Source organism: Dipteris shenzhenensis, chromosome 17 (genome assembly GCF_047967505.1).
Source record: "Dipteris shenzhenensis isolate YYH24624 ecotype China chromosome 17, Dip_SZ_1.0, whole genome shotgun sequence".
NCBI classification, from domain to species: domain Eukaryota; kingdom Viridiplantae; phylum Streptophyta; class Polypodiopsida; order Gleicheniales; family Dipteridaceae; genus Dipteris; species Dipteris shenzhenensis.
The window spans coordinates 44,447,135-44,519,223 of record NC_141612.1 but is presented as its reverse complement, the minus strand read 5'-3'; the positions used below and the strand labels follow the sequence as shown (position 1 = coordinate 44,519,223).

Sequence of the window (72,089 nt, the reverse complement as noted above, 5' to 3'; positions counted from 1 at the left end):
TTGCCTTCCTCTGTGCTCCTCCATCTCCTCCTCTCCCACTCTTGAGCTTAGCCTTGCCATCCCTGGATCTCAAGGAAGCAAACATATGCTTTTGTCCCTCCAACTTAATGTCCTCTATATATTGTTGTAGTGTATAATCTTCCGGCAAATCAAGTGGCTGGGTCATTGCAAGAAGTGCACATAAATCCTCCAAAGCCATTAATGATTGGATCTCCACTTTCTCAAGGAATGTCTCCTTTGTTAACCACCTACTTGGAAACAAATCAAACTAGCACATCAAAGAAAGAAATCCAACTAAGCACATACCATCCTGGGAAAATATAGGATAGGCATGAAACACTTACCCTCTATACTCATTATCTCCTGCAGGCATAAAATACATCTCCCTCATCCTCTTGTTGGCATCGAGAAGTGATAGCAACATGAGTCTCTTCTCATTTCTCAACTCCGCATTAGCAAGATACTTTAGCTTGGATAAGGTAACAATAGAATCATGACTTTCAAAGCGCAATGAAAAAACCTTTTTCTTCCACACATTACCAAGTTTAGGATCAAGGATGTTGAGCACCTAGGATGATTCAGCATAAGCAAAAAGATAAGATACTTCACATTAAAAGCCATTAATAGCATTCAAGAAAAAGATGGTCACATACCATTCCCGTTTTATCCGAGTACTTTTTGTGAATTCTTGTATGCTCTTTGCGCTCAGCCTCTGCCCTCCTCTCTTCAGAACCTATCTTTCCCACATGTTCTATTACTTGCATAAAGTCTCCAGTGTATTCAACCTACGAAATCAAGACCCTTGAGAAATAGTGAATGAATACAATTAAAAATGCTAATCTTGCTAAATGAAAAGACTGAATACAATGAGAAATGTGAATACAATAAAAATGAGCACACCTGAAACACCAAACGTGCAAGATATCCTCTTGTCAAAGGGTACCATTGTTTTTTCCCTTTTGAATCCCTTGTCCTTGCTTTTTCAATGACTACACATTGTTCACTAGTCAAAGTACTATGAAACAAGGTGGCATCACACTCACATATATTGTTTATGTTAACAAGAGTGTCTCATACACTAGATTTAATGATAGCATGCTCATTCAATCTGCACAAATAGACAAGGTTCAAATAGCATTCTAGTTAGTAGTTTCCATATCAAATCGTGCATGGCATCAAATAAAATATTTTAATGTAGTTATGAATTCATTCTTTGCAATCCAGCAAGCAATGCAATCTCTGAAGTACGGCGAGGGTCTATCACTGTGCACATCACCCTAATGTGTCTTGCCTTAGTCTCCATGTAGGCCTCAGAAATCAATTGCATCCATGCAGTGGTATGATGATTGCCCTCCCATACATAAAACATCTTCTTACACATAAACTGCCACTGTTTTTTACTTGCAAGCTCCTTTTCAAATTCACCTTCAACTTCCCTCCACAATGGTGTCCATGTTTCTCTGACTTCATTTGTGACTTTTGTTTCCTCCCCATTTGAAGTGCAAAGAGGAACAATAAAAGCCCCTTTTTCAGGTAAGTAACCTTCATATTGAAAAGCACTTTTAAGTGTTGCCACATCAGACCTCAGACCACATACACGAGCATATGGAATCATCCTACACAATGGTATTCATGGACACTCATCAGAGCCAAGGAGTCTGCATTTGCCAATGACATCACCTCCTCTTGCCATCTCCACCTCCATTTCTGCAAGATCGACATCTATCTCTTCATCCTCTTGTGGAAGTGACCACTCAATTTCTTCATCCATACCTTGAATTGCAACACTATCCACTTCAAGAACCTCTCTTTCATTCCCTACATTGTCATGGACAGATCCCTCACTCGAGGGGCACTCTCTTTTCCTTCTTTGTGCCCTTGCAGTAGTGGCAAGAGGAGACCTTTTGTTTTCACAAAGTTTCAAAACCCTCTTCTTGACCATGATTCCAAGGCTGAAATCAACCAATAACAAAAAGCAATCCATGATGAAAAAACAATCAATCCGTTATTTTTCAAGCATTTGCTATATCAAGGCAGGCCAAAATTCACCTTTTTGCTCAAGCCCCAACAAATGGCTCCAAGAGTAAGCACGAGCACAACACCAATATGCCCTCCTAAATCTGCACGAGGAACAATCTTTTGCACAGCTTATTAATACGCTGAGCTAAGACTTGCAAATTGCCTTGTTTAATGACATCTAAAATCTTGCCTTCCTCAAGTGCAAATCTGGAATTTTCATAATGTTTAGAACCGTGCATTAATACGCTGTGTTCTAGCCAACAAATCGTTGCCTAAAACACATCATTCTTGCCAACAAATCACCTCAATGGAGAATTGATAAAAGGCAAACTATAAAATCTTTGTAGCATGAGAAAATGGTAGAACATTTGGAAAAAAGCAAGATTAAAAGGTTTTCAACCACGTATTAATACGCGTGCTCTACCAATGAAAAAAATGCATTTAGAGCTTGCCTGAAAGGCCTTCATTCCAAACTTGTTACAATGGTACTTGATTTTATCTCGACAGCTCTAGTTGAGTTAGAGATGAAGATTTGATCAAAAAGCTTTGTGATCTGTGAGGAAGTGGCAATTCAAAGAGTGATTTAATTAAAGCAGAAGCGATAATTCAAACTAAGAGGAAGTGATAATTCAAGCATAAACTACCTCCTCACATGCAAGGAATTCATTTCAGCTTGCTTTGATACGAGAGTTTGGCACCGCGTATTAATACACAGTGCTCAAGCCATGAAAAGGCAAAGATATATGTTGGTTCCATGGATAAAGAGCTTGTAGAGAAGGCACTTTGGCACTTTGGCACTTTGTAGAGAAGAGCTTATGTAATACACTTTGGCACCACATATTAATATGCGGTGCTCAAGCCATGAAAGGGAGCTACCTTCCTTCGCATCCCGGTAAAGCTTGAGGGTCTGCATGCAATCTGCAAGGCAAAGACTTGAAGAAGCTTGTCTTCTATGAGTAGAAAGAACTCCACGACCCGCTCACTAACAAAGGACAGCTCAAAGCTTGGCCATCTCCAATGAGCTATGGAAAGAGAGAGAAAGCTCGACTAGAGATAGAGCTTGAGCTCGAAAGGAGGAGTAGAGTAAAGGGCAGAGGTATTATAATAGCACAAGGAAGGAGTAGAGTGAACAAGGAGAAAGTAAGAAAGGCACAAGGAGCGCAAAACTGAAACGATGAAATAATATGAAGCTCAAAACATTATGAACACAAACATTATGAAGCTCAAAAGTCTTGAAGGTTCTGACCTTGCCAACCGGCGACACCAACAAGATGGAGAAATCCTTTACCAAATGTAAATCCTTTACAAGAAGCTCGGAGAAATCCTTTACCAAATGTAAAACCAAATGCTAGAGCAGGCACGACACAATACCAGTAGCTTCACAAAGTAGAAGCCAAGTAGGAGCCACCGAACTGAGATCAAGTGCCCAAAAAATCAAGAGAACAAACGTAGAGACGACGAACAATGAGCAAGAGAGTATAAAATGAGCAATAGAATGAAGAGCTAAACAAAAGAGTCTGAGCAAGAAGGGAAGGCCATGAGGCACTGATGATGAAGGGTCAAAGAAGATAAATTACATGATAGGAAGAGTGGCCAAGCATGTCGGTGTAATAAGCATGAGTGAGAAGCTAGCCCAAGCTTGTAAGTCGATGCAGTTGTAGATCCGGTAGTCATAAGTGCTTTTGCAGTCAAGCTGGTCGTCGACCAAACAGGAAGAGCACTTGCTTATAAAGAGCAAGCAAAGTATGGGAGAATCGCGTAAGCTTGGAGCATGAAGGAACCAACATGAAAGCGTCATGACACCCATGAGTACCCGAGCTTCTTGAAGCAACAGGAGTTGGAACTGGGTGGAGGGAAAATATGTAAGGAGTTCTGGGAAGAGTTCTGGGGAGTGTGTGCCGTGAATTGCAAGCTACAAAAATATGTGAGGAAGAGCACGACACGCTACGAAAAGCAGTGATTTGGAAGAGAGAGGACAGAAATTAGGATGAGAAATTTGCAATAGAATTTAGGATAAGAAAACAACGTGAGTTTACTAGTCACGGACTTGCACCATAGATTTAACTTCGTCGAAACTCCTTGGCTTGTTATGAGATACAATTACACAATAAGCACTTTGTGAATAGGCGGCACCATGATAAGTATCTGCAAGTATCCCCTTGGAATATAGATCCCATCGACCCCATCTTTGAAGACTTTGAAGACTTGGAATACGGATCGGCTTCTTAATCATCGCGGTTTTATTCTAGACACTCCTGTCGCTTCAAGAAACTCGAGCTGCCGATCTAGCGATGTCAACTTCTCTAGTGGATTGAAGGACGAGAGTGCAGTTGAAGCAGTTGGAGGTGGCGAAGGGCTTGGACCCTCTCGTCATCAGAAGAAGAAGAGATTGGAATCCTTTTCTTCATTATCATTTACATCGCCCAGTTCCAACTCCTGTTGTTTCTCCAAGTTTCTCTTTGCGCAGGAGGAAAAGAAGTGGGATGGCAGGAGGAAAAAGGAGGAGGGGGAAGGGGAGAAGAGTGAAGATGCTTGAGAGCAGGCTTGAAGCAAAGCTTGAGTGAAGATGGAAATGACAGTCTCATTGAACATCAATTTTCATTGAGTTAGGAGCGTCAGATTTTCATGAAAACTGACAGATGGAGCGTCAGTTTTCATGAAAACTGATAGATAGTAGCCGCTTTAGATTATCGATAGTACTCGGTTAGTTCTTTCATGAAAACTAATAGATGGCAGCCGCTTGAGATTATCGATAGCACTCGGTTAGTTCTTCGAGTTAGGCAGAACACTTGGTTAGGCATAATTATTAGCATGAAGTTAGAAGTTAGCTTGATGGAAAGCTAGATCATTATCATGATGGTTAGAAGGAGGTCAGAAGTTAGCATGAAGTTAGAAGATGATAGTTTTGTTGATGGATAGTTACAAGATCATAAAAATGAAGTTAGAAGTTGGCATGATAATAGAAGTTAACATGAAGTTAGTTGTTCACACTCTCAAGCTTCAATATCAACATCATCACTTGGTAGCTCATTGCATGAGTTGTAGGTTGCCTCCAAAGTGGCATGAAGAAAAGGAGTGGTGGGTAGAGATTCACACAATTAATACATATCTGGCAATGTGCACCATCTATTGGTCCATTTTTTTGGACTGTTCTCCTACTAATAAATATAGCACATCATGTACAAGTTCACAGAATAAATTCGTATCCACTTTTGCAATATAATAATAATATCAATTTAAAATTATAAATTCTAGATTAACACATGTATTCATCCTTGTCACCTTTCTCCACTTCTCATCACCTTCTACTAGTAGCTTTGCAATTCTCAAAGCTCTCCATTTCTTGACACCTTCTATTGGTTTTGCAATTCTCCAAGGCCTCCCCTTCTCGTCACCTTCTACTGGCTTTGCACTTATGTTCTTCTATCTAAGACAATAAGACAATAGAATGGCACCTCAAAATATTCTACTGAAATATCTACAATCTCAAACACTTGCTATTAGATATGATATTGAGTTTTGTGAGGTTGCATTAACAAACATTAAGGACCATTTTGCCATTGGAGATCAAGAGATTCAAGTACATCAATAGATTGGAATTGAAGATGTTGCTATTTGTCAACCTTTGGTGGATTTGGAAGGGGGAGAGAAAGGGTTCAGATTGGATGGCCGAACCCATCAACATTTCATGGTGGTTGTAAGAAAAATAGTGTCAAATGCATCATCAACTTCTGTTGAAGAGGTGAGTGTACTTACAATGTTGCAAAGGCTTCATTGTCTAGCTCTTTGCATGTCGGCCTTTCAAGTGTGCAATCGATGCATGTCATGCAAGAACTTCCAACAAGATATGATGGATATGTTTTGTTTAAGCTACCACCAGCACACAAGAGTTTTTTAGAGGTGTTGTAAAATTTAGCAGATGTGGAGGTTATTTGACATGTTATAATGTGGATTGTGCTTACAATGAGTGCACTAGTTTAGTAAATGAAACACAGTGGAAAGGCAAGCTAAAGAAGACACCCTCTGTAGGGCCACTCAACAAGGAGGTAGGAACATTAGTTTGCAAGCATTGTGGTGAGTCACCAGAGTGTGTAGAACCATGTGCTGCAATCATGTACTCCATTGGCTACTGCAAGGTGGTCAGATGTGAGTTACAAATCCATCACCTCCCCTCAGTGCATACCTTGCTACTTAAGGTGGTCAAGTGTGGTTCTTACATGTCAATACTTCACCTAAGTGGTTGCATGGCTACTTGCAAGTGGTCACGTTTGATTACAAGAATAAAGGTGAAAAGTCTTTTGCTTCTCAATACATGTTGTTGTTATTACTCTGCTCATGGCTTTATGATGACTCCATGTAGTTGACTTACTGGTTCTTCAATATTTAGCCTTCTTCTTTGTGTCCTAGCTTCTTGCACTTTGGTTTGTTCTTCAGTATGCAATCACTTTGATAGTGACCCATCCTTTCGCAATGTTAAAACTTCATTGATCCTTTGCTAAACAATGCTTGTTCTTCATGATTGTTGATGTGTGTTGATGTATGTGTCGATGTTGATTCCTTTAACTGTCTCTCTTTCTCAAGAAGAGATGGTACACATTCCTCAAACTTTGGATCTCAAAATTTCTTTAAGGTGGTTGTCAATGTGTTGTACTTGTTGTACTCTTAAGGCATGCTTTTAAGGAGGATTACAAGTGCATCCTTTTCCCCTACTTTTGCATATATGCCTTCTAATTGGGTCATAATGCTTTTGATCTTGTTGACAAATTGTGCCATAGATTCATGGAAGCTAATGTGCAAACCATAGAATTCAATCTTAAGATGAATTTCTTATTTCTTTGCTTTTGCACACCAAACACTGTGTTCAACTCATCCCATGCATCTTTGGCATGATCCTTAGAGTCTATATGATGAATTATGTTTGGGCAATCCAATGAGTGATAGTGTTGCTTTGTCTTCCTCTTTCCACGTTTCTTTTTGTGCAGTGGGTATGTCTTCTTTTACAGTCTTCCAAAGCTTCTGATGCATCAAGAGATACCTCATTTGTGTAGCCCAAGTGTGGAATCCTTCCCCAGTGAACTTCTCAACAATTAGGATGCATATTGGCATTGAAAAAGTCTTAGCTATTGAAGAAACTTTTCAATCTACCAATTTCTAATTACATACAACAAAACTGACTTGACAAATACGTAGAGCTGTCAAAGTTTAATGAAGAAGAGGCCTTTGATGATGTGGCACAGGGATTCATATGTAGCTTACAAGATTGTGCTTAGCAAACAAATGTACTTAGGTGGCACATGCTGACTATATGGTAGAGTTGACTAAAATCTTGCCATATGTCACCTCGAGAGCAGACGGAGTCGAAGCTCCTGTGGGTCACATTGCTTGCACCTCTCATGTGCTATGGTGTTGGAGTCACTAACCTTGGCTTGTGCTCACTAGTGGCATGACACAGATATTGTGCTACCTGTTAATAAGAATGGAGTAGTTAAAGAGCTCGTCTCTATGTTGTTAGCATTGCATGCACATCGGGGTGTCATGGTAGTCCAGCCGCCAAGGGCTACCATGAGTCGCAAGTGTGGGGAGCCTAGAGAGGCGATGAGGATGTGTCTATCACTACTGTAGTCAAACCTTGCTATGCCTCTTTCTTGCTAAATTGCTAGGCCATCGGGCTTGTTTTTCTGACATAGACGTAGGCTTTAATTGAGTTGCTCTATGCGCTTTGGGTCTGATGCTTTGCCCATCCCATTTATGTTGCCTTCATGCAATCTGGCTTTGGTTTTCCTGCTTGGACTTGCTGCTTCATTGGGCTATAGACTTCTTATAGTTGTGTCTAGGTTGCTAAAGTTTGTGGTCGGTTCTGTGTCAAGTGTTCTTTGTGTATTGCTGAGTCAATGTCGTGTTGTCATTGCTGCTTCCTTGTTTATGATGTTGTTGAACATTGTGGAGGTGTTGCTTGCATTGTGTTATAGATATTTCTTACTTTTGGTCTTGCTAGGTCACTATGAGCTTGCTATAGAGTTGATTGCTAAGTGCTAGTTGCTGTCGGTCTTGCAAGGTCACTATAAGCTTGGGCTAATTGTTGAGTAGGTAGTGTAGTGTTGTTGTTTGTTGCAAAAAGGCTCTCGTATGTTTTTGTAGATACAATATCTCTCTCTCATCCTCACTCATAGAGTATAGGCTAGTAGAATAGAGAATAGTAAGATTCTCTCCCTCTAACTCTCATGAGAAACCTCTCAATCTAGTGACGGAAATCTCACCCCAATGGATGAAAAATATTTATAAAGGAATGAGAAAATGAAAAACTCAATCTCTCTTACAAAATAAATGAATCTTAGAAGATATCTTACTCTCTCACAGATAGACAAAGTCAAAACCATGCTCTGATACCATGAGAAAATGTGGATCGTGCCTAGCCTAGTCTATTGCATGAAGAGCAAGATTATCAAGGAGGATCGAAGCACCATGAGAGAGACATAATGTAGAAAAAACTCAATCTATTCCATTGTGCTATTGCAAGAGATAGGCTTCTTATATAGAGAGATCCTTTTGAATAGTCAACCCATGTGGGATCCTCTATTCCATAAGTCCTTGCTCCACATCTTCACATCATGTAGTCCACATCCTTGGGTGCTACTTTATTTCTTTCTACACCATAGCTTAGCCTCTAATTTATGTGCACATGGCATCATATCTCAAGAGTAGGTGAGATTGATGTGTGTGAAAAGTATCGTGACCATCGAATATGTGTGCATTTGAATAACACATCCCAGAGCATGTTTTTTTATGGTTGTGTGTAAGACTTGGTGAAAAATAGGGTTTATGGCTGCCTCGACCATGCAAACAATATTTGATGGGCATGATACTTTGCATGTTCTTCCACATAGGTAATATTGACATCCATGATTATTCAAATAACACACTTAGAGTGTGACGCACGTGAAAATTCTAGTGCCCATTGAGTATGTGTGCATTTAAAGAACACATCTTAGAGCATGTCTTTTGAGGGTTGTGCATAAGAATTAATGAAAAACATGCTTGTTAATAGCAATTGGGCATGCTAATGGATCTAGCCCCCAATGGTGTAACAACCTTTGGGCATGTTAAGGGATCTAGCCCATACAAACCACACAGGTATTGAGCCACAAATGCCTCTATTTCAAAGCAATCGCTGAGATCACCCAAATTGGCAAGGATAACACAAGAGCCATTTGAATCTCATATATGATTACACAAGCCATTTGGAGACAAATGAAAGGTTGAGAGAATTAGCATATGCCTTGGTGCCATATGTGCGCAAGCTATCCCGCTGGCCAGTGCCATAGGCCCTCAACCCATCGTCTACTTAAGTTTGGTTTTCTTGATTCTCGAGCTATTCCATTCTAAGAGCAACTATCAGCAAGGTAGTGCTCCAAAGAAGACTTGGCTATAGCACCACCTTCCCCATCTAGCCGACCCAATCGAGACACTAACCACGATGTCCAACAATAGCGTGGGCCTATAACCCAACCATAGCTCATGGAGCTCATGGAACAAACAACCCCTGTCAACATCTGCACCTCCTCACGAGTTGAGTTTTTTGCCATTGTATACCTAAGCTCAACAAGGTGTCAGACCTTAGCTCAAGGCTGCGTGGAATTCACCTAACCATAGCAAGGGTGAGGATAAGGTTGGCTCTATTCCTTGCCATGTTGTAGACAGGCCTAGCCCATGGTTAGGTCAAGTTGACCTTGGGTGCAAGGAACACAATTACCTCTGACCATGGTTTAACTAACCATGGTTAGATCTCAAGTCTAGTCAACCACTCCTCTTCCACCTCACCTAACACGTGGCAGTGCCAACTCTCAATGCCACCTCATCATCTACGCTTCAGCACATACAACAATTACTACATTCATCGCCGAGATTCTTGAAAGATCCACTTCCAATCTCAAAAGATCTGCTCGTGATCAAAAGGTACCTAGGAAGTGGACCTACACAAGTAACTATGCATTCATGGCCAAAGTGATTGAATCTTATGAGCCGACCTCCTTCAAAGATGCAATGCAAGTCCCTAAGTGGCAACATGCAATGGATGAAGAGTACAATGCTCTTCTCAAGAACTAGACTTAGACCTTGATAGATCTTCCTACACAGAAGAAGCCCATAGGGTGAAAATTGGTTACAAATTCAAACTCAACTCAAACCAGTAGGTCAACTTCATGGAGTCATCATAAAGCCATGAGCAGAATGACAACAACAACATGTATAAAGAAGCAAAAGACTTTCGACCTTTATTCTTGTAATCAAATGTGACCACTTGCAAGTAGCCATGCAACCACTTAGGTGAAGTATTGACATGTAAAAACCACACTTGACCACCTTAAGTAGCAAGGTATGCACTAAGGGGAGGTGATGGATTTGTAACTCACATCTGAGCACCTTGCAGTAGCCAATGGATCATGGCACCAAGGGGAGGTGTTGAGATGTGGTGCCATGTGCACATAAATTAGAGGCTAAGGTATGGTGTAGAAAGAATTAAAGTAGCCACCCAAGGATGTGGACTACATGATGTGAAGATGTGGAGCAAGGACTACCACTAGATGATATGTGGAATAGAGGATCCCACATGGGCTGACTATTCAAAAGGCTCTCTCTATATAAGAAGACTATCTCTTGTATTACAATTACACATTGGAATAGATTGAGTATCATGACAATATTGATAATTTCTTTCTCTTTATTGATGACTTAATGCAAAAAAACATCTCAAAAAGAAATGGCCATATAAATTATAAATAGGAAAGGACAGGAAAAGAATGAAAGTAAAACTAGGTTGTCCATGAAGACTATCCCCAGGACTATCCAAAGGGTTGCAAGTATTGATTGTTGTAAAGGGCATTGTTGTCAAGCTGCTAATCGGGAAATGGTATTGAATGTCTGACAAGAATATTGGGGTCAATTCATGAGGGTTGGGAGCCATACTAATGGATTGACATTCTTCATAGGAAATATGAATATTTGTTGCAAGGCTTGGTACATGATACAAGGAATTCCAAAGACAACTTTCCACAGGTATAAGAAGCAATATGATCTTGGAGTGTGAAAAGCTATGCATGGAAACACTGATATAATACGAAATTGATTGAGGCATGTGGAGGTTGGAAAAGATGTGATTCAACAATCTGTTGAGTATAGTGCAAATAAAATGCCCCATTAAAGTTGCACAATGATGACAAGGAAACGTAAGACACAAATGGTCATCCCGTCAATGTACAAGCAAGTGGATATTTTATGAGAAGTAAACGATGGAGGGTTTAATGTACAATCCTTTTTCGAAGTCAACATTTAGCAAGTTATGGAACATAGTATTCAAACAAGTTAGTCTATAAAAAAGCAAGTACATTCTCCAAGTGTGACATTTTGCTCTACACTTAAGTTGAAGCTAGAAAGAACAAAGATAAAAAGTGAGAGGGAAAAGCTACTACTCAAGAGACGAGCACATAGTTTGCAACAAATGTGTTGCAGAAGCCTATATTATGCATGGAGGTTGTCTTTGGAGTTGGACCCAAAGCAAAATCTTTGCATCATTCATGATAAGATGGATCAAATGAAAACTTACATTCCAAGGCTACAACCTATACCAAAATCATTGAACAATATAATGCAACTTCCTATAGCCTTAACAGGGATGCTCACTCATGGACATGGGCAATTGGCATGTATGGAAACTTCTCTTTGTAGTATTGGAAGAATGACCCTAATTTCACTATTGGTTCATTGTCATTATGTTTTGAAAAACCTTGAGAGGCTATACAAGCACATGTATGGTCCACATGCGGGAATGTGGACTTTTAAAAGGAGAACAAAATAAATATGACATTGAGGCCACAACAAGTTCATGGGGAACTTCTTTGAGTAGAGAGTACAAGAAACTTCCTTGAGTATTGCTCTTACAGGTAGGTAACTATGGTCCTGAGAATAAAAATAGATACTTGTTTGCATTCTTATCGTTGCTTGTTAATTGTTTAGTAGATTCTCAGAGAAACTAAGAACCAACTATACTTTCACATTTCCTCATTTGATGTGATCCTTGAATGAATGTCAAAGCTCTTGTCCATCTCCATTTGTCATTCATTTCAAAAGATTTGTAAAGGGATACTTGTGCAAAGGAAAAGAAGAATTAGTGGGTCATTCAAAACCATTGAATTTTTTTTTCATGCGTGATGGTGATCTAGTGTTCCAGTATATGATGCATCCAAAATCAAGTAAATAGAAGCCACTAGAAGGTATTCAATTATGGAAACATGATGCAGAAGGTAGAGCAATGTTACCATCAAGAATTCCTAATGTTGTTCCTCTAAGCACATACTTGAATGATAAAGATGTCATAATTCTGGGATTTAAGAAGCATGTGGAGTATTCGAGGTCTCATCTTGGTAACAACATAGGTGGGGATTCATACTCAAGGTGGATAGCCCTTGTAATTCAATATTGGGAGACATTGATTTCTAGCATGGAGAAGCCCATTGTACAGTATGAGGAACTTAGTCCTGACTTCTGGCCAAAGAGCCAATGGAAAGATAGCTTGGATGATAATGGAGTGGGTATAGAAGATGTTGAGACTATGGGTTTACCTAGAGAACCATTACTATGGCCCTATATGTAATAAGCCAAGAGAAGAGATAGATGTGAAATAAAATGATTTCCTTTTGTTAAGGCCACGTGACGAAATATACCCAATTTGGCTAGTTGCATTGTCAGATATGGACACAGAAAAGAGATCTAGTAATTATATGAAGGTGTTTGTGTAGTATTAGAGTCCAATCGATAAAGGAAGATGTAGCGATGCAGTACAATATGAGTACGATATGCAAATTGTTGGAACAAAAAGTGGTGATATATGGGGGATGAGGACCGTTGGGAGCATGTGGATTCAATAGAATGGAGTTGGAGCACTGTAAAAGTTCCAAATAAAAGAAGTAAGGTCAGAATACCACAGAATCAATCTTGAAACCACAAGAGAATCTTCAAATGGCAAAGATCAAGAGTAGGAAGGATGGTGTGAGTATTGATGATTTCTTGGATGATTTGTGAAAGATAAAGTCTATTTGAGCAAAAGGCCAAAGACAATTTGTAATGATTGGATGATCTATACTTTCTTTAATGTTTAAATTAATTAATCCACTTTCATGAATGTTTGTTAGACTTTACCATTAAATTCTACTTTTTTGTACTTATTCATTAGAACTTGGTCTTGTTTTATGAGAGCAATTTTTATAATATTATTATATTTAACAAAAATAATTATTAATTAACTTAATTTAAAAACTTACCTTAATTAACAATAATTATTTTAATTATCTTGATTTAAAACGATAATATACAATAAACTTTCTAATCAACTATGTCAATGAAAATGCTTAGAGCAATATACACATTGCGTATGTACCACATCATGAACATGGAAACTAATCACAAGAGGTTTCAAAAAGTTAGTAGCATCGAAACCAAATCGACCTCAGGTCATTTGAATGCACATAAATGCCTTCAACCCAATTTCACTGTAAACATTCCAAAAGCATGAGAAAACATGCAAAAAGCCACTAACATAAAAGAAACATATGAGGCAATCTCCAATGAACAAAACATATTTAAAAGTACACATTTTCTTGCTCCTTAACCAATTTAGAGAGTTCCATTTTCATGATATTTTCCCACTTTTCCTAATACGGTGTTTACCCTACAATTCTTTTCTAATAAATTAAGTTTTTACCTAATAAAAAAACTCTATTAAAAAAAGAAATACCATAGTGCATTGACGAAAGTAGTTATTACCCTACAATTTTTACCTAAGAAATTGTACTAAATTGCATATCTAATGAGACACTTATTGAGATCATGTCCAACCATTCTATCATCCATGAGGCAAAATAAAATATCCTCTAGATTGGTCAATCTCGTAGGGATACCATGTGATAACCAACTCATTTTTAAATTCATGTCCTAGCAATACTGAATTCATTTCATGCATGTAAGTTATAATTTTTCATCCCATATGAGAAAACCTATCGGCCATGATAAATATCTAACCCATTCTACTTTGAAGAATAGTACAAGTGACATCACCATAGCCTCTCCATCACGATACCTTTCTTAGCAAAATATGAAGAGGGGAGAGGAGAAGAGTGGAGATGAGGAGAGAGGGCACAGCTAGAGAGCACACCACAAATGACTAACTGTATACTAGATTTAGTTGAAAATGTAGAATATATACAAACCCATTTAGGGTTAGGGTTAGGGCATCTAACCCTTTCCTTTATAGCACTCTATTAGGTTAGTGCTATGCACATATCATCACATGATGGTGCTATGCACATATGATCACATGATGTTGAGCGTGAACTCTCAACACCTTCCCTCAAGATCAACATCATGAAGTAGGCCTTTCCTCAAGATGATGATTCTGGGGAATCAAAGAAGGAGTGAACATTACATTCCATCACACCCCTTTAATGGGAATGTCCTTCCTCTGTGTCAAACCAAGAGCTAGTTAGTGTTTCTCGAAAAGCTCTTTACCAAGTGGTTTGGTAAAGATGTCTACAACATTCTCTTTGCTATCACAATGCTGCAATGTGATGTCACCAAGTAACACTCTTTCTTTGATGAAGTGCTCTCTGACATCAATGTGCTTTGTCCTGGAGTTCTTGGCCAATGCTTGAGCCGATTGGTTATCACAGTATACTGTTGTTGGCTTTGATTCATCAAAATAATCTATTTTTGACAATAGTCTTCTAAGCCATATAGCTTCACATGCACTTTAGTGAGTGCCCTATATTTTACTTCACTCGAAGACAAAGAAACAGTTGGTTTTTTTTTTGACAACCATGATATAGCACCTTGACCAAGGAAAAATGCATATCCTTGTGTGGATCTCCTGGTCTCATGATCTCCGACATAGTCACTATCATAGTATCCATGCAACCGTGGATGACTTCCTTTGTATTCTATTCCAAACTTTCTTGTACCTCTGATGTATCTCAAGACTCTTTTGGTTGCATTCCAGTGGGACTATTTTGGATTTGCCATAAATTGTGTAAGTGAACATACTGCATAACAGATATCTAGCCGTGTGATAGTCAAATATTTAAGAGATCCGATGAGCTGCTTGTAGTACCTGTCATCGACTGTAGGCTTTTTTGAATCTTTTATAAGTTTCAAACTCTGTTCCATGGGAGTGGCTGCAACCTTGCAATCTACCATATGAAACTTCTTCAGGAGACTATCAACATATTTGAAAAAACATATTAAACTTGTAAATATAGAAAATTTAGAAAACTATGAGTGAAAAATATTTTGACTTAAAATTGGGCTAGTGGCATGCATCGATCGGTTGATGTGGCGTGTGACGACTATGTGACGAGGTTATGCCACGTGGTGGTGAGTTGACGTGGGTGAATGGGGCACATGGTGTGTGTGAGTGGGTATTTTAGTGTTGGATTTTGTTTTGGTCCATTTGATTGATGTTCTTTGGACATTTAAATTGATTTGTTGTTTGTGGGTTTGTGTATTTGTGGGTTCTTGCAAGTGTGGGTTTTTCCACTATGGATGCGCTTTAGTAGAGCCCATTGAGGGATGGGTTTTGGGTGGTGTTTGGAGGGTGGGGTGCATGGCGATGTGGCGAGTGTTCTACTTTTGTGGTTTCTTTTGGTTCGGAAAATGAACATTTTGCTTCTGGTGCTGCATGCATTGTGTAGGGGTCGGAGGGTTCTAGAGGTATTCTAATGTTTGTGGGTGAGTGTGGTTAGAAAAGGAATTTAGCTAAGGATGCATGGGCTCCTTGAGATTTGATGTTTGGAGGAAGGCTAATGTTTACAATGTGAGTGTCAAGCTTGAGTGTCTGGAGGATCAGAAGCTAAACCAAGTTGCTAAGCTGGACGGAACTTTGTATCCTCTTGAGAGTATAATATGGATTTCTTAGTGTCTTGGTCAGTTGCTTTGTATAGAGCAAGATATTCGTGTCATTGCTAGGGAGAGATTGAGGCTCCTTTGGTCAATGTCTAAAATCCTATTTTAAGTCTAGTCATTGCTAATGTGGACATTGTTTAGAATCCTATTTTGAGGCTAGTCAGTGTGCTGTGGTCACTACCATAAAAAGTTACATTTAGCATGTATCTACAAAAGATAAGGAGAGGGATGTTGTTATTGGTGTTGGAGAGAAGCAAGATTCTTGATAACATTAATTTATCAATGTTTCATCCTAGGGGTGTGCAATGTCATTTTGCACACTACCATTTGTCTTGTTTTTGTACTCGTGGAGGAACGTGGTTGCACATTGTTTTGAGGAAATCATTCTTTCGTATTTGTGATGAGTTGGGAGATCGTGTTGAGTAAGTTGCTTTTTGTGATTTTTTAACTTCTTATTTTTCGATGTGTAGGTTTGTTTTGACATTTTGTTCCATGTAGGTCTAATGAAAGGCTAAAGTAAAAATTATGTGGTTAGTGTGACTTGGTATTAGAAGTCAGATTATCATGCTGGTGTTTGTGTGCATGAGATTGGTATAGTTTGTACATACGAAGTTGTTGTTGGTGTTGATGCTTCTATTGGTGCAGTTTCTATTAGCGGTGTTGTCATCGTTGGTGCTTTGGGTGTTAGTGTTGTTGTTTTTCCTCTTGTTTGCAATGTAATGCTGGTCAAAGATTATAAGGCTAATGGTTCTTAAGCTATTGTTCCCGGTATTAAGTTGGGAGATTTTGTGAAAGATGTTGGTTGTTCATCGGGTGGTGCTGGTGCTAATATGTTTGGTTCTGTTCTACTAGTGGAGATGGCATTGAAAAGGTTGTTTTGGATGTTCATTATGGTGCTTTGAATGGAGGTGATGACGACGACTCCGAGATCCTCGAGGAGTTTTGCCAGTTGCTACTTGTGCTTTGAGTTTGAAGCATCGGAGTGTTCCGGTGGTGGCTCTTCATGGTGCTGTGTTCACCAATTGTTGTGTTCAATTTCTAACAAGAATTAGTATCTGTTGATGGAGCTTTTTGAAGATTTAATATATGTTAATGGATCTTCTTTTCGGGCACTGGGAGTTTTGCTTATGGCTGATTCCACTAGTATCACACTCTCAGGCAAGTTGAACCGTTGAATCATGTTGGCACACCATTGACTTTCGTTTCTTCCCATCGGCACACTATTTGGTTGGTGACTTTCGTTCCTTCCCACTGTGGTTCCCTACCTCCATCTCCTTTCCCCCTTCATGGAACTCCCGTATCTACTTGGCACACCATCGACTTTCCCTACTCCTCTTGTATCCGTTCTCATTGTCAAGAAATTGGGGGAGCGTTTTTAGGAAAGAAATACACTCGAAATACAATGGCTTTTATGCCTTTCATAATTGAAATGGATTGTTTTTTTCCTTTAGTAATTCGATATGGCATGGTTGTGAGTGTAGCTTCTGAGCATTGTATTTTATAAAGTTTGGTTTAATTTTTGTGTAAATTTTATAAATGGATTTGTGTTTGGCGAGTTACAATTATGGAAAGTTTTAGATCGGACGGTGACGATTTGTTTTCCGCTGACCGTAGCTATTGATGGGCAATTGGCAATACTCGAGAGCCTACATGGCAAGGGGCCGATTGTCTGAGGCATAAGGGTGACCCGGTATTTTTGAAGGAGGCTACCCAATCATTTTCAAGATTGTGTGCAGGTGGAGTTTCTGGAAGGAGTATTTGCTAGTGCTATAGTAGAGGATCTATACTGTGTTGTGAATTTCCATGTGTAATTTATTAAGTTGTGGTTTCAAAGTACTCTTTATGGAGATCATCTTACAAAAATGGCCTTTTAACAGCTCAACTTTAAAAAATCGTTTGCTCTCTCTTTTGCATCAATTGGGTAGGCAAGAGGCCATCCCCATACTGGGGATAGTGATGATGTAGAGCCTCCTCGGTGGAGGTGGTTCCATCTCGCCTCCAAAATCTACGTTCATCCCCATAGAAGAGGAAAAACACGCTCAATTGCTGGTTGCCCCGTCAAATAACTTGAATGTACCAAAACCCATTGTTTGTGTTTGGCTTGACTTCTGATCGTGCCATAGATTGCACCCGTCGCATCTTGGGACGGAGGTGTGGGGGGTGCCACTCCCCACCCCGGAGATTTTCCTTGGAAGGAGGGCTGATCACTTGTTGAGGGTGCCTTGCATCATCAGGGCATGGGGACGAGCCCCACTCTGTCAGCAGCGAGGTGAGGGCGGTCTCTTGAGGGAAAGGGGGACGGCCAGGAGCATTGGTGAAGAAGGGGTTGGACGAGAAAATCAAGGTTAGGTGAGGGTGCCACGCGGCAAGATGGGAGAGTCCGAGGTGGCGTGTACTGTTCACACTGTGATGGAAACGAACTGGTTCAGCTCGTCTCTCTCATTTGAATGATTTGGCTCACAAGCACAAAAAAACTCAAGCAGGGAGAGCTATGGTGGTTTATGTGCCCTGTTGCCATTTTAGGGTTCCTTCTGCTCTTCTCCATAGCTTCTCCTTCTCCATAGCTCTCCCTTTCCATTGACTTCCCTCTTCCATATCCAAGCTGCGCAGGTTCATCTTCTTCATTTTTTCACCCTCTCGCACCATTGCTACTTTGCTCGACCACCGCATTGCTCGTTTTCTATCTTGTTTTCTGCACATTTAATCGAACCATCCATGCCCTGCAGCTTGGTTGCACAGCAATTGAAGATTATTCCGTTATGTTTTGGCTCTGCGCTATATGTTAATTCGTTTTCCTGCTCGGCTTACGGCCCTGCATGCAACCTCCAACAATGCTGTTTACCTCCTGTGACTCTTTGGGAATGCTCATTGTTGCAGGGTGGTGTCCGATTGAGAGGTCGCTTGTTTTGCTGGGAAGAATGAATGGATTGGCCGGGTTCACAGGAAGCCAGAGCTGGGGAACGATGGATCGCTTCTCATGCAGGTAGTGTCAATGGCAACTCCCCAAGGTCTACTTCAGGTCGGAACTCCCCAACAGCTGCGTTGTGGACGGGAAGCTCCGGCCAACCTTCTTTCCGCAATCCTCAATCCCCGATTTCATCGCCATCCTACAGCTTTGGGCCTGTAGCTGGATACCAAGGCTCTGTCGGGTCTAAGATGGCTAGTTTCCCTTCCTCTCCAGCTGCAGCAGGTGGAGATACGAACGCCAATCCTTCAACAATTCTCAATCTCCCTCACGCAAGCACATCTCTCCAGGGGATTCAGACGCCCGTTCCCTGGTATGCAGCCGGTCCTGCTGACTCTGATTCACCAGGTCCCAACGTTCTATCGGAAAGCATGGAACCTCCTGACGTCGCCCATCGCGATCAAAGGGACGAGCTGAATGATTTTTCCAAGGGCTCTCCAGAAAATTATTACCCGTCCTCAGGAAATGAGAAGCTTTACGAGGCGTACAACGATCTTCACAGTCTTGCTCAAGACTTCCACAAGCCTTTTGATGCGCCAGCGATACTTGTTGTTGGGCATCAAACGGATGGTAAGAGTGCGCTCGTGGAAGCGCTTATGGGTTTTCAGTTTAATCACGTCGGTGGAGGAACCAAGACACGGAGGCCTATCACTTTGCATATGAAGTACAACGCGACTTGCTTAGAGCCAGTCTGCTACCTGACGTCGGATGGCAACCCTCCCAGGGAAGAAGAAAAGAGCTTGGAAGAATTACAGGTCTGTTTGATTGGAAAGTCGTCCCTATGTGAATGTTCACTCTTCTTTCATACATTTTTAATTTGGGTCGGGGGGAACATGTTTTGATGTAGGCTTATATTGAAGCGGAAAATATGCACCTGGAGATGGAGGCCTGCCAATTTTCGGCCAAGGAAATTGTAGTAAAAATCGAATATAAGTATTGTCCTAATCTGACTATCATAGACACGCCTGGTCTTATTGCTGCCGCACCTGGTCGCAAAAATCAACAATTGCAGGTACCTGATGCATTAGATTCCAAAACATGACATCTAATGAATAGTTACATCGCTTGGACTCGTTAAATTTAACGACTGGCCCTTGCATTGTCTCATGTCATTATGCTGTGCGTTTTGAAAATCCAGTCTCATTGTTTGTTTCACCCACGTACTTCCAGTGCTAAAATTTGTGACAAACAGGCCCAAGCTAGGGCAGTGGAGGCTCTTGTACGCACGAAAATGCAGCATAAAGAATTCATTATCCTTTGCCTTGAGGATTGTAGTGACTGGAGCAATGCCACAACAAGGAGGGTTGTGATGCAGGTGAGATGAAGTCTTTAGAGTTCTCCTCTTCGTCATTTTGGCCTCACGCTCATGTTTAAATTTGCCTTCAGGCGCATATTATGAAATTACGTTTTAAATGTTGAGTGTCACGCATATATGTACACATCTCTCCTGTAAAAATAAAAATTACGCCCCTGCATGGCTGTGCTACACTCGTGCTGTGCAATCCTTTTCAAAATTGCTTTGAGCTTTCTGTGAAAGACATGCTGTGGTGGAATGAATTTGTAATTGGCTGCAATGAGGTCACCAGCAAGTCTCTCCTGATGTTGTATCCAAATTCTGGCCGTTGATCTCAGCATGTGCAATTTGTTAGGGGTGCGCTACCCAATGAGCTCCTTTTCTTAGCATTTTTGTTACCAAGCATACTGAGTGATGGCAGTTGCAATATTTATCGAGTATCTCTACAATGCCATCTTTTGTCAGAAGCCCTGGATGTGTGTGTGTGTAGAAATTTGGCATGTTACGTGCACCTACCTTTTGTGACTGGTCACTTTAGTGATGCCATGGTGTTGACTTGACCTTTACATGGAGTTTCAAACTTTGCACATATACGTCCTTTCTATGATGCAAGTTTGCCAATTTGTTTTTATATATAGCTTCATGAGACTTGCAAAAATTCTCTCTTTCTCCCTCTTGCCTTCTCTCTTTTTGCCAACTAAAAATGCTGAAGGCATGGCCTCTTTTGCTTCCATCGTTGCATCGCCATTCAAGATCTCAGGATTCTGTCAATGGGGAAAAAACAGTGTCAGATTGCAAAAGCAAAATTTTATACTTTAGCATGAAAATCTGACCCTGAGCAGTGCTCATAGAGCTGGAAACCAGAATGGCAGAAATAGAATAAGAGATGATAGAAGCAATGTACCTCTTCTTCATCCTCATAATACGTATTGCCGCAGATATACTGGCTTGCATTTGGACTGATCTCATTTTTACTATCCAGAGTCAATGAGATGCAGTGGGACCTCTGCAGCCGCTTGAGAGAGATTGATAGCATTCATGAGGGCATGGGATTGTTCCTGTTTTTGCAGGTTACTCCACTTGGGATGATGTGGCATTATAGACCACCACCCATGGTTGTTTATTCATCTTGAGAGGCCAGGGATAGAGTCCTCACCTTCCCACCTCTGGTTTAATTTGCTTTGAATGGAATAATACTGTTTAAAGGCAAATAAAATTGTGTAGACAGCATATCGACATCAGTTCTATAGTTTTTGGGAACTTTTAAGAAAATCCTGGAAATTGCATTAGGCTACAAGTTTTCTGTTAGGTTTTCTTTTTGTCTCTTGCTCCTGTAGAGTGCCTGTGACATAAAATATCTTTCTCTTTTCTTTCTTGGTCCGTTCTCTGTCTCTCCCATTCTGTGTGAAAGGGGACAAAATGGAGTCTTATGAACGTGTATGGTGATGGATGCTGTGCTTTAGATGTAAAGTTTTTTTGTGTGGTTGCTGCTGATGTAACTTCTTTGTTCAATACGTTCTTGTGTTTGCCAGGTGGATCCTGAGCTTTCAAGAACAGTTATTGTATCCACAAAACTGGATACAAGAATTCCACAATTTGCCAGACCAGCTGATGTTGAATTGTATCTCAGACCGCCTTCTCGATTATTGGATGGGAATATTCTGGGGGACATTCCTTTCTTCACCTCTGTACCTTCTGGAAGAGTTGGCACTAGCCGGGATTCTGTATATAGGTCTAATGATCAGTTCAGAGAGGTGAGTCCAAGAGACACCTGAAACTTCTCTTTTATGAACGCTCTTCCCTGTCCTTCTGAGTTTTTACACCACACTTTGTTTCTCAAATCCCCTTTTCCTTGTGTAAAACAGAGCTTGAGGAATAAGAAACTTTGAGACGAGCTCATATGCTCGTTTTTAGTGAAGTCTTATGATTGTTATGTCGACAATAGTATACACGTTCTCGGTATGTGCATGTGAGATTCTGTCAAGGGATGCTTTTGTAAGCTTCACCGCCCCGTTGGCCACCTCCCTGCTAGCCTCTTGCCACTCCCCTTTCCGTCCCTATTCCTCACCCACTACCCTTCCTTCCTGTTCCCTCCTGCTGTTCTTCAACTCATCTGGGGCTCTTTTGCAGCCCGATCTGGGGCTTGTGGCCACCTGCTTTTGGGCCGCTGCCAGCCGTTTTGGGACTGGATCACATCTACGCAGTACCCTTTCTGCTAGATGCTGGCACACTGAGCATGATTTTGTATCAGGTTGTGCCCATCTTTGGATGTAAATGTTTTGCTGCGCTACTGTAATGTGTACTGTTCAAGATCTTTGTCTGGGTCTATCTCCATCTACATCTGTGAGCACAATGGAAAGGAGCGAGATTTGATTTTAGCATTGTGTAATTCCTAGGCTACGTTTCTTTACATTCATCTGCTGCAGGAGTGTAGGCTGATACAGCAAACATACTCTCTGTTTTCTAACATAAAATCCTCTTTGCTGTCAATGTAAGGCAAAGCTATTACCAATTCAAAAATGATCCTTGCATCCTTTGTTTGCATCAGGCAAGACTGTTAGTAGATTTTGCTGGGTTTCCAACTTGTTTTTAGGATGCATAGAAAGCTTGATGGTGTTTGCAATGCAGGCTGTTGCCCTGAGGGAAGCAAAAGATTTATTAGAACTGGAGGAGAAACTTGATCGTCATTTGTCCCCGGATGAGCATGCTCATGTGGGAATTAGCAGCCTGAGGTGGTTTCTTGAGCAACTGTTGCAGCACCGGTGAGCTCAAGTTTTCTATTGTGTTCTGTACTTTTTGCTCTGTAACTTCCAGCAATTTGATTCTATAATATGGGTTTGGAAACATTTTCAGGTACATGGAGAGTGTGCCGTTAATTGTACCACTTCTTGATAGGGAGTACCGTAATGCAACAAGAAAGTTACGTCAGACTAACCAAGAACTGGGGTAAGCTTTGCAAACCCTTTAGTGATTGTGATATGGGAAACGAAAGGGAAAGAAAAAGTTCCTAGGCTATAGTTCCCAGGATTGACATGACTTCTGGCATGTGCTGAGCTTCCTGCACACATTCGATATAACAAAGTATTGGTTCAAGTTCCAATTTGTTTTAATAATAATGTTCTCTTCGATATTGCTGTCAGAGATGAGGGTCGACTTCCCCAAATGAGGAGGACAAGGTAGAGTGGACCTGCAATAGGGAAGGGCTAGAGCTGCAAAGTATTTGCCTTGATAGGACTGCCACCCATGCCATGTGGGCAGATCACCATAGAATCTGACTGCCCCATGAGCAGCAACATAGGCGCAGCCATGTGGCCTGGCGTGCCCAGCAAAGTGTCTTAAGTGCCAGGCATTAGGACCTTATGTAGGGCCTCCAAGGACCAGGATGAGATCTGAGCAGGAGCAGCCATATGCTGCCTGAAGAGGTTGGGAGTCCTGGACTCACCAGGTCGCACAGATAACGGTTTGGGTAGGTGACCAGACCTGCAGAGGTCTGGCCCATAGCTTGTCTCCCTAGCCCCTATCACTATAAATAGCTCCTCATGGGCGGCAGCTCTGGAGAGGTCTGGCCCATAGCTTGTCCCCGTAGCCCCTATCACTATAAATAGCTCCTCATGGGCGGCAGCTCTGGAGAGGTCTGGCCCATAGCTTGTACCCCTAGCCCCTATCCACAGGCCCCATACAGCCAAGCCATTGAAGCCTAGAGCAGGCACAGGGAGGGAGGCTTCAGCAGATATAGGAGCATCTGCCCCCCATTTTGGTATCGAGTCTTGAGCAGCCCCTGGCCAAAGGTGTGGGGTGATGTAATGGGACATGGTTGTACTTGATTCAGTTCACAATTGGGGAGATTTATATACGCATCAGTTTGCTGCCTACATTGTTTTGTGTTTTTCCAGATTTGTGTGTGCATCTATGGTTCTATGCACAAATTCGTGGGTGTTATCTTGAGTGATAGAGCAATTTGTATGATGGGGATGATGGTTTGGAACCTTGTGGGAGATCATCATACAAGATGGGTATGAGATGGTTATATATATGTACCTACATATGCATGTGTTGATACATCCATTCCAAACTTACCTGTATGCATGTGTCAATCCATCCATCCATACTAACTATGTATCACATATGTACATATGCCTATAGGTCCATGAGCTTGCACAAACCAAATGTACTAAAAAACTGTAGTTTTTAGGTTACTATATGGCCAAAAATGCTCCGGGCCCATAATGTATGAGTTTATTATGCTCATCAAGGATCAACAATGTCTAGACAAGCTTGTGGGTTAAATTCACAAATGGATTACAGATTGAAAGTCTAATCCTAAAATAACAATCAATGGTGTATAAATGCCAAAGCACCGATGTGCTGCTGCTCCTGCGAGCCCTTCTCCCCTCGCCATAGCCTCTACCTCCCTACCTTCCTATCCGCCTCGCCTCGCCCCTCGCCTGTCGCATCGCCTCGCCACCGCCTTCGCCTCCGCCTAGCCTCGCCGTCGCCTTGCCCTTCGCCTCGCCACGCCCTCGCCATCGCCTCCGCCCTATACCCGTCGCCTCGCCTCGCCATCGCCTCGCCTCGCCTCGCCTCCTCTTCCGTCTCACCTCGCCTTGCCACAGCCTTGCCACAGCCCGCCTCCCCTCCTCCGCCCCGCCTCGCCTCACCTCCTCCTCCGCCCCGCCTCGCCTCGCCACTACCCCCGCAGCCTCGCCTCGCCACCGCTTCGCCGTCGCCTCGCCTCGCCGTTTCCTCATCCATACCCAGGCTCCATCCCTCGTCTAGCCCCCCCCCTTTTTGGTGGCAGCCTCTTCCTCATTGGAGTTCTCGCAGTCTGTCTTGGCGGTATGGCGGCTCCCTGCCCGGAACCGGAGGCCTAGCCGGACCCCCCTCTCCAGAAGCCTACCGCGTGATCTTGACAGTGCAACAGTCGTCCCTGGTACAACAGGTTGCCAATGACTTTGCCCACACTTCAGTCTATGGCAGAGTCATTGGACACTCTCCCTCCAGGCCAGCCATCAGGGATTGGCTTCAATCCACTCTTATGCTAGAGGATAGCCACATCGAGGAGGTGGCCCTTATGGGAAGGGGCATCTTCTGGCTTAAACTCTCCACTGCGAAAGCTGCGAGCAACCTGATTGCTGGTTCCCCCACATCTGTGGATGGAAAGATCATCATGATAGTCCCTTGGTACCGAGGATTCACCGCAGCGGACTTTGATGCTCGTTTTCGCATACCTCGCCACCCAGTGACGCTAGTATTTCCAGGCCTTGCTGCTGAGTTGCGGCCGATAATCAGGGACTTGGGTTCTCACTTTGGGTGGGTGATGCATGACACTTTTGTCGACGCGGTTGCTTGAAGCTCATCTTGAGACAGGAACTTCAACCAGCAGTGATTGGTCGCTTGGATATGCTCCTGCTCCAGGAGCATAAGCTTTCAGTGGCTCATGCCCGAAGCTGTGGGAAGATCCTCCCTGGACGCTCTCACACTTATTGGGAGCCCTCGATCGGTGCACAGGGGAGGAGTGGCGGTGTCTGCACTTCCGTTTGCGAGTCGATTGCCCAGGGAGTTTGTGGCCATGGTAAGTTGATCCCAGGCCGTGCACTTTGGGTTGGCCTAGAGTTGGAGGGCTCCAAAATAGGAATCCTCAACATCTATGCACCCACGGACCTCCGACGCAGAGCCACCTTCTGGAGGACACTCACAGAGATTCTCCCTTACATGGATTCGTGGATTGTTGGAGGAGACTTCAACAATCTAGAGACTTTGGAGGACCAGCAGGGCAGAGGACCAGAGTTTATAGGTATAGCTCAGGCAGAGCAGTCCGCTTGGGACTCCTTTCTCTTCGCGACAGGAGGTAGGGACAGCTGGAGAGACCCGTCCTTTCGCCGATGGCACGGGAGCTTGGACTTCTCGTGGGGTTTCCGCAGGGAAGGGGGCAGACTCCTGTTATGTCAGTGATTGGGCCATTAGCAGAGGTGGTCAGGTGGGTGTAGTGCCAGGGACGACGCTCTCCGACCACGCGCCAGTGCTCTTGTCACTAGACTCGGCAGCTCAGTCCCTTCCTCCCCGTTCGTGCAGGATTCCTGACTCCATCTTCTCTAGGGAGGAGGTGCGCAGTAGTATCGGTAGCCTTTGGGATAGAGATTGGGGCGAGTGCGTGGATCTGGTAGAGTCGGTGGCGCAGGCTCTGCAGGAGTCCAGCCAGATTTGCCAGCTCGCAGCCCTTCAGGTTCGCCAGGGGTGGTGGGGCAGAGAGAGAGCTCTTCGTAGGGACCTCGCCTCCATTTAGCGGCTCCAGCAGGCAGCTCCGGGTTCGGAGGAGCTTCGGATCCAGGCCCTTCGAGCCAGAGCCCTTCTTGAGGAGACTCTCCAGCGTCGCTCAGAGTTTTCTTATCACGCCTCCCTCTCCTGCTGGGCTCGGAAGGGCGACTGGATGAGCAAAGAATTCTTCAGGACGCATGGCCAGAGGGCAGCAAGTTACCAGCTCCGGAGTCTTAGGACAGCGGAGGGTCACATCATTACCGACCAGGAGGAGGTCATGGGGTTGGCTACCGACTTCTACAGGACTCTTTTCCAGCAGGAGCAGCTTGCCCCCTGCACTAGACGTTCCCGCGAGGAGGTGTGGAGGCACATCCCGGCCCTTGTTCAGCCCAGCATGCAGACGACGCTGATGGCACCGTTCACCACCGTCGAGATGCAGGAGGCCTTGATGGCCATCGATGGGCAGAAATGCCCTGGTGAGGATGGGCTTTCTAGAGCTTTCTTCACCTCATTCTCGGATCAAATCCATCAGCCCCTCCTAGCAGCCCTCCAGAGGATTTTCAGGAGCGGACATATGCCAGAGAGCCTCTCTTCGGGATTGATCTGCCTCATCCCGAAGGGGGGAGATCGGCAGGAGATTCGTCAGTGGCGCCCGATCACTCTCCTCACCACTGCCTATAAAATCCTTGCCAAGATGATCAGCGCCAGAGTTCGGCCACTACTTCCTGACCTCATTCATGACACTCAGACAGGCTTTGTCCAGGATCGTAGTATCCTGTTGGAGATAAGTGCACACTAAGTGTACTATTTCCTAGTCTAAGTCTAAGTCTAGTCTTTATGTCTTGAGTGTGTGCCATGTGGCACTTCTACAATTATCCCATAAACACTCTTGCATTATGTCTTGTACTTTGGCCCATATATTCAATGGGTCACATCATTCTAATCCATCAGTCTAGCTTGTGTCTTGTCTACACTTTTCTCAAGGTATTTCTTGTCTTCTAGTCTTGTCATTTCATTTCCATTTCCAGTTTCTAGTTCTAGTTCTTTTTCCATATTCCAACATGGTATCAGAGCTAGATTGATCCCTCTTCTCCCCCCTCAGTCTGCTGTAGCCATAGCTGCCTCTTCTCAGATTTCTCCCCCGCTTAGCTGGTCGCCATCTTCCTCTTCTGCCCGTCTTCTCCACGCTGCTGCCGTCCCTGCTGCCGCTGTAAATCTGCCCGCCATCTCTCTTCCAGATCTGCGCGCCAGATCTGCACGCCATTGCGCTGCCAGATCTGTTGCGCAGTTCCATTCTCTACCAGATCTGCACGTCAGATCTGCGCAGATCTGGCGCTGCTGTAGCTTCCGCTCCTGCTGTCGCTCAGCCAGATCTGAGCGCCAGATCTGCTGCCACCGACAAATCTGCGCAGCATCCATCTCTGCTCTCCGTACGACCCCGCCGCTGTACGCCGCCGTACTTCGTTCGTCCTCGTCCGTACTCCGTCGTCAGTACTCTGCACCATCGTCCGTACATCCGTACAGTCCGTACGACTGTACGGAATCCGTACCTGTACAGGCTGAAGACTTCTTCGACTTCATCTGCCTCTTTCAGTTTGCTGAACAGTCTCCTTTTTTGCTGGTTCCTCCTACTTCGATGGGCTGTCATATGCTATGGCCCTGACAAAGTGGTGAGAGAACCGGCTTCTGGGATCTCTTCCTCTCATTTATTTTCTGCAATATTGTAAGGGAATAGACACTGCCCTTGCATCCTAGCAAGAGGTAAGACCTTCCCACATGGCATCTTCCTCTTATTCTCTCATATCTATCGACAAATTCAATGGGTCCAACTTTCATACTTGGCAGATCAAAATCAAGTGCCATCTTATGAAAGAAGGCCTTTGGGACATTGTTCACCGTGATGCTCCCGAAGGTCCATCTGAGCAAGTTGTTGCTGCCAAGAACGACAAAGCCTATGCTATCATATTGCTCGGCCTTGGAGATGATTACATTCATCACATCTCCGACATACAGTCTGCTCCTCAAGCATGGATCACTTTGGACACTCTTTTTGGAGCCCGATCTAAAAACTCTAAGATTGCACTTATGATCTCATTTTTTGATCTACATATGCAGGAAGGAGCTACTATAGCCTCTCATGTCAATTATCTCCGCAGTCTTATGGTTCAGCTTGCGTCAGTCAAGTCTCCCATCTCCGAAGATATTGCTATTGCTGTGCTTCTCAAAAGCTTACCTGACTCCTATGCTACTCTTGTCACTACCTTCAAGTATCATAATAATCCTTCTCTTGAGGGAATCATCAATGCTCTCCAAGAGGAAGAAAGAACTCAACAACGCAAGGTAACTGACACTGCATTTTTAGCAAAGAAAGGCAGTTCTAAGGTAAGAAAGCCTTGCACCCATTGTGGCAAGACTAATCATGTGGAGAAGGACTGTTTCAAGGCTCATCCATGCACCATTTGTGGCCGTGATAATCACCGGGAGAGGGACTGCTACTCCAAAACCTCTACATCAGCTCCTGCATCTACCTCAGCCCATGTTGCTGCAACATCTCCATCAGCTGATCCTGCTGTTCCTTCCTTACATGATGAAAAGTGGGCTTTCTGATTACTTCTATGTTTTGTCTACCACCTTGACCACCGATGATGTAGGTCAAGGGGTTCTAGTGTCTTGGTCTTTCTATCTACAGTTAGTCTTCTGTCTATCTAGTCTTGTCTGTCTGTCTATCTGTCTATCAATCTGACTGTGTCTTGTTTTAGATCCATCTTGTCCCTACCCTTGTGGACCCATATGAGGATATCACTTGAGGAGGGGTGTCTCAGGATCTTTTGTCTGTCATGTCTTCTATCTTGTCTCTCAGTCTATCAGTCTTTATGTCTGTCCTCTAGTCTTGTCTTTCTGTCTTACTCCTAGTGTCCACTTAAGGAGGGTGTTGGAGATAAGTGCACACTAAGTGTACTATTTCCTAGTCTAAGTCTAAGTCTAGTCTTTATGTCTTGAGTGTGTGCCATGTGGCACTTCTACAATTATCCCATAAACACTCTTGCATTATGTCTTGTACTTTGGCCCATATATTCAATGGGTCACATCATTCTAATCCATCAGTCTAGCTTGTGTCTTGTCTACACTTTTCTCAAGGTATTTCTTGTCTTCTAGTCTTGTCATTTCATTTCCATTTCCAGTTTCTAGTTCTAGTTCTTTTTCCATATTCCAACATATCCTGGATAATGTCTTCACCTTCTCAGAGGCGACGGAGTGGGCTCAGCACAGCGGGTCTCACTTAGCCATCCTACTTCTCGACTTTGAGAAGGCCTACGATCGAGTGGACTGGTCCTTCCTGGAGGGTACTTTGGAGAGACTTGGATTCCCAGTGGGATGGATTCAGGGTATCTGAGCGTTATACATGACAGCTTCCAGCAGGGTCATCATCGGCGGCAGGATGGGAGAGCGATTTCAATTGGAGAGATCTGTTTCTCTTCTTCGCCGAGGTGATGACACACTATCTTCGTGCGAGATCGACAGGGATCCGGGGTGTTCGCCTTCCCATCAGGGAGGACACGGAGCTCCTGGACTCGGAGTATGTAGATGACACAATGCTGTATGTTCAGGATGATGAGATGATGCTGGAGAGGGTGAGGTTGGCCTTAGAGGTCTTCTGTTCGGCAGCCGGTGCGAAAATCAACTGGAACAAATCAGTTGGTTTTCTCACAGACCCTGGGGCATGCTCACAGTGGGGGAGGTTTTTGGGTTTCAGATGGATCCCGCGGGGGCAGACTACTAGATATCTCGGCTTTCAGGTCGGCCTGGACATCACGCCAGCTCAGCAGTTTCTCTCGGTGCTAGATTCCATACGACGGAAGCTGGCTTTTTGGAGCATTGCTAAGCTCTCTCTTGCTCTCGTAGTCAATCAGGTTCTCCTGGCCACGGCCTGGTATGTGGCCTCTTGTTGGTGCTTCTCGAGATCCTGCGTGGCACAGCTTAGGAGGATGGTCCGGAATTTCCTGTGGTCTTGGGGGGATGGTCTCAAAGATACCAAAGCCAGGGTAGCCTGGCAGACAGTCATTCTTCCGCAGGCTGAGGGTGGCTTGGGGGTCATTGATCTTGAGCTTCAGAGTCAGGCCCTGCTGGGCAAGTTAGTTATCTGCGGTTTGACCCTGGGGGGGCAAACGTGGAAGATGTTACTTCAGCAGGGGATCAGTTCTTGCACCCCGCGCCGAGGAGGAGAGTGGCTACCGTCCCTCAGGTGGATCTTCACCTTTGCACCGCTTACTCGCCCCCGCTCCCCGCTCATTCGTAGCCTGCTCACGGTTTGGAGGCGACTCCGTCTGAGTCTCCTCCAGTCGCCTCCTAGCAGTCAGGAGGAGATCGACCGCCAGCCGCTCATCTGGAACGATCAGGTCAGAGATGCCTCGGGCCTTCAGCTGGGGAAGAGGTCGCATATCTCGTGGGATGGCTGGATGCGGGGGCCTGCCCGGTCCCTTCGAGTTTGGAGGGACACTTACAGACACTTGGAGATCGTTGTTCTAGCAGCCGCAGCCGGAGGTGTCCGTGGAGCTCAGGCGAGGCGCACAGAGATAGATGGAGCGATTCCTGCCGGTTGGTTGGTTCCACCAGAGATTTAGATCCTCATGCCTGGTGATGCCTGTTGGCTTGGACAGTTCACCCCTCGTGGCATCACACTGGTTGTTGTAGGCCGGCTGGACGACACCTCTGTCTCCTTCGCCGTTTTGGGGGACGGTCGACTCAGGAGAGAGGGTGCGCTCATCGACCCCCTTCTCTCGTGGCAGAGGGTTCGTGTCGTAGGCCTCGTGGGAAAGGTTTGGCGGATCGATCCTAGTGTAGAGCAGGATCAGCTGCAATTATGGCGCCTCTGGCTTTGGGAGGGGCGGGCCTTGTCAGAGCTTTTGACTGGGACCCAGGAGAGTGGAGATGGCCAGAGGTTGTGGTAGACCAGGGGCCGATCCCTTTCTTCGCTTACAGCACGAAACTGGGCAGGAGCGTTCTTGGGAAGATGCAGAGCAGACCGCCCACCCAGCGGCCCAGTTGGTATTCTCAGGGTATTTCCAGGCTATTTTTGCAGGCCTTCTGGAAGGCCTTGTGGGAGAGCTGGCGGCCGCGGAAGATTTTCTACTTCCTTTGGCTACTCGCCCACAAGGGACTTCCAGTGGGGAGCTGGTTGCGGCAGATTGGTCAGGAAGGACTCTGTCAGATTTGTCATGAGGACGAGGAGTCACCAAAGCACTGCCTATGGAGCTGCACTCGCGCCGCGCCCAGGACGTGTGGAGGTGGGCCTTCGGGATCCTTACTCGCGCAGCACCGGAGTTAGGTTTGATCACTTGGGGCGCGTTCTGCTGGTGCAGCACCACACCTGGCTATCACCAGTTGTTCGAGGCAGGGCCGCAGGACCTTATATTCCTTATCACACAGGGGACTTGGGGGCCGCTTGAGGGCATCCCGAAGCACTTGGCAGAGGTGGACACAGGATCTCAGGTCAGGCAGCCAGTCTGGGAGATTATTAGCAGCATCGTCGGATGGCACATTTGGACCTCGTGCTGCGCGCAGATCCTCGGAGGTACCTCTCTTTCGACTGCCCAGGTCATGGCCGACATCTGGAGCGAGATTATCCACACGCTCAGAGGCCAGTGGGACCAGATTCAGGGGGATTCCCGGGCTGGCCGGGAGAAGCGGAGACGTTTCCTCCGAGATTGGGATACGCAGGGCCTCTTCTTCGAGCATACTTCTCAGGGCCTTCAGTGGTGCTACTCACCGCCTCTTTGGCTGTTTATTCACACCCGCCTGATCCCTCCGTGAGAGAGAGCTTTTTGTTTTCTCTTAGGGCTGCGTCCGATTTGTGAACGCAGCCCCGTCAGCTGCAAAACTGACCCCATGTATCTTGTTTTTTCGAAGTAATATAATCAGCACTGTTTTTTCGGAAAAAAAATAAATGCCAAAGCACCTTCAATATCCCACGTACTTTTAGATCCCCATTATGATGGGTAGTTTTAGGACCAGGAAGAGACCGGGTAAAGGGAAGCTCTATACTTGTGGAGTTAATTAGTCATCTCAAATAAAGGATATTTTTTATCACAAAAGACACTACACATACCTTGGTTGACATGTCAACTCAACTTTAAACATAAGAAAAACCTGGATGTATAAAGTTTAGAATTATAGAAAAGTCGACCCACAACCAATAGGAGCAACTAATCGATAAACGTATGATACTGGAGAGGGAGAGTATAATACTTGACTATGCTAGGATTTGTTAGTTAATCGAGACATGCCCACTGCAGCTAATTTGTTTTTGTTGACTAAGCTGGCTAATTAAGGCTTGCCCAATGTTTGGCATGGTGAAGTTGGTTATGGGTCTTGTTGGCCTAAGGGCGCTCGGTTAGCTATTGGAAATGAGGACCATGTTTGCACATATAAGGTAGACCAAGATGGCGTCATTCCACATCTCAAGTAAGGACTTTAAAGGTTAATCCAATGCCTCCTTCAATTGGTTCTTCTTTTCCTTCCCACAACCTGCCCCTCCTCCTAATGTAGTTGTTAGAAAGTGAGGTTATGCCTCCTTTGTAGTTTCGAGAATAGGTGCGGTTTTAGTCCACTTAGGGCATGGATCAATCATATATATAGAGTGCGTGCATCCAAACTTTTAGATGCTGATGGCATGGTGGATTTGCCTATGATTATACAACAACGAGGTGTCAATCAAGCCAAGGAATGTTGTACTAGTTGGTTCTTGCTATGCATGATGGGCATGATGGGCGTGAACTTGTGAGAGGCCATCTTACATGATGAGTTTGCGATGTATATACATATATGTGTGTACATTACATACAAGCATGCTTGCATATGTCGATCTATTTGTACATGTATACATAGCTATCTATTACGTATGTATATACCAAGGCATGTACTTTATATCCATCGGAAAATGTTGATGTACAAAAATAGTCAGCCCATATTGTCCAATGCACATTGTCCTTTGCCTCTTCGAATGTGGCAGGCTCCTCTCATCAAGGAGAGTACCTGCATATGCTGATTCCACTGAATTAGCACCTTCCATGTGCCTTGCTGCACTGCGAGTCCTGCCAGATAACGGAGCATCAATTTTACTCTCCCTGAGAGTCTGTAACAGCCAGTTTGGGACTGTTTTTGCTGCATGTATGTCCGCAATTTCTTGCTGCACCACCTGTTCCACTGCGTGTGGAAGGGGCAAGACATCTTGTGGCGGAACTGAAGCATCTGGAGGTTGCTGTAAATTCTGATTTGCATCAGAAAAATCAGCAGGGGAACCCAAGGCAATGGGTAGCAACCCCTCAAAGACATCCTCTGAAGACGAAGGCATTTGAAATTCAGCCTGAGTGTGAGCTGAATTTTCAGAAAATATCACATCTCTACTTACTATGATCTTGTGTGTAGCAGGATTGTAGAGACGGTACCCCTTGCTTTCTGCACTGTATCCAACAAATATGCATTTGATGGCTTTATCTGACAACTTGTGCCTAAATTCAACTGGCACATGCGCATAAGCAAGGCATCCAAAGACTTGGAAGTGATCCATTGAAGGCTTCCTGTCATTCCAGACCTCATAAGGTGTTTTTGTTTTTAAAGCCTTAGTGGGAGCCCGATTCAAAATGTAATTGGCACACATCAAACCCTCTAGCCAGAATTTGTGAGGCATGTGTTTGCTTTTCAGCATACATCTGTCCATCTCCATGAGGGTTCTATTTTTCCTCTCAGCTTTGCCATTTTGCTGAGGGGTCAGCTTGACTGTGAGCTGATGCACAATACCCTTGCCTTTGAGAAAAGCATCAAATCCTGTAGACAAGTATTCCCCACCTCTATCTGTGCGCAATGTCTGTATCTTGAGTCCGGTTTCATTTTCAACCATGGCTGAAAAGTGTTTAAACACCGTGAACACTTCAGATTTCTGTTTCAGCCCATAAACCCAAGTAAAATTGGAGTAATCATCAATAAATGTAACGAAGTAGAGATGACCACCCAACGATGGAGTCCTCATGGGACCACAGACATCACTGTGTATAAGCTGTAATTTGCGGACAGCTTTAACTGAACCATCCTTCTTGAAGGGGAATCTATGCATCTTGCCTAAAATGCACCCTTCACAGGTATGTGGAGGAGGTATCTCAAGAGGTGGCAATGCATCAACCATGGAATACTTCTGAAGTGTCATCAAGCTGTTGTAATGCATGTGGCCATATCTGTCTGGCATGCCATAATTCTGCATTCTGCATGGCAGCTGTAGGGGTAGAAATTGCAAGAGCATGGGCTGCTCTTTTCTCAAAAATATCAAGCTGAAAAAGCCCACGCAGCAGAGTACCAGATAACCTTAAGGCATAGTCATCTTCCCTGTCTCGGACAACACATTTGTCATCCTCAAAGATGACCTGAAATCCACCTCTGTTAAGAGTGGACACTGAAAGGAGATTTTTGGTTATGCCAGGCACATATAAGACATTTGAAAGTCTGAAAATCGAGCCATCAATGGCAGTGAGCTCAACATCTCCTGTGCCACGTACTGAATATGATGAGTTGTTGGCACAAGTGACTTTCTTACCAACGGGAGGTGGATGCAAGGAAGTAAAAAGACACTTCCTAGAAGTGATGTGCTTGGATGCACCGCTGTCAAAATACCAAGTGTTCAGTGTTTCATTGACACTGAAAGCAGATGCATCTGTAGAAGAGTCATAACTGCAAGTCAAAAATGCATATGTATCATCATTGCAAGTGGCTGTACTATCCCGAGCATGTGGAACAGCCAACCTAGAATCTGAAATGCAAGATAAAAAGGCATAATCCTATCCAACAAAGTTGGCTGCAGCATCCCCACTGTCAGATGCATGAGGAGCTGAATCTGAAACAGCCATATCTGAGCTGTTTTTCTTTTCTTTTGCAAGCCTTTTCCTGCATTCTGCTATGTGATGACCTGGCTTTTTGCAGTATTGACAAAAACCCTTCTTCTTGGGCTTACTTGCATCATTTTTAGCCTTTTGTGAAGGCTCTCCTGACCCACTGGAAGGCTGATTTACTGATGTCTTTGCCTGTCCCTTTGTTTTTGATTTAAATTTTGAGAGCATGGCTTGTTCACCTGCATGTGAAGCCAAATTTTTCCTGGTCTGCTCTTCCTAAAGCAGAAGTCCTATCAACTCATGAAAAATGAGAGGATTTGCACCCCCCCTCAATGATAAGTTCAGCGAGGTATGAAAGCTGAGATAAGACTCAGGAAGAGAATTCAGAGTGGTTGTAATCATCTCTGAATCAGGAATAATTTCATCTATGTTTAACAATTGCTCTCTGAGATCTTGTAGCTTTGTGAGGTGGACTGACATGGAGTCACCCTCTTCCATATGTGTATTACTCAACTCTCTTTTCAAGAAAGATACCCTTGCATCATTCCGAGCTGCATACATGCTTTCCAAAATATCCCACGCGACCCTGGAGGTCTTACACGACCGGATATGCGGAATGATAAATCTTTTCACTGAAAGAGAGATGCATGACAAAGCTAAGGCATCCCGTGAATCCCATCTCTTCTGCTCTGGAGTAGTGACAGTAGCTGCACCAACAACTTGTCCTGCAGCTGCACCCTGTGCATGACCTCTTCCACCTCCTTGCTGGGGAGGGGTAGCAGGTGCAATATCTGCTGGTCGGATCTCATCCCCATTGACATAATCCCATAAATTGCGAGAAATCAGAATATTGCGTACCATGAAACTTCAGAGGGAGTAGTTGGTACCATCCAACTTGTCTTCCTGTGAAAGACCACCGAACTGGAAGTCATTCTGATTTTGATGGGCCATATGTGAGAAAGAGATTGAAGCAGATACAAAGCTGAATTCCCTTACTGGGAATGAAATGCACAACTCCCAAAAAACACAGCTAAGCACGAGCTGTAAATGCAACTTAGATTTCTGTACTTGCACTGTCAGAAATCTGTCCAAGCATCAAAAACTTTCCAGAATCTGCCAAAAGTGGTGCAAAACACTCCAAGAAAGGCAGTATGAACTGAAAACTCTAGAAATTGCTCTCCCAACACAAAAGCCCCAATTTGTGGCTTGAAATTGCAACCAGAAAGGGGCTGATTTACTAAAAGCCCCAAATCTGCAATTTCTGAACAAAAGCCCCAAAATTCAGACTAGATCTGTAGATCTGTCTGCAAAAGCCCCAAATCTGTAACGTGTCTATCAAAGCTCCAAATGTATTTCCAAAAATACAGCCAAACAATGGCTATCTGCAAATAAAGCCTACCCAAAAAACTAACTGCTCGAGTACCTGCAGAAGTAAAACTTTGCACAGAATGCCTGCAGCAGAAGTGTACGGACAGTGAGCTGACAGTACGGAACTGTCAGGTACGGAATTCGTACGTTGTACGGATGACCGTATGAATGTACGGAGTACGAAACGACGGCGCTGTACGGAGTACGGACGGCGAGGTACGACGCAGATCTATACGGGGTACGGACGGCGAGGTACGGGGTAGATCTGTACGACGCGCAAGTACAGTACGGTGCTGATTGGCGAGCAGATCTGTATGGAGTACGGAGGCGATGTACGGCGAGCATATCTGGTACACGGTGCACGGACGAGCAGGCACGGTACGGCAGATAGGTACGACAGGTACGGTCTGTTGGTACGGCAGGATTCCGTACAGTCGTACGGACTGTACGGACGAATTGTAGCAGCGAAGGTGAGTTGCAGCTGGAGCTCAACGGGGAGGTTGGAGCTGGAGGCGAGAAGCAGAGAGCAGGGTCAACCCGCTCTGATATCAAATGTGAGAGAAGGGTGAGTGAGAGAGAGCAAGAGAGAGTGAGAGCTGGAAGCTTGGAAGCTGAAAGCTGAGTTGCAATAGTAGAGTGTGAAGAGTACAACTCAATGAGAGAGAGAGAAGGTTTTGTCCTAGTGACAAAACCTTAGTAGTCACTAACCATAGTTAGTGAACTAACTGCGGTTAGGGGGAAAAACCTCTTAAAGAGGGAAAAGTGCCCCTAACTAGCTTATTATATTACATTGGTCACTGCTGAATTATATCTATAATTCTAACACATCGTGCAAGAACAGCCTCATCTTTTGGTAGGTTGATGGGCAGCATTTGCTGCTTGGGACCCTCCTTGGGTCGTTCGGATTGTTAGAAAATGGAAATCCCACCAGAGGGTATCCCGTAGAGTGGAAGGCTGATAGATGAGCCCAGGAGTTACACGCGGAAGCGTTTCAGTTTGGAATCAAACTTCTTAACTTGTGTGTGCTTCACAACCATAGATGTGTGTGCAAGCCAGTAAATATGCGGAGTCCCACCAAATTGCGGTCCTCCGACCTTACCAAAAGTCCTCCTACTATCTGCTTGGTACCTCTAGATCTCTGAGCCCGTGTGCTCCTCTGAGCTTATGCAGACTCTCTATCCAGTGATCCTTCCACCTTGCTGCCTGGGTAATCAGCCTAGGTGGGCAGCACCTTCTGAGCTAAGCTGCAGCTTCTTTGTGCCTCCTTCACCTCCTAGATGTAGGCCCAAGGAAAGCCCTGCTTGCTGCTCCTTTTTGCTTTTGGACTGCTGCTCCAAGTGATGCTGATGGAGGCCCCTAGGACCCCCTTTTATAGGGGTGAAACCCCCTTCAAAAGCTGACTGGTGGGGGGCAAATTGGCCGACACCCCCTATCCGACTTCTGCTGCTGCCTATAAGATCATGTTGTGGGGCACATTCCCAGAGTTTGGCTAGCCCTGCCTGGCTACGTGGCAGGATGCCACTGGCCCAGGCAGGCCTGCCCTTATTCTAGGCTTTTCTCCAGCCCCATAGGCTTCCAAACAGCTGCCATATGCTGTGCATCATCTTCCTGTTGGTTCTGCCATAGATCTGGCCTTGTACCCTCTGTCCTGCTCCCGTACAGCCGCTTGTACCAGTCTGTACACTTGCGCACCAAGCTTCCGTACTGCTGATGTGGCCATCCGATCTGTTGCTTGTTGATGTATGGAGTTCATATACATGTGTGGACATAGAGGGGTGTAGGAAAGATGACATGGCTTGTTTATAGTAGATGTGAAAATGGACTTTAGTGAGCTTCTTGAATAGTGTGTTCTACTAGGAGTTCTAGTAGTAGTCTTATGTGTGAGTGCCATGTGTCATATTGGGAGATATCCCATATACACTTTGGTATTCTAGTGTGTCTATCTATATATGAATGTACTTGTGTGTCACATCAACACACATCAAGGAGTCTACATTAAGCTTATCAATGCGAGTCTTTCCATTTCGGTCTATTCCTCATTTCCATTTCCTTTCACTTTCATTATGTTTCCATTTGAGTATTATCTTCTCTCTCCCTAGCCTACCCTCTCTCTATCCCTCTCCCTCTCCCCACCATGTTCCTTCATATGGTATTAGAGCCACCCTTCCTTCTCCCTTTCTTTCTTTCTTCATCCTTCCTTCTCCTAGTCCTTTCCCTCTTGCTCCTTGGTCTTCCAAGGGATTGAGGTGAGGGAAGCCAAGAAAGAAGAGCTACTCTCCCTCTTTCCTCTTGGAAGGAAGCCCTTCTTCCTTAACCGTTAGCCTCTTCATGAGCTGCTGTTTTTGCTGGACTTTGGACCTGATTCGTGGAAGTTGGAGCTGCTGATTTGCTGCGCCATCAGCTCACGTTTTGCTACGGATTTTTGCCTCGGGATTGCCGCCATCATTCGGGACTGCATGCAGCTTGCTGCTGTTGCTAGTTACGCCACCATCTGCCCCTACATCAATATGGGTTGCTGCCTACGCTGTTCTAGTTGGTACGATGCCTTCTCTTGGCCGTTTTTTGCCCCGACTACAAGCTGAGCTGCTACTATAGTCCATACTACTCTAGTCTTTGCTCTGAGCTCTCTCCTCAGCTCGTATTGCTGCAACATTTGGAGCAGACATGGAGTATTCCAAAGCGAGAATTGTCATTGAAAAGCTTTCTAGTAAGAACTTTCCAACTTGGCACACCAAGCTGAGGCTTCTGCTTATGAAGGAAGGTGTGTAGAAGGTGATTAGTGGCAAAGACAAGAAACCTGAATCTGATGAAAAGAAAATTCTAGCGTGGGAAACTCTCAATGACAAACGTCTTTCTATCATTGGTTTGGGTTTGTCTAATGACATTATTCATCATTTGGATTTTGATGACACTACACATGAATTGTGGGATAACTAGAGCGCTTATTTGGCAACAAAATTATCAATTCCAAGGTGTTTCTTAGACATGAATTCTTTAAGCTCCATATGAAGCATGAAGATTCTCTTAATGCTCATTTGAATCATATGGAATCCCTCATCACCCGACTTGCTGCTTTGAAGGTCCCTGTTGGGGAAGATGATTAGGTGGCTGTCCTCCTTTCTAGCATTGAGGATATCCCTTAGTATTGTGATATCATACTAGCGCTTCGTGTAGCATGGGATATGTCCTTTGATGAAATGGTTGCAATGCTTCTCGATCATGAACGAAGGCACAGATGTCCATGAGGAGCATGCATTATATTCCAAGGGTAAGAAGCCATTTAAACCTTTAAGTGTACGTATTGTAAGAAGCTTGGCAATACAGAGGACCCTTGTTTGCATAAGCTTGCCAAACAACAATCCAAGGAGCATGCTAACTTGGCTGCAGTTGCCACGAGTGAAGCAGAAGAAGAAGACACTCCGACACCAACCTTTGCTCTCACTGCTCATCTCCGAAATCTATCTTTCCCTCGGGAGGTAGATGAGGATGATGAATATGTCTTCTAATAGATATCCATGAGCTTGATGTATTTGGGTACTCTGTCCTGGGTAGTCCCCCAAAAATTGAATGTAATAATCTTTTTGAGTCCATTAAGGTTCTCAGCCTTAGGCAGTCCTTCTAAAATGATGTTTAACTATCTATGATGTGTGGCTCCATGTCACCTTGTTTTGGAGTGAGGAGGGGGATGCATTGTGGGAACCATGTATTGGCTTTGATAGGTTTTTTTGATTAGGCTTGACCGAGTTCCAGGATGTTGGTGTATTCCTAAAGGTTCTCAGCCTTAGGCAGTCCTAAAATGATGTTTTACTATCTATGATGTGTGGCTCCATGTCACCTTGTTTTGGAGTCAGGAGGGGGATGCATTGTGGGAACCATGTATTGGCTTTGATAAGTTTTTTTGATTAGGCTTGACTGAGTTCCAGGATGTTGGTGTATTCCTAGACCTATGAGCTGGCCATGTAGCCATGCTGAGACATGAGCCTCTGAGTCATGTTGAGTCTCAAGCCATAAGAGTGCTTGGATCAACCTCTGAACATGCTCAGACTTGAGCCTCTGAGTTACATGGGGTGCACAGATTAATAGTCCGTCATTGTCATGTTTTGTTCTTGGTTCCATTCGAGTAGTCGCTCACCTTTCCTTCATGGGGGGGTGTTAGAACATGAAGTCAAGTTGACTGTGTTTTAGTGTGTTCTACTAGGAGTTCTAGTAGAGTCTTATGTGTGAGTGCCACCTGTCATATTGAGAGATATCCCGTAAGGAGTCTACATCAAGCTTATCAATGTGAGTCTTTCCATTTTGGTCTATTGCTCATTTCCGTTACCTTTCACTTTTATTATGTTTCCGTTTGAGTATTATCTTCTCTCTCCCTAGCCTAGTCTCTCTCTCTCTCATTTGACGGGCCCTCAATGATTGGCCTCTGACGATCACCACAGGCATATATATATATTTGTATCTCCCCCCTTCTGCTCCATTTTTTTGTGCCATTTTTTGTATCATCTGGAGATAGATACACATTTTTTGCACCAGGACTAGACACACCGTCCTTCATAACTTTTTTGAAGAAATGGTTGGCCGGACCGTTTTGAGACCGCCACCGTTATGCTCATTGTACTAGTTATCTTTAGTCTCATAGACCTTCACGGTCTCCCGAAGACTTTAATAAAATTTATTTTTTCTTTCTCCCTCTCCCTCTCCCTCTCCACCATGTTCCTTCACATATGATCACGACCGGCAATGGCTTTGGATTTAGTGATAAGTGTCACTGTTGGGGTACGAAATCAATAATAGGATGTTGCTGGCACTTAGCTTGATCAATTTATCAAGGCCCTTCTCTCCTTGTCTGTAGTCTTTGGGAAACGTTTTGTCGTTTGACAAGCACTACTACCACTCCAATGGTCTGTCTTCCATAGTCAAATAGTAAAGAGGAGATGCATGTGGTCCTCATGTGAGAGTCAGCTTGAGGCCGAGTTTGTTGTGTTGTGCTCTTTGGGTCTCGATTGCGTTGTGTCCCCTATTGCCTGTGGCTTGAGTCATCATAGAAAACATTTGTGATCGTCCTGTGGATGGACTCAGACATGCTCTGTTGGTCTCTCCTCTGCACTTCTAGGAGTCAATCTCTATTTTACTGGGCCTCGAGGAGAAAAGATGCCACACATCACTGATTAGGTACATAGAGAATTTGAATGCAAATTGCTCCTCTATCTCAACCTCCTACATGTGCATAAAGTGCATATTCGCCTTTGGCATGGGATGCCCTTTGCTCGTTTTGTCTTAATGCATAGTTGTTGAGACAATACTCGGGATTGCTCAATGGAGATTCTCAATGCATATGGGAGATGGATGCGAGTATAGCTAGGAGGATCAATAAATCCCTCCTCCAAGATTTGCCAAGTAGTGATCTCTATAGAAGCTGAATTTTACCCAAAGCTCATGGGATGCTAGCCAAGTCCTGTACATGTGGAGTTGGAAGAGGTCCTCTCTGATGGCATGGTTCACCTCATGATAGGTTGGGTGGAGTGGATGGGGCCTCAAGGCTATATTGAAACGGTGTTAGTCTGTCCAGACTCCATATGAAGTCCTAGGCTTGCAAACCATATGTGTGTTCGAGCGTTACCAAGTCCTCAGTTTCCCTTTGCCTCTAGTACCATATATGAGGTCGAGATAGCCACGGTAGCCTACGTTGTTTGGATGACGTGGTACTGAAGTCATTGACTCTATGAAGGTGTGCGACTACTTGTAAGTATGCTGCAAAGTGTAGAGGAGTAGCCCCAAACTCTACTAACATAATTTGATATGGGATAGATGTCTTGCTATGGATCATCCGATCAAGAAGTAGAACCTGTATGTCTCAACATGGGACTAGTCTGTCTCATATAGATCTGCCCCCCAAAAGTGACTGCCATACATCCCAATTGGACGAACAAGAGGGTTGAAAAGGAGAAACTTGGTCTTGGGGTGTTGAAAGTGGGCTGATAGCACGGATGCTTGAATGTGGCAAGTGTGGCATATTGTCTACTCAACCGGGCCTGCATAGCTCGTCTCATCGTTAAGATTAGGGCTGAAAAGAGGACTCCCAAGTACCTATAAGATGCAACAATCTCAGCTGCTGTCCTGCCAAAGGAAAATAAGTAGGTATGATCCGCTCTAGATGGTGGCCATGGAATGTAAAAATCTATGACGTGAGAAGCAAAGATAGGAGATCCCATGAGGTAGTTAACTACACTAGAATCTCCTCCGTGCAAAAAGCAATTGCGCTTGTTAGAAGAAGGCCATCTCTCCAAACTAGTGCAGATAATCTGATCATGCATCTTGCCCATGTCTCTGGAAGCATGCCCATATGAGGTGAGTAGGGCTTGTTGGTTTGTGAAAACTTTGGAAATACATCCTCATCTAGATCAATGTTTGGCAATGTGATCAAGTCATGCTGAAAATCAACGATTAATACCCGGCGATTTGCAGTCCTAGCATTGAAGTCTTGGATTCCCTGCGGCTCGAGAAATGCATGATGTTTGAGTATAACGTATTATATGGGCCTCCTCTCAAACTCCGAGGTCCCTAACAAAGTGTGAGGTATCAGTGGAAAAGTAGCAAACTGCAATGAAGGTGTTTGGCAAAGATCTGCTCTTGATCTAAATCCATAGGAATTTGGTGTGTAGGTCACGCTCTGACCAAAAGGTTCCATGAATTCTAAACAATGCATGTCAATGTCTTGATCCCCTTTGAGTCTCATAGACCCCACCTCCCTAGCGGATACATCAACAGGCCCCCGTCTAAAAGTAGTCAAGAGTCATCCCTCTTGTACCATTGCCTATTTCGCCTCCTGATAGGCAACATCTTGTTGTCATAAGACAATGGGTCTCTCGCCTTCTTGTAAGGGAGTAAGATCCTCATCCATATGGACTTGTGGGTGATTTTGAAGAGTTGTGCACTTGCGTAGTGTTGCTAGCTGATATGTGGGAGACCAAACACAATTTATGGGACCCAAGGCATTCTTACAAAATTTCTACAAGAGGTCTCCTGACCGATAGATCTTCCCATAGGTAGATGCCCGTCTAGGAGATAAGTCGTTGCCTCTAGTACACCTCAACAAGGAGGTAATCCCCGTGATGATCAACATCGGGCATAGGTGAGGCTAGTTGCACCTGTTGCCCGACACATGATCAGAGGAGATGGGTGCCAGAGATGCCTAGGCTTTGTCACTCATTGCCTTGTCTATTAAGGGGTTCATCATACCTCATATCCACGTCTCTAGGACTTCCAAGCAAACTTCAGATACCATGGAGAATACGTATTAGCCAAGGAATGAGGCCAGACTCTCTTTCTTGAAAAGACAGCTTGATTTGAAGGGTGACTCAGTGTGAGATCATTTGACTAAGATTTAGGATCTTAGAGGACAACTGCTGAACATTGTTGAAGTTATATGGGTAGTCAGCTAATAGCTACAACTCTAAATTCTTTTCCAGTGATTTATTGATCGTCTTAAATCCATAAGGGGTAGTACAGTTCCACTTACTTTTTAGAAACTTGTGGGGCTGTCGTCGTAGAAAGAACAGACAAAAAAAAATCTATGTGTTGATGCGCATGATGGTGATCAAGCCTTGTTGCTAAAGGCAGAAATAAGTGTCATTTTGGTGGCTCTCAGTTCTGGGCTGATTTAACTCAGCCATCAAATCCAAAAAATGTAGGGTGGCCCATGAAAAAGGGCAAATGCCATTATTGCAAGAAGCCTGGACACAACATCAATGAATGCAAGAAAGGGTTGAAGAAAGAAAGGAGTAAGAAGGAACCTGGAATGACAGTTTTAGATTCCAATGCATCAGATGCAAACAAGGGTAGTGCTTCCACAAACCTTCTTATAGAAGATTTTTATTTTTTGGTTTGTAGTTATGATGCTAGGTGTGATGCCAACCATGAGGTTGCCTCACGCAGTGTGAGTTATGCCTCAGATGCAGTTTGGTACTTTGTGCTTCCAAGCACATGACTTCCAAAAATTATTTATTTGCAGATTTGCAGCCTGCTCCTGCTGGCAAAACAATGTCTTGTGCCTACAATTCTTCTTATCCTGTGAGAGGAGTTGCGAGGATTTTACTGTCATCAATTGATAGCACGGATTTATGCGTTCAAGATGTCCTGTATGTGCCAGGGATAAAGATGAATTTACTTTTTGTGTCCTTTTGTGGGAAAAGGGGATCTGCTGACATTTTTGAAGGTGATAAGTGCACTGTCAGGGATCGAGAAAAGGCCTATCAAATAGCACTACAGGCACTTTGAATCAGGGTTTGTACCACTTGGACAGGCATGACAGTAGTATGTCTAATGCATGTGTGGCAACAATGATTGTAGAAATCATTGTTTTTGGGAAAAGGGGTTTGCTTACATTTTTGAAGGTGATAAGTGCACTGTCAGGGATCGAGAAAAGGCCTATCAAATAGTCACTACAGGCACTTTGAATCAGGGTTTGTACTACTTGGACAGGCATGGCAGTAGTATGTCTAATGCGTGTGTGGCGACAATGATTGTAGAAATAAAAAATGCAGAATTATGGCATGCAAGATTCGGCCATGTGAATTAAGGCAGTTTGCAGTTTTCCCAAAGACATGGGATGATGCCTTCTTTGCGCTACACGTCTGTGAAAGGGTGCATATTGGGAAAAATGCACGGGGATGCCTTTCCTTAGAGATTGATCTTCTAGAGTTGAGAGGAATTTGCAGCTTATACACAGTGATGTGTGTGGTCCTATGACGACACCATCTTTGGGACAGCATCTAACAACATCTGTATATTGTTAATTCATAGATGATTTTCCAAGATTTGCATGGGTATATCCCTTGAAAGAAAATCTGTGTCTTTTAGTGCTTCAAGCATATTGTAGCTCTGGCTGAGAATGAGCCTAGATGCAGGACAGTAGACTTTCAGCCTCTCTCTCCAGCAGGACAAGGGCTAGCTCAAAAGGGACCGGTGGAACAAACATTGTTGATTCAGCTTGGATAACTTCACTGTATGATATAGAAGTACCAAGTGACGCTCAAGACAATGAGCATTGGATGAAGGCCATGCAGTTAGAATTGGATTCTATCATGAAGAACAATATATGTAAACTGGTGGATTTGCCCATAGGAAGAAAGCTATTGGGACAAAGTGGGTGTACAAGATCGAAAGAAGATTCGATGGTACCATTGCCAGGTACAAGGCAAGGTTGGTTGCCAAGGGATGTTCTCGGAAGAAGGGGATAAATTATGATGAAACCATTGCCTCCACTTCTAGGATGACCACCATCAGGTGCATTGTTTCATTGGCTGCTCGGAAAGTACATCAATTGGATATAAGATTAGCTTTTCTCAATGGGGACTTGTAGGTTGAAGTGTATATGAGTCAGCCTGTTGGTTTTCAGATGCCTGATCAAGAACATAAAGTATGCAGACTCCATACGGCACTTTATGGGCTGAAACAAGTCCCACGGCATTGGTACGAGAAAATTCACACATTTTTAACCAATTAGGGTGTATAGTATAGTCATACTGAGAGTATCCTATGTCAAGAAGGACAAAAAGGATTTGTTGATTGTCATCCTGTATGTGGATGATATGCTGCTCATAGGTACTTCTGGAGAGAAAATTGCAGAATTTAAGAATGACCTTAAGCTTCATTTGAGATGTTTGATCGGGGACTTTACACTATTATTTGGGCATTCAATTTATGCAAATAGATGAAGGCATTGTGCTCAAACAGTAAAAATACATGCTGGGAGTAGTACAAAGGGTCAATTTTCAGGACTGCAAGCTTATTTCAACTCCCATGGAACCAAGGTTGAGGTGCATGATGCAGGTGAACCTTTCCTCGTAAAACTTTCTTTCCTAGGCTGTAGCAAGGAGATACAATCTCCTGAGGTGATTACAAAATCATTGCGTACTAAGCCGGAGAGAGAAGGAGATCTTTCTTTCCCCAACTATTAGCAAGGAGATACAAGATCCAGAGAGAATCTGGGTGACGAGAAAAACTGTACAGCTTCCATGTTTCTCCCCATCATATAATCGTGGTACTTGTACATTTTGTCATTTTCTAAGCCTGAGCTTTGGACACAAGGCTTTTCTGAAGCTTCTGTGCTTTGCTTTCTGTGGGTTGAGGGCCCATGTAAGATTTGCAAAAGCAAATTCAAGTACATGTTGTCTAAGATACCATGTGTTCACATATTGTGCTATAAAAATGAAGCAGAAACTAGATTTGATGTTCGGTGCCTTCACTTAGCTGGCACTGTCATACTGTATCCTTCTTTGGAAATGCTACTAAATGTTCACTCGGGTTCTCTGCAGTGATCTTGATGAGGTAAAACTGAAGGAGAGAGGCCGGCTTTTTAGAGATTCTTTCTTAGCAAAGGTTTGGTCTTCTGGCAAAAAACAAATTATTGGTATTGCATTTTTAAGGTGCTTTGTTATATCATCCATATCAATTATCTACAAATGGTGTCTAAGATGGAGTGGTTGCTTTTTACACTATTGAGGTGTTTCAGGTGTATTTTGCAGCTATCTTTACTGCTGAAAGGAACAGTTGCTGCTCCACCTGAGAAGTTTGGTAAGAACTGGAGCACTTTCAAAAATTGTATTTCCTCGTATCATACTTCCAATTTCTGTTCCCTTTGTAAGTTAAGGTTCTTGCTTCACTCATGTGAGTCATTCAAATGATAGTTTATGCTTGCAGGAGAAACATTGCAGGATGAACGCACAAATGGTGGTGCTTTTGTGGGGACTGATGGTCTTCAGCTTCCATTCAAATACATGCCAGTAAGCGCTCCTTTTGCCTGCAATAATTAAACAAGTGGAGTAAATAGAAATTTGGTCATCAAACTAAAGAATGGCATAGAGAGTGAAAATGTGCAAGGGTACATTCTCTGCTATAACATCATATTGCCATGATGCATTCTCTTGTTTATTTTGAGAATGAGTTTTCTTAGGGTGCATGATATGTTTCCAGGAAAGACATATGATGTGATATGTTTTCAGGAAAGACAATGCCAATCTGTACAAATTGTGTTTTCAAAAAATTAGCACTAATGTACATATTTTCATGAATGAATGCAACACAGATGAACATTCTTGCTTTTTGCTTTTGTTTCTGAAGCATGTATGGAAGGCTGTGATTAAGGGTTTGTGGATGTTAGAATGCAGGAATGCATCTCTATGGCGGTGCTCAGTACCATAGAGCTATGGCAGAGTTCCGTTTCGTTGCAGGAGGTACAAAATGTCCTTCAATAAGCAGAGAAGAGATAGTAAATGCCTGTGGAGTTGAGGATATCCACGATGGGACAAACTATTTCAGGTATTGCTATGCAAACTTCAAATGTCTTTTATTTATGGAATTTAGAGTGATGCAGGGCAGTTATCTTGGACTATTGAGATTATGTACATCATGTGCTTTGAAACCACGCAACTAATAATTCCCCGCGGTGGTTGCCCCCCGCACCCCCCTCCCCCCCCCTTCCCTCCTCCTTTCTTCCGGCGCTGGCCAACCCTCCTTCCTAGAACAAAAGGAGATTTAGGCTAATACTAACTATTTCGATTGGGTGCATGTCTTTACAGGACCGCTTGTGTTACAGCTGTCACAAAGGCACGGGATGTTTTTGAGCCTTTTCTTCATCATGTATGGAATATGACCCCATATGCTGTCCAGGTTTTTGTATGTTGTTTAAAATCGTTGTTTAAAATCTAATAGCAGACATTCACGATGCTTATCCTTTGTTTGAATTTTGGCTATTATGGCATTAATGATTTAAAGGTGATTATAAAAACCTTCCATTAAGTGAAATCTTAAATGATGCTTTTGTACTCTATGCTTGTAGACAGTAGTTTTTGACCCGTCCTTGGTTATTCTTCAATCAGCTAGGTTTCCGACTTTCCCATATTTTGAGGAGGCTTCTACCTATCGCTCTTTATTTATTGCAGGTCAGTTTGGCATTTTACCCACTTGTGAAATCAGTTTTCACTGTGTAAAAGAAAATATGCTTTGCTTTTTCTTTCTAATCTATCGTTTTATTGTTCTGTACTGCAGAAGGATGGTGAATATTTAAGTGGTCATAATATGTTTATGAAGCGTGTTGCGGATGCTTTCCACACATTTGTTGAGTCAACTGAACGTGCCTGCAAAGAGAAGTAATTGCTCTTATCTTGCAAAGTTTCTGTTATGTGTAAGTTAACTCAAACATGTGACGTAACATCCAAAGCCATGCTTTCTCAACAAGTGGAGGACATCTGCTTTCGAGAAGGCGGTTATTGCAGAGATGTGAATTTTTTCAGAACCAAGTCCTAGAATGTAGTGGGCCTGGAGTAAGCTCAAAGCGACATGTTGGCCATTGATTATTATATGCTTAGAGGAGTTGTCATCCAGTTGCACATATGCATACATAATTACACAGATTATATACATATATAGATTCATACATGCGTGTATGCATGTGGCGCCCCACGGCACGCATGCCATTTTGGCTCATAAAGGGAAAATGATGCTTGAATTTATGCAAGGTGATCAGACCTGGGCTGTCATGATGCATCACTTTGCTTTCGCACTTGACCACTTATGCCTTTGGCCATAGGCGGCCTTGTCTGCGTGCTCGTCATCAAGATTATCCTGCATACGTGTCATACAATTCTATCTTTTGACGTTGTAGTTGCATGTTCCCTATCTGGACGACTTCTTGTAATATAGATACCAATAGACTTCACTAAAATAAAAGTGTGTGCATGCGCCCTTGTTCGTGTGTACATATATCTTTTCATATATAACCAAACATATGTGTGCATATGGAAAAGGAACAATACAAATTGTGGGATATTTTTGCTAACTATGCTATTGGATCTATTTGGCCTTGCTTGGGTTATAGCTTTAATGCATTGTCATCTAAAAAATTTATTACGACTTTGAGCAATTGATCAATGCCTACTAATCTCCATTAATTGATAATAGTTAGCATGCAAAGTTGTGTTTTCCAATTCAATCTTTTTATGTTTGTTATTGTGCTTATAAAATTTAAGTGGGATTATCAAGCTCTTGGGTTTTTTAGTATTTTCTAAAGTGAAAAAACTTATAAGGTTAAATCAGCATGCGGAGGAGTTATGAGAGCTTAGTTGATCACTTATGTCGTGATTTGCCTACTCAAGGGACTACAACCTGCATGTGACCTGGGGACAGCAAGAAGTGCTTCGTTAAAGGAATCTAGAGCATTCCATTCACTACAGATTCAGGTGAAGAAAAGGTACCCGCTTATATTCTTTACGTTCCGAATCTACGAAAGGATCTTTTATCTTCAGCCAGATAACAAAGAACAAGCTGAAGGCTGAGTTTGATGATGGAAGAGTTCTAATCCATTCAAAGAAAACGGGAAAAGTGCTTGCAAAAGGTCACAGGAGCATGATCTGTATATGGCTCAAGCGGATATAGGTAATTTGAAGTTCTGGCATGAAAGTTTTGGGCATGTGAGCCATGGAACTCTTTCAGAGATGAAATGAGTAGGACTTCTAGATGGACTTCCACATATTGCAGACAGTGCTGTACGCAGCAATCCAAAGTTCCACTTGAGTTGGTACACTCAGACATATGTGGAAAGGTGTTCAGGATATCTCTCTCAGGAGCTGGGTACTACCTTAACTTTGTTGATGATTTCAACAGAATGACGTGGGTTTATTGTATTGCTTCATGTCGTCCCTTCTCCCAAGACCCCGTCTCCCTGCTCTCTTCCTGCTCTCTCCCTGCGCTACCCCCTCCGCTACCCCTACTACCCCCCCGCTACCTCTGCTAACCTGCTCTCTCCCTGCTCTCTCCCTGCGCTACCCCCTGCTCTCTCCCTGCGCTACCCCCTGCGCTACCCCCTCCGTACCCCCTCGCTACCTCTGCTACCCCCCGCTACCTCTGCTAACCCCCCCCCCGCTATCCCCTCCGCTACCCCTACTACCCCCCGGCTACCCCCTCTGCTACCCCCCGCTATCCACCTACCCCCCCGCTACCCCCTCCGCTAACCCCCACGCTACCTCGCCACCCCCTGCTACCCTTCTCGCTACTCCCCCTCCTCTACCTCTAGCCCCCCCGCTACCTCGCTACCCCCCCACTACCTCGCTTTTACCCCCCCCCCCCCCTCGCTACCCCCTCGGCTACCCCTCTCTACCCCTCGCTACTCCCTCCGCTAACCCCCCCGCTACCCCTCTCTACCCCCTGCTACCCCCTCCGCTAACCCCTCACTACCCCCCCTTCTTCCCCCCCTCCCCCCCCCCCTCGAAAAGAAGAAGAAGAAGAAGAAGGGGGGGGGGGGGGGGAAGCAGCTTCGATCTCCTGCAGTCCCTTCTTTGCCCCCATAAGGAAAGGAACAAGGGGATGAGGACAAGAGACTAGGCGGGAGACCCCTCGATCCAAATTTGCATACACGTGGAGATGGGGAAGGGGAACGGTGACAAGGCGAAAACACAAAAGCAATTCAATCTGGAGGACTTCAACAAACGCAGCAACCGGAGCAGTTTGACAGTGGACAGCACCGTGGCCCAGAAGAAAGGGCCCACCCAAAGCCCATGCCGCTCACCACATCCTCGACCTCTATGGTTACCACCACTATTTCACCACCATCATCCGCCTCATCATCTACGCCACCTCTCTCCTCCCCCTCTCTTGCATCATCATCACAGGTCTCCTCTCCAGTAGCCTCACCACTGGCCCCATCAGCCACGACTCCACAGTACTTTCCCTTAGTATCACCTCTACCTCTCAGTCAGCCATCCTTCATCACCTCGTCCGACCTCGCTACTCCTACATATCACTCCCCCGCCCAGATCATATTGTCCCCACCTGCAGTATAACCTCAGCAGCCCACCTTCATTCCAACCCCTCTCGAGATCCAGTTCCCACCTGGACCAGGACATCTTAGGCCCCCGCCAGATGCTTGGAACTCCCTATTGGCTGAGATACACAGCATCCGGGCCCGTCAGGCAGAGCTGACACATTACATCTAAGAGCAGGCCCGATACACCCAGGAGCAGGCCCGCATTATACACGAGCAAGGCACCCTTATCCAAGGACTCAGACACGACATCACATAGCTTTGAGAGGAGCTCGGGACCCTCAGAGCAGTGCCTGGAGGGACCTCAGGCACAGAGATGGAGGCACAGATAGCCACGATACAGTCGGCTATAGCAGAGACGACTAGATGGATGGACGTGGCAAAACGGGAGCCCGCAAAGGCAACCGTTTCAGTCGCCATACATGAACAGCAGCAGAGGGCTTCGAAGGCCCTCAACATCCGGATACGAGGGATCATGCGAGACAGCACCAGCACCACTACGACGCCCATGGAGGAGGCGATTACCTTTGTGACCACCACCATGGGGGTCCCCGACCATGGCATAGAGGGAGCATGGCGTGTTGGGAGAGATCCCAACCGAGAGCAGCCCTAGTCATTCGCTTCAGAGATTCACATGCTCGTCTAGCGACACTCCGACGCCGAGCCTCTCTACGAGAGCATCCCACCCTGTCCATGGACGAGGACTTGACACCACTACAAATTGAGGAGCGATGAGTTCTTCTGCAGTAGCAGGATGTTGCCCGCAAGGAGGAGAAATGGGCCGTGGTCCGAGATGGTAGGTTGTTGACCGGCACCCATCGGGCTCCCACCCGTATCCCCTAGGGGGACGGGGCCTATGAGACTCAGGTTTTCAAGACCCTAGACTGCACCATTTGGAACTGTAATGGCACCTTATGGTCAAACCCAGGAAACTTCTCGGAGTCTTATACAGGACGAGACATAGTCTTTTACATGGAGACACACTAGAGCCCAGAGCGTCCACTACTGATAGTCAGTGGCTACACATGGGAGTCAGCCTTTAGGGATGAGACGAGGGATACAGGAGGAGTCCGAGGATCAGGCGGGGTCGCAATATTGTACAGGTCTTCCCTCGCTGGAGCCATCTCCATTGAGAGGAAGGACGCACACTCCCGATTCATGTGGATCCGGATTCGACGCATAGACACCCGTGACCTTTTCATAGCAATATGCTACTTCCTGCCAGACACATCCCACTTCGCCAGAGTGGCACGAGAAGAGGGTGAGACATCTCCATATGCACCCTTACATCAGGATATCCTAGACCTTTCAGCCCGCGGGGAAGTTCTCCTTGTTGGGGACTTCAACGCCAGGACGAGTACGCGACAGGCACCACTCTTGGACTTCCGAGACGACTCTATCATGCTTCCAGACATGGACCTAGACGGAGCAGGTATGACTAGGACCTCATCGGACCGACACGGGCCTGTTACACCATATGGACACGCGCTCCTTGATTTGGGCAGGATGCATGATCTCATCATCTACAACGGGCTCGACCTATGGCCCTCCTCAGGTGGTTTTACTTGCTTTCCACACGGGGGGAGGCACTAGTGTAGTAGATTACATCATGGGATTCCCTACCTTCACTTCATGTATCACCGACTTCACCGTAGCACCACTCCCTCCAGGAGCTGATCACACATACCTATTCTTCACTATCGCCACCCCATGCTTAGCCACACCACACACACCACATAGGAAGCACGACACCTACCACGACATACACTTTGATCATAGCCTCTCACCGGCCTACTCTAGACGCCTAAACAGACTCCTAACCTACATCGATCACATACCACTCATAGAGGACCGTGCTGCCTTGATTAGTCGCACACTCCACGAGCAAGGCTTATCGCCGACAGCTCCGACTTGAAACCAGATGTCACCTCCCGAACACACCAGACACAGTACGCAAGTACCAACATCTCGTACGTTGAAAGAAGCAGGCTTTTCTTCGTCAAAATGAGGAGCTACTGCTGCATATCTTGTACAACAACAACTCTAAGGATTTTTGGCGGAGATTCCTTGAGCGTAGGTCCCCATCACCCCTCATCGACACGAGAGTCTGGCACACGTATGCACACCATCTATATGATGTCCCACACCAGCCCACTCCAGACCTCATACACACACCTCGTCCCACCACTTGCACGTTGTTCACCAGAGGGGGAGTCAAGGATGCGACATTGAAACTGCACACTGGCCAAGCTAAGGATCACGAGGGGCTATGCACTGAGTTTATCGCATATGGGATCGACATGTTAGCCCCGATCCTAGCAAAGCTATTTAATGACGTTGTTTGCCTTGGCTTCCCCCGCACTTATACACTCAACACTATCACCCCCATCCACAAGGTAGGGGATCCCATGGATCCGAGTAACTACAGGACTATCATGATTGGACATGTGATGTCCAAGATCTATGCAGCTGTATTCGATGCATCGGTCAGCCTGTTTGCAGAGATGAGAGGGCTCAGAGCAGAGGGTCAGGCCGATTCCAGGCGAGACCATGGGACTATGGATCACATACTCACACTCAGGAGTGTCATTGAGGAGGCTAGATCACGGAAGGAGAGGGTATACTGTTGCTTTGTGGATTTCCGCAAAGCCTTTGACACAGTACCTCGAGCTCGTCTTATCACACGCCTACAGGCACTGGGATTTGATCAGGAGATCATCTGGGCAGTCATGGCACTGTATGAGAGAGTCTCAGGCCGAGTTCGTACAGGCACAGGTTGGACAGATGAGATCCTGAGTACCATAGGGGTCAAACAGGGTTGTCCCTTATCACCGACCCTGTTTGGCCTCAACATCGATGAGCTTGAGACTTTCATGGGGACGTTCGGAGGGACCAGTTGCTCACTTGCCGGGATCATCATCAGGATTCTTCTTTATGCAGATGACGTGGTACTCTTGTCGTCCACACCCGAGGGGCTCCAGCGACACTTGGATGCACTGCAGGCTTTTTGTTTATCCCATGATTTGGAGGTCAACCTTGGCAAGACCAAAGTCATGATCTTTAACACCTCTCGAGCAAACATGCAACGGAAACAGCTTACTTTTACTTTGGGTGGGTCACTTGTTGAGATCGTATCCTCATACACTTACTTGGGGGTCATCTTCTCCGGCCCAATCTTCACGATGAGACCAGCGATGTAGGCCAGACTGAGCAGGGGATACGCCTCACTGGCTCGGCTAGAGAGACAGTGCTTTCACGCCCACTTCCAGGACCCTCGGACCAAGGCTCTTCTCTTCGACTCCTGGGTCTGACCAGCCGGTATGTATGGCAGGCTGCAGCCCTTGTTGGGGGCCTGACATGTCAGAGATAGAGTGGACACAGGTGGAGCGCTTGCAGATCCTCATGCTCTCACGGATGATTCGGGGGAAACCGTCTGTACCACATTACATCATTTAGGCCGAGTTTGGTGCTTCTCCACTTCAGCTCGATGCAGCCTTTTAGACCATCACATATCTACACCGGGTTAGATCATTTGGGGACTGCACATCAGGGAGACAGAGGTTGCCATGGTTGGCTCTTGATTCCTCCATGAGGTTGGCAGCAGAGGGAGACGAGCGATGCTGGTATGCACGGACTCACAGATGGTTTGTGAGACTAGGGTTCCACATCGATAGGATACCTCCTTTTTAGTACAGTTTAGATGCCCCTCCGGTACTCCCACCCACCATCCTGATTGGGCCACATACCAACCCGGTCATTCGAGAGGATCTCTTGCAGCTACACTCCTTTAGGACCTGGTTGGAGCTGAGGGAGCTTCCAATGAAGTTGAGTTTCTACAGAGATTATTGTCTTCGCATTTTGGAGGAGGGATTCATCACACCACCGGGGTACACTGAGCTTCATATGCCTCACTCACTACGGATCTCCATCGGACAGTTTTGAGTATCATCACACCGCCTCCGCATAGAGAGCGGCAGAGCAGAGGGGATTCCTAGGGAGCATCGCTTATGCATACTGTGCGACTGTCAGGAGGTTGAGTCGGAGGAGCATTTTATTTTCAGGTGCCCAGTGTACTACGAGATTCGAGGTCTCTACCACTGCCTCTTCAGAGACGGCTCTGAGCTCCTTTCGAGATTCCTCGCCTACCTAGATTAGAGATGCCTCACGGCCTTCATTCACAAGGGAATCCGACATAGAGAGTACTTACTCAGGCGACGTGGCTTGGTCACATCATCAGACACCTCTCAGAGCAGGATCATGGAGTTCTTCCCATTGAGTGACATTGATCGTCCAGTCTCTAGCCGTCGACGTGACAGAGACCCCGACCCGACGATCGCAGCATGACACACGAGACATTGAGGGGACACAGATCACTCTGGGGGACCTCCCGTCATTGTTTAGACCTGGGATACGTCCCACGGGAGTCACAGTGGCTCTGGTCTTGCGTCGTCCAGGAGACCGAGACGCACGGCACCCCTTGATGGGCACCAGCGTCTCATCACCAGCTATGCACCAGCCAAGGGGACATGACATACGGGGATTCCGCTCCGCTCTAGTCCTTTTCTTGTTACATCCAGATGTATTTGATTATGGATGATCAGACTTAGGATTGAGCACGGGTGATGATGCTCGTTTCAGTAGCTCCACCCTTACTGTGATTTGTATCAGGTTTTATTTCAGTCTCATAGACCCATCGGTCTTCCGAAGACTCTAATAAAATTTCTTTCTTTCTTTCTTTCTCAAGGCTTAACCAAGTTCCAAGAGTGGAAGCCCCGGGCAAAGAAAGAGTTGGGGAAGAAGATCAAGACCTTCAGAACCGAGTAAGGGAGAGGTTTAACTCAGAGGCTTTTGACACCTATTGTAGGAAGCAAGGGATTAAAAGACAATTGAGTACGGCACACACATCCCAACAGAACGGGGTGGCTGAAAGGAAGAACGTGACAATCACCGAATGGGCTTATGTATGCTAAGAGGGATGAAGCTTCCCATATCTTTTAGAGGTGAGGGAGTTCACACGGTTGTCCACATCCTGAATGGAACAAAGACCAAAGCGGTGGAAGGGAAGACTCCATACAAAGCTTATTATGGTAAGAAGCCTAAGAATTTTTGGTTTTGATGCATATGTGCATGCAAACAAAGTAGATATGACTAAATTGGATCCCAAGAGCAACAGGTGTATCTTCATTGGGTACAATGAAGAATCAAAGGCATATCAATTGTATGACCCTGAAACCAAGAAGCTGGTGGAGAGCATGGATGTGGTGTTCCAGGATTCAGAGCTACACGCAACTACACCAGAAGCTTTGTTGGACTTGCTATCATGCAAGAAAAGGAGACAAAGGATCTAGATGCTGAAGAATGAAAAGATGGAGTCCGAGGCACCCATGCCAACTAGACCAACCCTGGTGAAGGAAAGAACGTTACCAAAGTGATACTTGAAGACCTTGAAGGATTCATGCGTTCAGAATCACACTTGGGACCTTATCAACAAGACCCTGAAAGAGGAAGATTGGCGGAACCAAGTGGGTTTACTGCGCTAAGTACAAGTAAGACTTGTGGCCAAAGGCTATGTATAGACAGAAGGAACTATTGAGAAACATTAGCTCCTACAGCCAGAATGACTACTATCCACATGGTCATATCTTTGGCAGTCCACCATCAATGGCCTACTTTTTAGATGGGCGTGAAGTCAGCCTTCTTAAATGGTGAGCTTCAAGAAGAAGTGTATGTTGAGGAACCGGAAGGGTTTTGACATCCAGGTGATGGGAAGAAGGTGTGCAGACTTTGCAAGGCATTGTATGGGCTGAAATAGACCTCGAGCATGGTACCAGAGGATAGATGACTACTTCCATGAGATTGGATTATCTCGTAGTCCACCTGACCCTAACCTCTATCTCTTCACAGAAGGAGGTAAGCCCATGATCAGAATCCTTTGTGTAGATAATTTAATTATCACAGTTGATCAGAAGAGGAAGATCCAAGAAGTCAAAGGACTCTTGATACAAGAGTTCGAAATGATAGATTTGAGACTTCTCCATTATTTCCTTGGGATAAAATTTTGGCAGAAGAATGACAACATTTTCATTTGTCAAGAGAGGTACTGTCAGGATGTGTTGAGAAGATTTCAAAAGCAGGATTGCAAAGAGACACCAACTCCTATGCAGGTTGGGACCAAGCTGAGCAATGAGAACACGTCTCAGTTGGTAGATGCAGTGATATACCGGAGAATGGTTTGTAGTTCGCTGTATTTAACTAATACCAGGCCTGACATAGCTTTGCAGTTGGACTACTTTGTCACTTTTCAACCGAACCCAAGGGAGGATCACATGAAGGCTGGATTCATGGTTCTAAGGTACCTCAAAGGCACAACTAGCTATGGAATCACGTATCGCTCTCGTAGCAAGCTTGGCGGATTCTATTATTCGGATTGGGATGACACCATCCTCACATTCAAGTTAGTGCTTCATGCTTGTGGAGGATGCCATTTCATGGATAAGGAAGAAGCAATGTAGAGTTGCCCTATCTTCTACGAAGGCAGAATAGAGGGCAGCTTGTTTGGCAACTCGTGAGTCTGTTTGGCTCAGATGGATACTAGAGGACGTGGGAGTTCTTCAGGAGGAGGTGACAGTAATCCTATGTGACAACATGAGTTGCATAGCAATTTCAAAGGGCCCGGCATTCCATGCTCAAACGAAGCATACTGAGGTTTAGTATCACTTCATTCGAGAGCTAATCCAGGACGAGGTCCTGGAGTTGCTTTATTGCCCAAAGAGGACAACATCCTCATATATTTACCAAGGCTCTTCCTAGAGAGCAGCTGGAGCATCTCATCAGATGCATGGGCATTGGCCCACAGTTGAGTCATTGAGAGGGTGTGTTGGAGTGTCACTTACCCACCTGTGAGCCCCCTTATGAGGAGGACAAGGGGTCAGGGCAATATAGGTGGGGAGCGTACTTGGACAGATAGATTGCACATGGTCTGCAGCAAGTTTGGAGGACTCGCAGTACCTGGAATAGGATCTAGAACAACTGCAATGACATGTGGACTGTCTGCAGGAAATACAGCAGGTATGGGGCACTTGCCAGGGCCCATCTACAGCTCGGGCAGTAGGTACCTGCAACAGGAAGAAAATCCAGCAAAATAGTTTGGGTTTTGCAGCAGACAAAGTCGGGCCCAATTTATAGACTTGGTCGGTTTTCCAGACTGAACCAATTGGCTATTTTTGGCAAACTCCAAGCTCCCACATCTCCCATAAATAGGTGGCCATTTTGGGTCACCTCTACTCAGCAATTCAAGTTTCTAAAGGCCCTGTGGATTGTGTAGAGTGTGACATATACTTTCTTCTGTAAATCTCAGTAGGAGCAGGCATCCTTGACTGCGATCTTACCAAGCACTTCTGGATGGATGTTTCTGAGCAGTTTTTCCCACGTTTTGTACATGAATATACTGCTCTACATGTTGTAATATCTTCGCCAGTTCAGTGAGCGTTGCTGTGTCTGAGGGAGAACACTGAATATTTCATGCTTATTCTGCTGTGCTAGGTTGCTGTCCAAACAGTCCCTAATCGTAACAGCAGGTATCCCTTTGGAAAAGCTGAAGATGGGAGACAACATAGACAATCAGATGGATGAGAGCGTTTTTGGGCCACAGGTGTCATGTTGTTGCGGGTTATAGGTCTCTTATGGGATAGAGGTGGGGACACCATGGTCTTTTCGGTGCAGTCCAAGGCCCTTGCAGTTAAGGCTGCTATCATTCACAACAAAAGAAGACGATCCCAAATAAAGGAAACCATGCCCCATATCAAAAGCCCTCACCCCAAGACTAGAAAGGGGAAGAGCAAAAATGGTAAGTACACCCATTTCCTTCCTCACACTTAATGTGTGTGGTTTGACAGACCCTTCAAGAGGGTTGGAATTTCTCACTGGTTAAGATCAAACTCCTTGTTACCAACATCTCTAGCACTCCAGGAATTGAAGGTCACTGGCCCAAAACTAGAAAAGAGACTCACTTCTATTGATAGAAGAAGGACCTGGTTCGACACAAAACATGAAGAGGCTAGTGGAGGGACTGCTGTAGGGGTCCTCTCTCATTACCAACGGTGAATATTCAGAGATTTCACTCATGACCAAGCAAGATGGGTTGCTCTTAGATGCAACTTAAAGGGAGTTTTATTAATGTAGCTTCAGTGTATGCTCGCACCAGAGGTCAGGGTAGAACTCAAACTTGGGACTCCCTCTCAACTTTGAGACGAGGAGACTTGAACATGGTTGAAAATTCAAGGACAGGTGGATGGGAAAAGGATCTATGATCAGAGGCTCTAAAACTATCGTAGACTTCACTTGGTGCAACAGACAGATGGGAGACAATGAGAGGGAGGCTAGGTTGGACAGATGTTATGAGTCCTAGGATATAATGGACCAAACAATCAGTATCTGACAACAAACCCTTCCTTTTGTTTGTGATTTTGGCAAAGGCAAAAGGACCTCTTCCTGGTTCAATGCCGACCCAAAGTTTTTTGAGCTTAAGTCAGTTCAAGCTCAAATTGAAATAAAGAGCATCTGGAAGCACTCTTTCTCCATCACTAGATCGATTGCTGATTCTTGGTTGGATGCAGTAAATAAGACCCAAGACACTCTCAAGCTGGTAAGAAAGAATGGAGCAGCAGTCAAAATTCAAAGAATGGATAGAATTAAGCAAGAATGGATAGAACTAAGCAAATAATTGAGAATATTGAGACAAAGGCAAGGCAGGGGGACCAAGATGCTCAGAAGGAATTGTTACAGGCAAAGAAAGAACTTAGAATGCAATCCCTAAGGTATATCCAGAGGCATCAACATGGACATGAAAAATGACATCCCATTGAGGTTGTCTCAAAACGGATGTAGCTGCAGCTCAGCTTTTTAAGTTATGAAATACCTGAGACAACTCAGAATCTGGTTCTAATGTGGGGTAAGATTTATTGCCCACCCAACTAGATTCTTCTCGTAGAAGAGTTGGTAATCTCCTTTCCAAGCAATCTCTCTAGACCATATAGCACTAGGTTATGGATTATAATTGTTCTGTCTCTAATGGATGGTTTAAACTCCCTTCTTATCTCTGGCCATGTTTTCATGTTACTGGCTGGTAGATTGGCCCCCATCTCGAGGCCTTTCCCCTACATATTTGAGGCTTTGGCTTAATAGGGGTGTACCCATAGAATATCTTCAATGGGACCGAGGTGAATGGGAGTGGATTGTTGCAGACAATTCACTCCAAGAGCCTTCCTTCTTTGACTTTATGGTTAGTAATGCCAGGAAATTTCAGACTAGCGACACATTGGAAATATTGTTGAGCTCCTCATTGCTTCTTCTACATTGATGGTAAGGTGCTCGAATTGCATGATGATGGAAAATAATGATTCGGTAGAAGGAGGCCACTCTCGCGTAGATTGATTGATATAGACAATGAGTTTGGGGGGAAAGGGTGTCGTGCTTCACGAGATGAGTCCTAAATACAATTTCAGCGAATCACGAATACTGGGAGCAGAGGCACAGCTGTGAATCCTCAGATATCGGTGATAGGTCAAAAAATGTAGTTAGTTCTTGTGCACTGTACATAATAAGGGGTAGGCACATAGGTACACTTAGCTAGCAGATGATGGGGCTTTTTTGTTCCAAGGACATTTCTCCAAAAAAAAAAAAAGATGTGATGTAAATATTTTTTTAAAGTTGAATAAAACTCTGCAAGGGCCCCAATGGGAGATGATGAATCTCCAAGTGGTACACCAATCACATCAAAGCAAGGGTATCCAAGGGTCATGTGTTGGGGCTCACATGTCCAAAATTATGTGTAATTGTGGGGTTTTTCCCGGGTCACTGTGTTCATGATGGGATGGGATTTCGGGGTTTATTTGTTGCCAGATCAAGGGGCTTTTAGCTGGTTCATGTGGGTTTGCATACAGGGCAAAATTGCATGTGAAAAGTGTGTGTAGAAAGTGTGCCTAGGGGGCCAAATGTGCAATTAAATTTGCCATGGGGTGATTCAATGTAAGCAAAGGAGAGTGGTAAAAAACCTTTGGAGAAAAATGAGGAATGTATGCCAAGGTTACTCCAGGCAAGGAAGAAATCGAAAATGATACGTGGGTAAAAGAATTCCGGAAACCTGTGCGATGTGGAGAAGGATGATCGACGTGCTGATTTCATTGCTGGATCGACATCTCTTACCGAAGGAGGCGGCTTTTTTTCTTCATTCTCTGGACACCAGCAAGAAAGTGAAGCCATCGCTCATCATTTCGTTCCCGAAGGCATTCATCTCTTGATATGTACGTGGGTTTTTTGACGAATGAAGTAGCTTGCTGGTCTGCATCAATTTGCTGCTGCAAAGAGGGCGTGAAGAGTTCGTCAGGAAAGAAGGAACAAGAATCTAAAGGAGCTGATTCCCATTTCTTTCTGTTCATCGAGCAAGTTGTACGAGAGTCAGTTGTGATTGATAGGCTGATCGCTTCTAGTTGATGTTGCATTGAAAAAGACGTTTGGGCCTTGGAATTGTGCATCTACTTGTTGCTGTTCCGTGACTCCTGGCAGTCAGGAGAAAGATCATTTGTTGGTGTGAAGCTGGTGAGTTTCCAGAATCGAATAGTTTGATTCAGCCTATCTTTGGCTGGAGTTCTCATTTGGTGTTGACAGGCTGGAGTACCTTCAAATCTGCAAAGAATTCACTGTTTTTTTCTGAAGTGACGTCTTGGGAATTTTGATTGTAGGAGTGGGATTCATTGGTGGATTGAGTGCTCTCTACTCTGGGGATTGTTTTCCTGAATTAACAGCAAGATCTGTGTTGTCTTGTGATTATTTGTTGTGAGGGAGTCTTGTGATAGCGGTGCCCGGACACCTTGCTTTGAAGTGGTGTAAGCGCTCTAGTCTTGAGAGCCTCACTTGGTGTTCTGATTTACTTGGTTCCCGGCCTCAGTTCATTCATTCCAAGGTGTATGATTGGACTTATTCTAGTCTTACAAAGGTATATATATATATATATATATATATGTACTTTGGAAGTGATGTGATATATTTATTCCTTGAGTTACGTCCTAAAGTACATGAAGTGTTCTTTGGAGTGTTTCAATCTTGTAATGAAGAGAACCTCTCTTGAATAAATCAAGTGTCTTTTATCTAGAAACCTGTCACATTTTTTCCCGTTAAATGATTCACTCTTGGATAAAATATCTAAAGTCTTGTTAGTGAAAGAGCATTTCCTTTGGTTTGGGAGAAGTGGGTAAGGTCATTGAGCTATTCTAGATTGCTTAGGGGCTGTCCGGTTTTCCCCCTGTTCTTTTATCATTGGTGGATACATGAATCAATTGCTTACCAAACCCACAATCAATTAACAACAGATATGAGAGGAAGGGAAAATCCCCAATTATTCGATGCATTATCATAAAATTTACAATGGGAGCATGTGTGCATTGAGTCCCACTTCAAGAGCTTCTGACTTACGGAATTCCTTTTGGAGAGAGGCTTTGGAAATCCTTCAAGAATAGAAAAGGCACTCTTTTCTTTTGGCTTTTCATTCATGGAGGGATTGTAGTAAATTAGTGGAGGAACACTTTTGGAGCTGATTCCTCTTACCCTTGTGCTTCAGTGTCAATGACAATATTCAGCATTGCCTTTGTGACTGCAAACAGGCCTGGGATTGCAGACCTATGGGGAGATCAGTTTCGTCCACGTTGTTCATCACTTGGGGCTCTGTGGCCTGGATTTCTTTGACTCGGCCGCAGATCTTTTATGATAGTCAGGTCTCTTCTTGTTCATTTAGGTTCACCATCATTTGGTAGAGGTTGTTCGACTTGTGGCCGTTCTTGCTTCTCAGTACAGACCTTCCCGTGTTAGAAAAGATCACTAACCTATTTGTGAGCCCCCATATGAAGAAGACAAGGGTGTAATAGACCAGGGTAGGATAGAGGCTTACCTGGAACAACTGCCTGCTATGTGGCCTGATTGATGGCATGCAGTACAGGCTGTACAGCCTCAGGATCCGTGCTCTGGTCTCTAGAGCACAGCAGCAGGGCAGGGGCCTTTTTTTAGCCCTGGCAGCTGGTGGGGGGTTAGACTACAGACCAGTCTGGTTTGATCTGGTTGGCATATTGCTCGTTGGCTCAGTTTGATTCGGCCCTGTTTGGAGGGGGTTCTAGTTCTTTGTTGTTTAGTTTGGAAGTGGCTTGGAAGCGTTTAAGGAAGTTTAAGACGATGCATATTTGTTTGATGCGATGCCATACCATCCATCAAAGAAATGGTGGATTTTTCTCACATTCATTGTGGATACCGCTTCAAGCTGCTTTAGAACAGTCTCTTCTACATTTGGGAAACATCAACCTTGATACTGCTGCATTCGCTGAAGCATGGCATGTGATAAGCCCTTGCTAGATTGGTATATAAGAAAGGGAACTGCTTTCATCTATTGACAATGGTTTAAAGACTTGGATTTTGAGGAGAACTCTTAAGGAGGTATTTCTTGTATCAGATGGCAATGGTGTATTTGATCAGCTGTCTGCTAGTGGGAAAGACATCCCTTTTAGTCACACTTGGACACAATGTGTCTCAGTTTTGAAATGAATATAGATTTCAACAATGCCAGGGAGGATTTTACAAAATAAGATAATGTGTTGCTGGGTCCTGTTTAATTTAAGGAAAGACCTGCTGGCCCTGAGTTGCATCTTGAAAGATTTAGTCCATGGAAAATTTGTCTTAAAACTTGATCTTTGAATCCACAATATCTGTTGGAGGAGATGTAAAGTATTTTGCTTTTTGTAACGAGTTCTTTAAATGGTCTTCTGTAGATGCATGGAGGACCTTATGAGTACCACTCGCTATGTAACTTGGTCATTGCATAATAAGGTACATTGTTTGAACCAACCTAGTTTCACACTAGAGAACTATAATTGGTTTGGTACTGTGCTGATAAATGAAGTCTTGATTGAATTGAATGTAAGGTACTGTATGATTTCTAAAACAATGCGATACTGTTTTTACAACCTTGCCAGTTTCTATTGCAGAATCGATCTGGGTTACGTCCATTTCTGGACACATTTTCTACAAGTGAGTCGTCTACTTTAAGTGGAGCTGTTACAAATACCCTTGCTCCTGATGCTTTAATCACGACAACGGGAAGTGGTAACAAGCAGGATAAATTATCACGTCAAGAATATAAAGGAAATCCATCTGCCCCAAACTCAGAATCAAATACTAACCAGACAACTCAAGCTAGATTGGTGGACCTGTTGGAGAGTACACTTTGGAACCGCAGACTAGTCCCTTCTTCTGAAGAGATTGTTAATGCTTTGGTTGCTCAGATTTTTGAAGGCATACGTGATCACTTTGTAACTGCTGTTGAATTGAAGGTATGCTCTCACATCTTGAAGTTCAAAGTCATTTCCCGAGTTGAAAAGCTTCACTTCCTGTGGGATAAGAAGTGAATAAAGTAGGCTGAGGACATGTTGAATGCTACCAGCTTGCAAGATGAGCCATAATTTTAAATGATATCCAAAAAAGGTAATGGGTGGAGTATAACGCTGTCTTATTGAAGGAAAATGGAGTGGAGAGAATACACAGCTGAAGAGCATGGCTAAAATGATTCGAACAAGCTTGAAAGTCCTTAAAACTTTTATTGATCCATAACTAGAGCATGGCTGCAATGATTCGAACACACTCGAAAGTCCTTAAAAGTTTTATTGATCCATAAGCTAAAGGACTTTGGACACCACAGCTTTATTGACATGAAATTATATATTAAAGACCTTGATGTAGAGGTATGAGGATGTGAGCATTGAATGCTGCTTACACAAGTCTGAGTAATAGCCAAGTGTTTGACACATAATAATAGCGAAAGGATTGCAACCAAGAAGATTCTTAACATTCCCTTCATATTGCTAATTGTCCTAGAGGTGTTATATGCATCAACCATCCCTCAGAAAAATTAGGTCGTCATGGAGACCAAGGAGATGCTTGCATAGAAAGGGTTGACTTGGTAAAGTCGGCCATTGAATTGCCCTCCCCCATCGACTTTCTATTGTATGGCCTTGGAATGTGCCATGTATTGGCTGACACAATTGACAGCATAGAAATGCACAGCCTAGTGGTCATCTAGTAAATCAACCTGCCCATAGGCCTCTTGTAAATACTAAGGAATGACTTCTGTATCTGGCTGATCTGAATTAACATCCAATTTCAGCCTTTCTCCAGATAAATAAACTATTGAGGTGTGTACTTTTACTTTGCCCACAAAGATGACACCTTTCAGCGGCCATGATTCTCTGCAGAAGAAATAGTGCGATGTTCATAAATCTGGAAGTACTTGCGCAAAGTGCAAGATTTAGCTGCTTAATGCGAATACTATCATATTTTTTAACGATAAGATCATTCATGTACATAATTGACGATGATGTTATCATTTTTCTGCAATACATAAAGATCGTCTCTAACGTGGCCTTTTTCATGTTAAATGAGATGAAGAAGGCACCAATCGTTGTAAACCATGACATGGGCGCTTGCTTGACCATAGAGCGACTTTCAAAGTTTGTGTACTATGACCTCTTGCTCCCTGTGCACAAACTGAGGTGGGTGCTCTATATATATCCTCATCCAAGTCTATTAAAAATGCAGACTTGATACCCATTTGCCATGAGAAGTGTGAACCCATAGAAGATATGCCGTGATAGTTTTCAGTCTCAGTAAGATTCACCTCCTCTTCCTGGGAGTATGCTTTGGCTACCAATCTTCTTTCGATTAATGCATTTGCTTTAAGTTTCTTTTTGCAAATTCACTTGCATTAGACCATATTCTTCCTAGGTGGAAGACCAGCTAGATCTCAAGTGCGGTTTTCCCATGCATAGTGTGACCTTGTGTGAACCATTGAGGGTTTTCTTCATCTAGAACATGCAATAGAAGGGCTGCAGTTGCACTTTCTTTTGCTGTTTCTGATTGCTTCTAGTAGTGCTCTAAGGCAGTTGTTTTTTTGCATTGTGCATGGTTTTCAATACCATTTTAGAAATTTTTTAAAAAGGCTCTTTATACTGATGCAAACTTTGCTGTTGCTGTTTTTGCTGAGCTGACTTTTTGGTCGATCAGCATAACATTCAAACACTCTAGATGCAACACTGTAGGCTTCTTGCCTATCCATGCCTCTTGGGATGTGATGTGCCCCAATGGCTCTAATGGGACGCATCGTGACATAGGCAGCTGTAAATACTACCTCATTCCAAACACACTACGTGTACATATATCCTTCACAACATACACCTAGCTGCCCTTATAGGATGCATGTTCTCTTTTTTGGAACCCCATTCTATTATAGAGTTCAGGCTATAAGGTGTTGTTTGATGCTTATTTTGCTGTAAAGCATGGTGAACTCTTGGCATGGGTGACTACATGAGATGAACGTACCACCATACTGATGCATGTTACAACGCAAAGGATTTTGATATTGATATTGTACACGTGAATTTTATTTACTTTTAGATCTCCAGATTCAGGCACAGGTGACAGAAGGAAGAGAGCGACTGAGATTCAACTCCATTATTCCCAAAAATTGTATAAAACAGCCTCCTGTCCAAATTGTTCTACCTTGCATCAATACTAGCTTGTAAAGTGTATCATCTCTCACAACATGTGCAAGAATCCCATACTAATTGAACATTATGCATTTCTTGTTTTCAAGACAACCTTGATCTTTTGATCAATGATTCATGACATGGATAAAACTTTTGGCGAATGTCTGCCACTGTCAATACATGCAACACTTGGGCAATGTCTCTTTCTCATCCATCAATCGTCAAATTCATTGTGGTATTACTGCCTTCAATAGGTAATTTGTTCTCATAACCAAAATGGATTGATTGATTTGAACCAACCTTTTTCTTTATTAAATATTGCAACAAACATGATAAATATCTAAATCATGGCTTGCCATTTGATTTGATATAATTTCTCTTCACGTCCACTGCTTTTGTAACCCATAACTTCACATTCTCATATTCATAATCTGATGGCCAAACTGTAATGAAACAATTGACTTTTATATCCTACTTCTGGCATGAACTCTCTCTTTTCTCTAGATGGTCCATAAGATGGATGTGGAAGTAGTGATCCAAATTTATTTCCAAAGTCTAGAGTTGGATTCAAGCCCTTACGAGCATCTGGCCAAAACAATGTGCATTCTTTTTTTGGATGCATTTCATTGCTTGAAATCAAAGTTAAGAAACTGTAAGGATCTTCAGGTTCCCATTTTTGCATTGTGTTCTAGGTACTCCTCATGTTGATGATGGCCTCCTAGATGAGGTATTGGATGGCTTTACCTTGTTTTTTTTTTTTTTTCCCCAAAGAACTTTACCTGTTGTTTAGCAAGCAAAGTTGCAATGGACGAAAATATGTTGAAAATTTCATATTGCTCAAGAGAATAGAGTTTCGTCATCAATGTTTTTTAAAAGGAGAATGTTAGAAAATTAGGCGCTCATTTGGGTTTGGAGTAAAAATCTTGGCGACCATGGCATTCAATTTTTTGGTGAAAAATTTACGTTGATCACTAAAAACTGCCAAAGTTTGACAACCAATATCTTTTGATTGCAAATCCAAATGGGGTCATCTAGAGGTGACCAAACAACAGGAGCAGAATGCAACTGCTCGGATAACACCGATGGGAATTACAAAAGAAGTGCAGCAGCTCAAGTAACAAAAGCACGGAGCAGCAACAAAGGCAAGAACTGAATAGTACGTTTATTGCAGCAAGTACTGCAATTGTACAAGTCAAGTGTAAGTACAAGCCTATGAAGGCTGCCCTAAACCCTAGACTGATCAACTCATGTTATAAGAGTTGACTTAGTTAAGATGAACAAGGACTAGAATTAAAGAGTACTAGCCTACAAGGCCATACCAGGGGCTAGACCTAACATTGCAACGCCCCCCTGCCCTGTCCCGTGGCCGATCTCCATTTTATTGTGGGAAGCAGTTTAGGGAAATGATACCATTGACAGAGATGGGTTTTTGTATTAGGTGTTTTTTCCCTTTCCATCCTATCCATAAAGTCATTATATATTGCATCTCTGTTCAAGGTCAAATCTAAGTTCTGAAATTGTACCCAGTTTTTGGATAGCTGAGTACATGGACTTTGAACTGGGTAATCTAAAGTTTCTTCTGTTGGAAGTTGAGATGGGATGTCACAAATCTCATGCCAAGGGATGTCACTCAGGTGAGAAGACACTTTTGCAGCTGCGAGAATGCTATGGGATACTCATTCAAAAGCTGGCTGACAGTAAAAAGGCAGTTATTGACCTTAAGAGAGGTGCGAACTTGTCCTCAGATCTTGGAGAAACAGGAGAGTGGAAGATAATTGGGACTCGGGGTTACCTCCCTTGTCTGACATAGTAATAAATCAGCAACAAATCATCCTCCTCTAAGGAATCTTCAAGGATCAGCCAGTGTGAATCAGGAAGTATTGGGATAGAGTTGGGACATTGTAGGGCAATACGCAATGACTTGGCAACAGCTGTGCCTTTTTCAAGTCTCAAATGAACATAACTGCTGAAGGCTTTGCAAATAACTTATTCAGCATGTTAATTTATTTTGCAATGACAATGTCAAGTGCCGTAAAGCTTTCAGTGGAGCTTTGTGAGAGACATGTTGCCTGATGATTTTGGTGATTCCTTGATGTGTGTGGAGAGCTAGTACATGTAGCCATTGCTTTGCTTAGTTGTTTTCTTATGTTCGCCTTCCTCCTTGAGAGCGCGTGTGTGCGCACACGCACACGTGCTTGTCTTATTGTTTTGGATTATGTAAAACTTAGTACACATGATTTCTGGGATGCTTTTGCTTCTTGCAAATATTTGGTGCTCATCACTCAGGGTAGTTTTAATGGAACAAAATTGCAAATTTGGTCCATTTCATCAGTCGTTTGCCATAGTTTTTCTTTGTCAGGCTGAGGTATCAGAACATTGAACTTGTGTTAAACATGCTGGAGGGGTTCGGTCTTTTTGTAGTTTGTAGCCCTATCGAGGGTCTTTGGCGTGCAGTGAGTAGAGCAAGCTATGTTTGCTTGTTTACTCATATTCTTGTGCAATTCACGGAATGTCAGTGTGTCTTCGATTTGATTGTGCCCATGTGCCTTTATATCATGCAACTGCTGCAGTTGATTGGCCTTGCTTAGATTGTCTCCATTTGCTTAGATTGTCTCCATTTAATGCTTTAGTGTATGCAGTGCAGGATTGGTTTCCATAAAATGAAGAAAAATTTGTTGATCTATGCTGGTTGTGGTTGGCAGTTCAATTGCTTTTTCCTCATGCCCGTTGTGGACAAGTTTCCTGCACTTCTGCGAGAAGATCTGGAGATTGCGTTTGAGGAAGACGTGGATAATGTGTTTGATGTAGCGCAGGCACGTCGTGCACTGGAACAACAAAAAGCTGACCTTGAATTTGAATTGAAAAGAGTAGGTGTTCTGAAAGAACTGTGGTTTTGTCTTTCTTTGTCTACAACCATGAACTCCATCTTTGTGAAGGTTTAAGGGTCACTTAACTGATGATTTCTTAATGATTTGTGTCATTGCAGCTCGAAAGACTTCAAGAGAAATTCACAATCATCCATGAAAGCATTACCAGCAATAACAAAAGTCCTTTGCCCCGAAGAGATCTTTCTGAGCAGATGACATTGCTGAGGATCAGTGAAAGGCGGTAGATAGCCCCAGTTCAATGGCACAATCAATGTTATCTGTTTGATGACATGGAGATTGTTGACATGCTAGGCTAGTTTGGAGACAGGATGATGTGATCTGCAACTTCCATATCAAGGAAATATAGCTAAATTGTGGTGCTTTTGTGAGTCATTGTGTCTATTTTTTGCAAATAGAGAAATTATGTTTCTCCACAGGGATGCCTATTCTTGCCTGTTAAATTCTGAAAAGGAACTGACCTAGCAAGATGCTCTAAACACAAACCTTTTCCAACCTACATTTGCACAAGTTGACGGTATTTCCATATTGGAGCTAGCCTTACACACAAATTGAGTGCACAGGTCGGTGGAATGCTTTAAGGTGCACATGCTATTAAGAAAGAACGAGTCATTTGGTGATAGAAGTGGATGTATTTGATGACCATATTAATAGCGGATAAAATATTATGTTCAATGCATAGTTTTGATGATGGCTTGTTTAGATGTAGTTTGTGCTTTGAATCTTCAAGTTTCTTATAGGGTTTTGAATGATTTGTATCTATAGAAAAGTAGAACAGCTTCGTTATCCCTAGAAACAACATGCATTCATTTGTGGAGATTTTAATAATGCTCCTTAACCAGGTGACAATACCTCAGGTCATACTCATAGGAGGCTAGCATTTGAGCTTCGGTATTGGTCTACTTTATTGACTCAGCTCTCTCTTATTGATTTGTGGAAAGAATCACAGTCTATGCTGCTTGGTTGCACTTTTCAATACAATGCTCAGTCTGCTTATCGGGCTCGATTGGATAGATGGTATAGAGTCGATCCTCAGCATTATGATTTTCTCACTGTCAATTTATGGGGTCTATTGCACATTCACACATTTTGATCATGGCCCTTTGTGGTTGAGGATTGCTCTCCATGAGATACTTGATGACATGCTTATTCATAGAAGATTGCTCATTGTCAACAACAGCTATTTGCAACACGAAGCATACAAGACTATGGTTAAAGATGCAGTTCAGACACTATCTCGACAAGTTGACATTGGCATTGATTTTGCTTGAGAAGCCTTTGTTACATGGATGCAAGCTGTCATTCGTAGTTATGGGAAAAGCTACATGAAGACCTTGAGGGATAGTATTGCTTGGGAAAATTCTCAGTGTTAGTCTTTGACAGAGTTGAGTTACCTCAGAAGTCTTTTTTATCAGGAAAATCAAATTTTATGTCAGGCAAAATATTATCTGCAATGTAATGACAATAGGAAAATAGCCCAATGGGAGACACGTGCACGACATAGAGCCTTTTTGGATAAAGGCTACTCCTCCAAAGCCTTCTTTAAAGGGCTACATTACAGAAGGTCTTCTCAAAATATTTGCAGGGCTTTGTTATCAGATGGTGTTTGGACTTCTTCTAGGGCACAGCTTGCTGCAGCTTGTGTTTGACATTTTTCTTCTTTGTTTGGGAAAGCAGATTTACCTTCGCAAGAGGTTATTACAACCAGGAGAAAATTATTACAGCATGTCATTCCAATTGTCTCTCCGACACAGTCCTTGCACTTGGAAGCTCCTTTTACTGAACGAGAGCTAAGTGATGTTGTTAAATCATATGGTAGATGGAAATCTCTTGGCTAGGATGGTCTCACGGGGGATTTTTTCTTGGCTTTTTGGGATCTGCTGAAAATGCCTTTGCTGCAAATTATCAATGCTGCTTGGCAAAATCAATGTATGTCGGATTCTTGGAAGAAAGGGTTGGTCAAACTTCTTCCCAAGAAGCCCATTTGTGAATCATTAGTTGATTGGAGGCCCATTACTTTGATGCCGGTGATATACAAGATTACCACCAAAATGGTGGTTGATTGGATAAAGGAATATTTACATGATGGCATG

At 44.0% G+C, this 72,089-nt stretch overlaps 1 protein-coding gene across 2 annotated transcripts; it reads left to right on the top strand.

Annotated features, from left to right (window-relative positions):
* The first annotated feature begins 18,445 nt into the window (after positions 1-18,445).
* Positions 18,446-70,647, top strand: ARC5 (P-loop containing nucleoside triphosphate hydrolases superfamily protein). Of its 2 annotated transcripts, none has more exons than XM_087388283.1 (18): positions 18,446-18,573; positions 18,841-19,683; positions 19,776-19,940; positions 20,121-20,243; positions 21,755-21,976; positions 22,851-22,984; positions 23,076-23,168; positions 47,032-47,095; positions 47,242-47,290; positions 47,417-47,499; positions 47,877-48,034; positions 48,295-48,355; positions 48,595-48,657; positions 48,764-48,864; positions 64,343-64,400; positions 64,559-64,903; positions 69,814-69,978; positions 70,098-70,647. In XM_087388283.1, exons 2-18 carry the CDS (start codon positions 18,886-18,888, stop codon positions 70,221-70,223), a joined length of 2,808 nt encoding a protein of 935 aa, XP_087244409.1. In that variant the 5' UTR covers positions 18,446-18,573; positions 18,841-18,885; the 3' UTR covers positions 70,224-70,647. The 2 variants fall into 2 exon arrangements, with proteins under 2 accessions (XP_087244409.1, XP_087244408.1); XM_087388282.1 differs by having other exon boundaries at positions 64,547-64,903.
* The last annotated feature ends 1,442 nt before the right edge of the window (positions 70,648-72,089 follow it).

What these genes read in the sequence shown, in the direction of transcription:
- ARC5 (XM_087388282.1), top strand. Translation starts at nt 18,886, where the DNA reads ATGGATTGGCCGGGTTCACAGGAAGCCAGAGCTGGGGAACGATGGATC. An exon ending in GAGCAACTGTTGCAGCACCG is followed by an intron (nt 22,985 to 23,075) that starts GTGAGCTCAAGT and finishes AAACATTTTCAG; the next exon opens with GTACATGGAGAGTGTGCCGT. An exon ending in TGCTCCACCTGAGAAGTTTG is followed by an intron (nt 47,291 to 47,416) that starts GTAAGAACTGGA and finishes TTATGCTTGCAG; the next exon opens with GAGAAACATTGCAGGATGAA.